Genomic DNA, 72,089 nt, shown 5'->3' on the forward strand with positions numbered 1-72,089 from the left:
ATTAACTTCTTATGGCTTGAATCCCATTAGCGGGATCGATATGACGACAGCCAGTGAAAGCGCACGGCGGCAAATTCAAAACAACAAAAATCTCATAATTAAAATGTCAGGTTTTTGCCTGCCATATGAGTTCTGTTTTACTCACAGACATCATTCAAACAGTTTTAGAAACTTCAGAGTGTTTTCTATCCAAGTCTACTAATAATATGCATATCTTAGTTTCTGGGAGTGAGTAGCAGGCAGTTTACTCTGGGCATGTCAGTCATCCAAGCGACTCAATACTGCCACCATCCATAAGAAGTTAACCACACTCGTATGTCAAAGCTTTTGTGTCCCACAGGTGAATTACAGAAGGTGATTCACTCAATCCAACCAGGAGACTGGGTGTGGATCCAGTCCCTGAGGAGAAAAGACTGGAAGCAGTCCCGTTGGGAAGATCCATACCAGGTTTTGTTGGTAACCACCTTTGCCGTTAGAATAGCTGAGAGAGCCACTTGGGTTCACGTTACCCACTGCCAAAAGGTAGGAACACATACAAACACCGGTGAAAACACACAGAGTTAGGGAGCAGAACCGAGTGCTAATAGGGCCCGGTAGGGAATCTTCCCTAATGAAGATTCCCTACCCTGACTTATCATCACTGTGTGTGCTCATAGAGGTGTGTGTATGGGGTGGTTCCTAGAAGATTGACTAAGGGCAGGAGAGGGTTGGCGGTTTTTGGGAATATGGGGGACCCTGAGCTGCATCATAGTCTTGGTAATTTTCTTGATACATCCAGATCCCAACATACCAACCATCAAGGACGAGTGACCTACAAAATAGGAATCAGAGAGGGGCAGAATGTAGAGCTGCCCGCCAGTCAACAGTCGTCATCAGAGCTGCCCGCCAGTCAACAGTCGTCATCAGAGCTGCCCGCCAGTCAACAGTCGTCATCAGAGCTGCCCGCCAGTCAACAGTCGTCATCAGAGCTGCCCGCCAGTCAACAGTCGTCATCAGAGCTGCCCGCCAGTCAACAGTCGTCCTTAGAGCTGCCCGCCAGTCAACAGTCGTCAGAGCTGCCCGCCAGTCAACAGTCGTCAGAGCTGCCCGCCAGTCAACAGTCGCCAGAGCTGCCCGCCAGTCAACAGTCGCCAGAGAGGTCAGACTGCGCTGAACTGCCGGAGTGGCCAGACTGCGCTGAACTGCCGGAGTGGCCAGACTGCGCTGAACTGCCGGAGTGGCCAGACTGCGCTGAACTGTCGGAGTGGCCAGACTGCGCTGAACTGCCGGAGTGGGCAGACTGCGCTGAACTGCCGGAGTGGCCAGACTGCCCTGAACTGCCGGAGTGGCCAGACTGCCCTGAACTGCCGGAGTGGCCAGACTGCGCTGAACTGCCGGAGTGGCCAGACTGCCCTGAACTGCCGGAGTGGCCAGACTGCCCTGAACTGCCGGAGTGGCCAGACTGCCCTGAACTGCCGGAGTGGCCAGACTGCCCTGAACTGCCGGAGTGGCCAGACTGCCCTGAACTGCCGGAGTGGCCAGACGGCCCAGACTGTCCCGAGTTGCCAGACGGCCCAGACTGTCCCGAGTTGCCAGACGGCCCAGACTGTCCCGAGTTGCCAGACTGCCCAGACTGTCCCGAGTTGCCAGACTGTCCCGAGCTGCCAGACTGCCCAGACTGTCCCGAGCTGCCAGACTGCCCCGACAGCCTGGAACGGCCTGAGCCGGAGCCACCTCCAGAAATAGGTGGGTTGGGGAGGGGGGGGGGGGTGTAGCACAGTGCCGTCGTTGACGGCAGCCACCCTCCCTTCCCTCCCTTTAGAAAAGGGGAATTTTTTTTGGTGTTGCTTGGGGTTATTTTTTGTTAAGGTGCTTCTGGGGTAGCACCTTTAAGGGGGGGGGGGGTACTGTCACGTCCTGGCCAGTATAAGGTTAATTGTTTTTGTAGTTTGGTCAGGACGTGGCAGAGGGTATTTGTTTTATGTGGTTCGGGGTGGTATGTTTGTGTAAAGGGTGTTTGATTTAGTATTTCCGGGTTTTTGGTTGATGGTCTATGTGTTTGTATTCTATGGTTAGTCTGGTGTGTGTGTTTCTATGTTTGGTTAATTGGGTTTGGGACTCTCAGTTGAAGGCAGGTGTTGTCTATCTGCCTTTGATTGAGAGTCCCATATATTAGGGTGTGTTTGTGTGTGTGATTTGTGGGTGATTGTTCTGTGTTGAGCCTATGCTTTGCAGACTGTCAGTTTAGTTGTTCGTTTTTCGGTTTTGTTATTTTGTATGTTCATTTTTGAAGATAATTAAAAATCAAGATGAGCATTCACGTACCTGCTGCGTTTTGGTCCTCATTCACCGACGACAACCGTGACATACAGACACGTTTCAGAACAGAGATTAAGACGTTATACATAAAAGTCATTGCATACATTGCTGTTGGACCTGATCATATTTGAGTTGAAAAATACATAACCACGTAGTAAAATCTGAATATTTCACAGAGCCCAGTGATTGCACCTAATGAAAATGCACGTGTGCGTTTTGATGTGTATTTTGTTGCATTAACAAAAAGTCACTGTGGCCTTTTAGATTAAAATCACTGGGGGCATGTCTGATTGGACTTAATCAATTTTTGGGCCTCGGACGAGAAAGTTTGGAAGCGGCTAGGTAATAATATTGTGTGTTACGTACAGTGTGGATCAAATAAATAGTGTGGGCTGCTGACACTCACTAAATATTGGACTATAAATTGTGCATTCCTGTATTGTACTTATGCTAAAATGTTTTTTTTTCTTCTACTGAGCCATTTACTTTATGTTAGTATTCTTATCTTTTAGTATTTGATTGTTCTTGCATTGTCGAGAAGGAACCTGCAAGTAAGCATTTCATTGGACGGTGTATACCATGTGTATCCTGTACATATGACTAATACAACTTGAAACTGAAACTTGAAACTGTGCCAGGCCTATAAAAAAGTAGTTATACATAACACACTGTCTGGATATGAAGTATGTGCTGTGCTGTAGACAATTATTTCCGTGCCTTGTATAGCCATGGCTAAACAGTGTTAAATACAGCGTGGACATGAGATGGGTCTTTATAAGAACAGAGGCATTCCTGTGTGTGTCTGGCTGATCCAACAGGATGGCGTCACAGAACGTTGACAAGCCGTTATTATGCCACACAGACCAGAACCTTGCCGTAAAACAGCAGTACATAACATAGGATTGTGAACATTGTAGAGAGAGAGAGGGAGAGAGAGTTTACAGTTAACTTCTGATTGTTTATTTTACTTTAGTATATTTTCTTTTTCGCTTGCTTTGGCAATGTAAACATATGTTTCCCATGTCAATAAACCCTTTGAATTGAATTTAATTGAGAGAGGAGAGGGGTTTATGTAACCTGAAGATCTACTGAACAAGATAAGACAGACATACAGCCATACAGAGGGAAAGAGATGTGAGAAATGAGAAGATAAGAACGGAAACACTTTCATGTTTTCTAGGCTGAAAAGTCAAAGGTCAGGCTTTATCATAACCATTAAATAAATACCTAACCAGGGGTTTAGAAGCCTATCAATCATTGTTTTTATGACCAACGGTGTATTCCTTACGAAAACTGTTTAAGAACCAACCAGAAGCAAACAGAGCAGAGAGTTTCTATTTAACAAATTCAGGTAGATCCCTCCCCGTTTCTTTCAGCTTGATTCCGTTTAAGAAACGTTTTGCAACAGAATATGCCCCAGTGGACAGCTTGTGAAAAATGCACACTCGTTCCTCCCATCTAAAGTTTGAGTTCCTCCCTTCTAAACTCCCCCGAGTTTAATTTAATAAGACAACGAGCTGGGCTTATATTATTCAGTCAAAGTCGTGCTGTTTTAAAAAAAAAAATCCATAGACCTAACGGACACATGCTCAAACGCGCGCACGTTTGAAAGACTTAACAGCTGCAAATTATCGAGATATCAAAGTGTCACCAACAAAAACGTAAACAACCGGCCTATAGCAAATGCAGCATATGGAATTAATTTTTCAAGTGCAAAGAGCACTTTTCAGTAGTGCTCAAAGCATGTAATTCCGAGAGCTGCATTTATTTTTCAACTCGAAGCAATGAACCCAATCAGTCCTCCATGACAACAAATCATGAACAACAGAGTAGGCTAATTTAGTCCTTAATTTTGGGGTTATTCTTAGGTAAAACAATTTGGCTAATCTATATTTCCAAGTCCTATTTTTTTTAAATGAAGTTAAATTAATTGGAATGAAAAAAGTAAAGATATAGCCTAATCATATTATCTGTAGTAGAAAACAATGAAGCCTTCATAACCAACACATAAAGTAAAATGCAACATCCATTTATGGCAAGCTATGTAAACTCTAACATTGATTTATTCTGCAATAGATGTTCAATTTGTAATATACATTTTTCTTCTTCTAATGCCTCTTAAGCAGGTTGAGCTTTCTTAGGATGAGTCTGGTCCTTGAGGCAGAACTGAGTGGTTTCCGCTAGATAGGCCAGCTGCAAAGTCTAAATGTGCTATATTGTAAGAGTTAATGAAAACAAAAATTAAGGTTAGGGTTAGGCATTCGGGTTAGCAGCGTGGTAAATGTTAGGTTTAAAATCAGACTTTGTGGCTGTGCCAGCTACTAGTTCTTTGGGTGGTGGACCATTCTTGATACACACACAAAACTTTTGCAGTTCTTGACACAAACCACTGCGCCTGGCACCTACTACAATACCTTGTGGAAAAGGCACTTAAATCTGTTGTCTTGCCCATTCACCCTCTGAATGGCACACATACACATTCCATGTCTCAATTGTCTCAAGGTTTAAAAATCCTTCTTTGACCTTTCTCCTCCCCTTCATCTACACTGATTGGAGTGGATTTAACAGGTGACATCAATAAGGGATCATAGCATTCAGCTGGATTCACCTGGTCAGTCTGTCATGAAAGGAACAATAGCAACCTCCTGAGAGGCGCAGCGGTCTAAGGCACTGCATCTCAGTGGTAGAGGCGTCATTGCAGACCCTGGTTCAATTCCAGGCTGTATCACAACCGGCCGTGATTGGGAGTCCCATAGGGTGGCGCACAATTGGTCCATCGTCGTCCGGGTTAGTGTTTGGCAGGGGTAGGCCGTCATTTTAAATAAGAATTTGTTCTTAACTGACTTGCCTAGTTAAATGAAGGTTAAATAAAAAATGTAAATAAACTAATGTTTTGTACACTCAGTGTATATACAGTAAATGAGCAAGCAGAGAGAGGGGGACAGAGAGAGAGAGAGAGAGAGAGAGAGAGAGAGAGAGAGAGAGAGAGAGAGAGAGAGAGAGAGAGAGAGAGAGAGAGAGAGAGAGAGAGAGAGAGAGGGGGGCTATCCTACAGTGTTACAGACCTGTCACCATACTTCATGTATGTAGACAGGGATGTGTGAGTTCTCAGGTGGAGATCCCAGACCTACCTCCTCCCACTCCTCACAGGTGCACAGGATTGTGGAACTAGGATATGACTGGAAGACTGTGTGTGTGTGTGTGTGTGTGTGTGTGTGTGTGTGTGTGTGTGTGTGTGTGTGTGTGTGTGTGTGTGGACAGCGGTATCAGCCTGTCCCCGAGCTTGTAACCCAAGTTGAGGGCTCTCCTCCAAGCAATGAGTCGATTACAGGAAGTTGAACGCGGCCACTCACAAAGACGCCTAGCGGAGTCACTAACGAGGCTGAAGAAAGCTCAGTGGACCGTGAGAAAACTGCCTTTAACACCTCCCTGGGTCTCTACGAGTTTGAGCGGATGCCATTCGGTTTGACCAATGCCCCCACCACGCTCCAGAGGCTCATGCAGTGGTGTCTGGGGGGATTCCCTGCTGATTTACCTCAACGGCATCATTGTGTACTCGCCAGATATCGAGAGCCATCTGGCCTTTCTGGAACAGGTTTTCCAGAAGCTGCATGACCATGGGTTGAAACTCCATACCTTGGCCACGTCATCAGCTAGAAGGGGGTGGCTACAGATCATTCCAAGGCTAAATTGATGAGGGAGTGGCCAGTTCTCCAGACTATGAAGCAAGTACGGTCCTTTCTTGTCTTTGCTAGTTATTACCGGCATTTCATCCAGGCTTCTCCAAAGTGGCTGCACCACTCAACACTTTGTTACAGGAAGTCCCAGTCATCTGGACACCAGTATGCCAACAGGCCTTTGATCGTTTGAAGAAAGCCTTGTTGAGTGCCCCTTTCCTGGCCTAAGCAGACTTCTCGCTTCCATTCCGACTGTACACGGATGTCAACCTTGAAGGGCTGGGGGCTGGTTCAAGATGTTGGGCTGGTTCAAGATGCACAAGTTCAAGATCGCCAAGAACGAGTACCGTAATTTCCGGACTATAAGCCACAACTTTTTTCCCACGCTTTCCTCGCGGCTTAAACAATGACATGGCTAATATATGGATTTTTCCCGCTTTCAATTTTTTTTTCTCCAAAAAAACCACATTCTGTGATGTGCTCAGTTTTTTGGCTGCATGAAGCTTTCATTAGACCAATGAAATTGCCGAACGGGTTAAAGTCAAACAACTTTTTTGTTTACTGTTTAGATTAAGTCGAGCGCTCTCAAACTTCCCATCATTCTGATTACGGTAGTCATTTCGTCACCCTCATCATGGCAAACACACGGAGAAATGCATATGATGCAGCTTTCACGTTGAAGGCGGTTGATCTGGCTGTTGGAAAAGGAAATAGAGCTGCTGCACGGGAGCTTGGTCTTAATGAGTCGATGATAAGACGTTGGAAACAGCAGCGTGAGGAATTGACTCAGTGCAAAAAGACAACTAAAGCTTTCAGAGGGAAGAAAAGTAGATGGCCCGAACTAGAAAATGAGCTCGAAGACTGGGTCAACACACAGAGAGCAGACGGCCGAGGTGTTGCGGCTTATAGACATGTGCGGCTTATTTATGTAAAAAAAAAATATATATTAAATTCAGTGGGTGCGGCTTATATTCAGGTGCGCTCAATAGTCCGGAAATTACGGTAATTACTTACGCCAGCTACAACATGCATCCAACAAAGAAGAAAGACCAGAACTATATCTCCTTCAAACTGGAGCTCTTGGCTTTCAAATGAGACACAACTGGTACTGGCAGACCAGCAAGGGTACGCTCACAATATCAACAGTTTTACTTTGTTACATGTGTGTGTGTGTGTGTGTGTGTGCAAGTGTGCATGTTCTTGCACGAATGTTTGTCCTTGTGTGCATCTTGCGTGCATGTGTGTGTTTAGTGGACTATGACTGGAGGACACCCCTTCTCCTTCCCTGAGCCTGCCAGCCAGCCCGGTTATCAAACTCCAGCTCATTCCCCTGTTATATTATATAACAGTACAGTGTCCTGCTCTTTCTTTCTGCAAGTCATCTGGCACTGACCTGCTGTTGGAGCTCTGTCTGGAGCTCACACAGACCTGTACAGACATCGGCTAAGCACAGTATGTACAGTGCCTTCACAAAGTACTCACACCCCATAGACAGTATTCACACCCCATTTTTGTGTTACAGTCTGAATTTAACATTTTGAGATTGTGTCACTGGCCTACAAAATACCCCATAATGTCAAAGTTTAATTATATTTTTCAAATTGCTTACAAATTAATAAACAATTTAAAGCTGAAATGTCTTGAGTCAATAAGTATTCAACCCCTTTGTTATGGCAAACCTAAATTAGTTCAAGAGTAAAAATGTACTCAACAAGTCACATAATAAGTTAAATGGACTCACTCTTTGTGCATTAATAGTGTTTAACATGAATTTTTGAATGACTACTTCATCTCTGTACCCCACACATACAAATATCTGTAAGGTACCTCAGTCGAGCAGTGACTTTCAAACACAGATTCAACCACAGAGACCAGGGAGGTTTTCCAATACCTCGTAAAGAAATGCACCATATTGGTAGATGGGTAAAAAACAGCCTACTATAAGGGCACAAGGCAAGACCCAAATGCAGACACAGGAGGCAGATGGTAGAGCTCCGATATTTATTATAACAAAGGGAGTAGGCAAAGGCAGGTCAGGGTCAGGCAAGAGTTCATAAACCAGGTCAGAGCCCAAACAGTACCAGACGATAGGCAGTCTCGAGGTCAGGCCAGGCAGGGGTCAGAAACCAGATCTGAGTCCAAAACAGTACAAGGGGATAGGCAGGCTGATAATCAGAACAGGCAGAGTGGTCAGGCAGGCGGGTTCGGAGTCAGGACAGGCAAGGGTCGAAACCAGGAGGACTAGAAACAAACAGAGACTGGGAAAAATAGGATGCAAGGAAAAACGCTGGTTGACTTGACAAACTGGAACAGAGAGACAGGAAACACAGGGATAAATACACCAGGGATAATAAGCGACACCTGGAGGGGGTGGAGACAACCACAAGGACAGGTGAACCAGATCAGGGTGTGACACAGACATTGAATATCCCTTTGAGGATGGTGAAGTTATTAATTACACTTTGGATGGTGTATCAATACACCCAGGCACTACAAAGACACAGGCATTCTTCCTAACTCAGTTACCGGAGAGGAAGGAAACTGCTCAGGGATTTCACCATGAGGCCAATGGTGACTTTACAAAAGTTGCAGAGTTTAATGGCTTGATAGCAGAAAACTAAGGATGGATAAAGAACAATACTAACCTAAATGACAGCGTGAAAAGAAGGAATAAGGCAAGTAAAACGGCAAAAATTGTGGCAAAGAAATACATTTTATGTCCTGAATACAAAGTATTATGTTTGGGGCGAATCCAACACAACACATCACTGAGTACCACTCTTCATATTTTCAACCATGGTGGTGGCTGTCATCGGCAAGGACTGGGGAGTTTTTTTTAGCATAAAAAGAAACGGAATTAAGCTAAGCACAGGCAGAATCCTAGAGGAAAACCAGATCCAGTCTGCTTTCCAACAGACACTGGGGGACAAATGAACCTTTCAGCAGGACAATAACCTAAAACACAAGGCCAAATATACAATGGAGTTGCTTACCAAGACGACATTTAATGTTCCTGAGTGGCTTAGTTACAGTTTTGACTTAAAACGGCTTAAATCTATGAAAAGATTTGAAAAATCTAAGCAATGATCAACAACCAACTTGGCAGATATTTTTTTATATTTTTTTATCAATAATGTGTAAATATTGTACAATCCAGGTGTGCAAAGCTCTTAGAGACTTACCCAGAAAGGCTCACAGCTGTAATCGCTGCCAAAGATACTTCTAACATGTATTGACTCAGGGGTGTTAAAAAACACATGTTTTTACTTTGTCATTATGGGGTATTGTGTGTAGATGGGTGAGATTTTTAATTTATTTAATCAATTCTGATTTCAGGCTGTAACACAACAAAATGTGGAATAAGGGGTTTGAATACTTTCAGAAGGCACTGAATGTGCATATACAAACATGCACAGGCACAATCATGTACACACACACACACACACACAAAGTCTACTATTTACCAGGTATTGTTACTTTAAAATAACATGGTTAAGCAAACTACCCTTTGGATTCTGTGAAATCTACTGTAACAAACAGTGTGTACGTAATGCATATTTATTTTACCTTATTTAACTAGGCAAGTCAGTTAAGAACAAATTCTTATTTTCAATGATGGCCTAGGAACAGTGGGTTAACTGCCTTGTTCAGGGAGCAGACCAAAAGATTTTGAACCTTGTCAGCTTGGGGATTCAAACTTGCAACCTTTCGGTTACTAGCCCAACACTCTAACCACTAGGCTACCCTGTCGCCCCCCTGCCACCCCAACACAGATTTTGTACCTTGTCAGCTTGGGGATTCAAACTTGCAACCTTTCGGTTACTAGCCCAATGCTCTAACCACTAGGCTACCGAGCCGCCCCAACATAGGCTTTCGTATTGGTGAATAGCTACCCCTCAAGTCTAGGAGACCAGGGCACACAAAGTCAACAACGACTATACAGTCTACACTCTGAAAAAAGGGTTCTAAAAGTGTTATTCTACAAGTACAAGGGTTCTACACAGTACCTTTTCATATAGAACCTTCTCCATAGACGGGTGTGTTGTCTAGCAACAAAACAGATGAGTGCACATCTTCAGGGCAAAACAGACGACGTTGGCTTAGAATCATAGGATTGTTGACAACGTGTAAACTATATTTAGCCTCCAAATGTTTTTTGAAATCAAATACATTTCCACAATAAGCACTTGTTGTCTCTCAAATACATTGTTACAGTTGTTAGTTAGAATTTTTGCCATATTATTATAGATGTGGTGTAAGTCATAACAAGACATGGTATCAAGCACAAGACACAACTAGCGGAAACAAGCTGCCTACGATTCCCCATATGGCAGCTTGTCATTGTTGATAGCTATCTGACAGTTCAGAATCATAACAACACACAGCCTTCTTCCCCTGTGATGCACATGCATCATTTTCGTGATGTTGTCAGGCAACCTGGCTATGGAAGACAGGGTTCTGAAAGGGTTCTTTGTTGGGTAGAAAGGTTCTACCTGGAACCATATTGTGTTTTTCTAGAGGGAACCATTTTCTCTAACAGTGTAGTAGACCAGGTCTGCGTCCCAAATGGATCTGTATTCTTCTAGACCAGAGGGCATACGAGGCCTTTGAGTCAGAGACGAATCACGCGGCAATGTGTGGATGTGAAGATCACGTTCATTGGACCCATAGTTTGAGGTTATGTGCGGACCTCGTGAAAAGGAAAATTAAATGATCTATTCCCAGAAGGCTCCAAAGACATGCTGCCTCTCATTGACAATTAAGGAGTGCAGAATAGAGCTACTTTGTGGCATACACAGGATCAACCACACATAGAGGGAGAGGGGACATACTTTCAGGCATGACCCCTTAAAATGATCCCTTAGCTTCAAGGGTTCCATTAACTATGTTAGATAGTATTGACAGCTTTGGGTAGCTGTCCTTAAGCACATAATGTATCTAGGATCAGTTTTTTTCCAATGCCAGCCTTAACCATCAGGGGAAAAAATACTTACCTTACCTTAGATGTCTAGAGCCCTCAAATTCCACTCTGGACCTCGAAGCCAGTCCCACTGCTTTTTTCATTTTCCCCCTCTAATCAGGGACTGATTTAGACCTGGGACACCAGGTGTGTGCAATTAATTATCAGGTAGAACAGAATAGCAGCAGGCTCCGGACCTCGTAGGGTAAGAGTTGAGCAGGGTTTTCCAAACACGCTCCTGCAGTGCTAGGGTTTTTGCCATAGCACTACACAAATAATCAAATAACCAACTCATCATCAAGCTTAGATTATTTGAGTCAGTTGTGTAGTGCTAGGGTAAGTGGGGGCCAGGACCGAGTTTGGGAAACCCTGGTCTAGAGGCTCACATAAACGTGTGAAGATTTCTTCATGCAAACCTCTGAGTCCCCTTACTGGTAGAACTGAGAACTCAGAGCCAACTTCAAACACTTCAACCAAAGATGATGGAAAAATGAAGATAGTTCACTCAGGCCATTTACCTTTGAAAGAAATTGTCAGTTCCATGTCTTCTTAACGGGGGTGGTTCTCACATAGACACCCATGCAACAGAAGCTGGGTCTGGTCTGCTTATATCATTGATTTTAATGTAACCAGAAAACATCAACTTGAGCACGCACATTAAATTCAACCTGCATTGTCCACCACTGTGGAGGTTTGCTAATGATGACCGCTAGATGGCGATGGAGCTTTGCTGTTGACTGGAATAGATGTTTCAGACCTCGGAATGATGCCGACACTAAATATAATCCAGTACCAAAATACTTGACTGAAAACAAGGATTCATGTGTGCATTCTGCTATAAACATATTATTATTTATTTAAGAATGTTACCTCAGATCGCAAAACGTATGCAAAAATTGTGAAAAGTGAATATGTGCGTGTCTATGTTTGTTAACTTCCTTTTTTAGGTCCAGTGACGACCAGTCATTCAGGGCAGGCAACTGTTTTGAACCCCACCTGTTTAGCTAAAATATATATATATATGTACAGTTGAAGTCGGAAGTTTACATACACTTAGGTTGTAGTCATTAAAACTCGTTTTTCAAACACTCCACAAATTTCTTGTTAACAAACTATAGTTTTGGCAAGTCGGTTAGGACATCTACTTTGTGCATGACACAAGTCATTTTTCTAACAGTTGTTAACAGACAGATTATTTCACTTATAATTCACTGTATCACAATTTCCAGTGGGTCAGAAGTTTACATACAGTAAGTTGACTGTGCCTTTAAACAGCTTGGATAATTCCAGAAAATTATGTCATGGCTTTAGAAGCTTCTGATAGGCTAATTGACACCATTTGAGTCAATTGGAGGTGTACCTGTTGATGTATTTCAAGGCCTACCTTCAAACTCAGTGCCTCTTTGCTTGACATCATGGGAAAATCAACAGAAATCAGCCAAGACCTCAGAAAAACAATTGTAGACCTCCACAAGCCTGGTTCATCCTTTGGAGCAATTTCCAAATGCCTGAAGATACCATGTTCATCTGATAAACAATAGAACGCAAGTATAAACACCATGGGTCCACGCAGCCGTCATACCGCTCAGGAAGGAAACGCGTTCTGTCTCCTAGAGATGAACGTACTTTAGTGCGAGAAGTGCTAATCAATCCCAGAACAACAGCAAAGGACCTTGTGAAGATGCTGGAGGAAACAGGTACAAAAGTATCTAAATCCACAGTAAAACGAGTCCTATATCGACATAACCTGAAAGGCCACTCAGCAAGGAAGAAGCCACTGCTCCAAAACTGCCATAAAAAAGACAGACTACGGTGTGCAACTGCACTTTTTGGAGAAATGTCCTCTGGTCTGATGAAACAAAAATAGAACTGTTTGGCCATAATGACTATCGTTATGTTTGGAGGAAAAAGGGGAATGCTTGCAAGCCGAAGAACACCATCCCAACCGTGAAGCACGGGGGTGGCAGCCTCATGTTGTGGGGGTGCTTTGCTGCAGGAGGGACTGGTGCGCTTCACAAAATAGGCGGCATCAATCCTACAGAAAATTTGTGGGCAGAACTGAAAAAGCGTGTACGACCAAGGAGGCCTACAAACCTGACTCAGTTACACCAGCTCTGTCACGAGGAATGGACCAAAATTCACACAACGTATTGTAGGAAGCTTGTGGAAGGCTACCCAAAATGTTTGACCCAAGTTAAATAATTTAAAGGCAATGCTACCAAATACTAATTGAGTGTATGTAAACTTCTGACCCATTGGGAATGTGATGAAAGAAATTAAAACTGAAATAAATAATTCTCTCTACTATTATTCTGACATTTCACATTCTTAAAATAAAGTGTATGTTGTGTAGTAAGCTGTTAGTAGCCAATGTGCCTCACCCTAATAATGTGGTCCCTTCCCCCCTCATAACTTAGCCTACTGTTCTGACTTGGTGGTGCACATGTAGCCTATAGGCTGTTTTAGAGAAATGTAATCATTGAATATTGTAAAAGCTTTCATTGTCTGCTTATATACCCCTGTATTTTTCCTTCGGTTCTGAATTGGTGTACAGGGAGAATACTGTAACAATGGCCCATGTTCTGAACTCTGTGGCTGTACATTTAAAAAGTGCTGAACAAATAGTTGTATTGACTACGTCAGACCTAGCTCGCTCATTAATGTCTTCATCGAAATTATGGATTGCGAAAAGAAAGCTCTGCGGTTGGGGCAGCTTTATGTAGGCCCTAACAGTTTGTGGTCACCGTTTGTCACCGTTATAGTGCAGCTAATGTATTGTTTAGTGTTGTGTTGTGTAGTGGCTTTGCTGGTATGTATCTAAAACCTTTTGGAGGAGTTTGCCCCACCAAGATTTACATGCTAAAATCCCCACTGACAAGGTCATTAAGGACTCTCCAGGCTACTACTCCTTTCTCTTTTCACTCCATATTCAAGTGAGTAGTGCAGCCAATGAAAGAAGAAAGGAGACATGGATGAGAGAGGGAAAGAAAGAGAAAACATATGTAAACATTTGTTGCCCATGCCAATAAAGCCCTTTGAATTGAACTGCATTGAGAGAGAGTGAGAGAATGACATTTGAAATGTCTTTATTCTTTTGGAACTTTTGCGTGTAATGTTTACTGTAATTTTTTTGGTGTTTATTTCACTTTTGTTGATTATGTATTTCACTTGCTATGTTTCCCATGCCAATAAAGCCCTTTGAATTTAATTGAAAGAAAGAGAGCGAGAGTGTCTGTGTGTGTTTGTGTGTTTGTGTGTGTGTGTGTGCGTGCGTGCTTGTGTTTTTGTGTGTGGGTTTGAATGGGTGGGTGAGAACCACAGGGGGCTTTTCCATTGAACCTTTAAACCAACAACACAGAAAGAGGTGTCAAGAAGTAGAGATGGAAGAAAGTGGAGAGAGAGAGAGAGAGAGAGAGAGAGCGAGAGAGAGGGGGAGCCATGTGACGGAAAAACAAACCGAATGCATCGCCAGGGAACATTTTCAACAAAGCAAGAAAAGGAGGAAACAATCCTTCCGATGGACCAGCACCAAGCCTACAAGTGGTCTGACCTGCCCAATCACTTCTTCCCCCTCCTCTCCTCCCCCTGTTTCTCTCTCTTTTTCACCCTCATCTTCTCCTCATGCCTCTCTCTCCGCTCTCTCTCTCCCTCCCTCTCACCTTCCTTCTTCCCTGCTCTCTCCTTCTGCATCCCTCTCTCCCTCCCTCTGTCTCTCTCTCTCTCCTTCACCCTCTTCCACTACCCCCTCTCCTCTCTCTTTCTCTCGATTCAATTCAATGAAATTCAATGAGATGTATTGGCATGGGAAACATATGTAGATAATATACAAAAGTGAAATTGTCATGACTCCCACCGAAGGTGGCGCCCCCTCCTGCTCAGGTGGCGCTCGGCGGTCGTCGTCACCGGCCTCCTAGCTGCCACTGATTCCTTTTTGTTTCCCCCTTTCTGTTATTGTTTGCACCTGTCCTTAGTGGGGTTGATTAGCGGGGCTATATTAGCTAGCTGGTCAGCCTGCTCTTTGTGCGGGATTGTTTATCTGTTAGTTGCTTTGTTATGCGCTGTATTGTATTTAGCGCTAGTGCGTGGGTTGTCGCTCACTGTGTTTTGTCCCCTGTGTTTGGGGCACTTTGATTTTTGTGTGCACTGAGTTCACTATTTGGGGTGGCAGGTGTTTTGCTGTGTCGCACATTAAAAAGCCCTCACCCCTATCGCTGCTTCCTGCGTCTGATTCCTCCTCCACTACGCCTAAGCATTACAGAAATAAACAAAAATTCATCAAAAGTTCCAAAAGAATAGACACTACAAATGTCATATTATGTACAGTATATATACAGTGTTGTAACGATGTGCAAATGGTTAAAGTACAAAAGGGAAAATAAATAAGCATAAATATGGGTTGTATTTACAATGGTGTTTGTTCTTCACTGGTTGACCTTTTCTTGTGGCAACAGGTCACAAATCTTGCTGCTGTGATGGCACATTGGAATATTTCACCCAGTAGATATGGGAGTTTATCAAAATTGGGTTTGTTTTGTAATTATTTGTGGATCTGTGTAATCTGATGGAAATATGTGTCTCTAATATGGTCATACATTTGGCAGGAGGTTAGGAAGTGCAGCTCAGTTTCCACCTCATTTTGTGGGCAGTGTGCACATAGCCTGTCTTCTCTTGAGAGCCAGGTCTGCCTACGGCGGCCTTTCACAATAGCAAGGCTATGCTCACTGAGTCCGTACATAGTCAAAGCTTTCCTTAAGTTTGGGTCAGTCACTTTGGTCAAGTATTCTGCCACTGTGTACTCTCTGTTTAGGGACAGATAGCATTCTAGTTTGCTCAGTTTTCTGTTAATTATTTCCAATGTGTCAAGTATTTATCTTTTTGTTTTCTCATGATTTGGTTGGGTCTAATTGTGTTGCTGTCCTGGGGCTCTGTGGGGTGTGTTTGTGTTTGTGAAAAGAGCCCCAGGACCATCTTGCTTAGGGGACACTTCTCCAGGTTCATCTCTGTGTAGGGGATGGCTTTGTTATGGAAGGTTTGGGAATCGCTTCCTTTTAGGTGGTTGTAGAATTTAACGGCTCTTTTCTGGATTTTGATAAATAGCGGGTATCAGTCTAATTCTGCTCTGCACGCATTATTTAGTGTTCTACGTTGTACATGGAGGATATTTTTGCAGAATTCTGCATGCAGAGTCTCAATTTCGAGTTTGTGTCACGCCCTGACCTTAGATTGCCGTTTATTTTCTCTATTTTGGTTAGGCCAGGGTGTGATTTGAGTGGGCATTCTAGATTTTGTATTTCTATGTTTATTCTATGTTTTCTATTTCTTTGTTAGGTTCTAGTTTTTGTATTTCAATGTTGGTTTGTTTGGGATGATCTCCAATTAGAGGCAGCTGGTCCTCGTTGTCTCTAATTGGAGATCATACTTAAGTAGTTATTTTTTTCTTCCAATTTCAGTTGTGGGATCTTGTTTTTGCCTGCAGAACGTGACGTTCGTGTTTTTTTTGTTTATTGTTTTTGTATAGTGTTCTGAGTTAAAAAATAAATATCTATCATGAGCACTCAACACGCTGCACTTTGGTCTACTCCTTACGACGAGCGTCACAGTTTGTCCCATTTTGTGAATTCTTGGTTGGTTCTCTCTCTCTCTCTCTCTCTGATCCTCTGCTTTCTCCCTCCTCTCTATACCTCCCTCTCCCCCGGTCTCTCTCATTATTTTACTCCTTTCTTCAACCTCATATGCAGGACATTTACAATTTTTACAGTGTTAATATGTGTATATATATATTTTGTGTATTTATTTATGTTCTTTATTACTTTTACTGTTTTATTTCACTTTGAGCTGCATTGTTGGAGCTCTAAGTTGAACATTTTCACTGTACCGTATAATAAACCTGAAACCCTGTACATGTGACTTAAAATTCGAATCTAATCAAATCTAAGCATTCTAAAAAATAGCTTACTAAGGAGAGAGAGAACATTATTTTATAATGACACAACAATACATCTATCAACCACCGCCAAAAATAATAATCATGTTTGTTCTTCACCTGAGAAAATCCTAAACATGCTTCAGTGTGCAGTAAGTAACACCTCTATCTCCATATTTGCCTCTTGATAATGCAAAATGCGGTGTAATATTAACCAGTCTTTCTTGACAGTTTGCTGCAACATGCACAATCAAGCTCATCCCCCAAATATTGGAAGGTTCTTACCCATCTCTCCCAGAGAGCTTCTCATCTGAACTCCGCGACCTCCTGTGACATCTTCCAACAAAACCCGACCATTAGGCCTTCAGCTGGTGACATCATGGCAAAACCCTTCATTATCAGTTTCCTCACAAAAAAGGTTTGTTATACAAGATCATATGATCAATTCATATAATTTGTTTGTTAATTAATTAATTAATCCATTCATCCATAAATTCATTCATTCAATCATATGATCTGTCTAAACAAATTTTCTATTGAGTGAGAACTGTGGAGGAACTCCAGATCACCTTGTACAAGCTGAGAACTCTGGCAGATGGCTTGGAGAGTATGCACAAAGGCACCACCATAGGCAGTCTGACGGGATGTGTTATTGGGGCAGCTGGAGGAATCACCTCTATAGTGGGGCTCATCCTGGCTCCCTTCACTCTGGGCGCCTCCCTGATCGTCACTGGGGTAGGTATTGGGGTGGCTGTCGCTGGTGGAGCCACAGCCGGAGTATCAAACATCACCAACATGGTCAATCAGTCTACCGACTGCCTAGCCATCAAGAACATCATCAAGGAGTTCCAGGAGAAGATGAACTCTGTGGTGACATCTCTATAAGACATCACTGAGGGTTTGGAGACACTGAGGGCAAGTGGCTCTTAACATAGGAAATGACAATTTCAATGCAAATGCTGGGGTAAATGCTGGGGCGGGTTTGGGAGGGGCCTGGGGTGCATACCAGAGCTCTTCTGATTTCTCTGGGTGGCCACCATTGGCAATGTGGTAGCCCAAACTTCCAGTACAGTTTGTGTGGCAGAGGTGGCAACAGGAATATTTTCAGCTTTTTTTGTATCTGTTGATATCTTCCTCATCGCCATGGATGCCAAAGAGATCACAACATCCGACAGGCGAAGGCGAATGAACAGCCGGGTGATACCAGTATGTTAGAAGGGATGGACACAGACTCCACCACTGAGCTGAACCCTGCATGTGAAGAACCAAAGGCTGAGGTCAAGTCAGAGACCATGAAGTTCATCCAGACGATCAGAGAGACAGCTGAACAGCTACAGGAGAGCCTGGACGAACTGAGTGACGTCATCTCATTCATTCCTTAGAGGACTGTTACTTAGACAACTGAGACTACTCAGTTTTATTGATTGTAAAAGACGCAGAAACAAGAAATAGAACAGAAACACAGGTATTGGCAGTGTGACTCTGACACCCTGATAGGCCTACAGGTTGTAATCATCATTCCTTGTTCCATTCTCAAATGCTTACATCCACAGGCACACCTCCAATTGACTCAAATTATGTCAATTAGCCTATCAGAAGCTTCGAAAGCTATGACATAATTTTCTGGCATTTTCCAAGCTGTTTAAAGGGACAGTCAACTTAGTGTATGTAAACTTCTGACCCACTGGAATTGTGATACAGTGAATTATAAGTGAAATAATCTGTCCGTAAACAATTGTTGGAAAAATGAATTGTGTCATGCACAAAGTAGATGTCCTAACTGACATGCCAAAACTATTGTTTGTTAACAAGAAATTTGTGGAGTGGTTGAAAAATGAGTTTTAATGACTACAATCTAAGTGTATGTAATCTTCCGACTTCAACTGTACACACAAGCACACTCTTTAGGGGCCCCCGTGCCCGGACGAGGGAACCCCACACTCAGCGGGATGTAGACTACAGGATGGAACAATACTTGTTGGCAGGTGGGTGGATCCATGAGATTGATGCGCATGTGAAAAAGGTCCAGCCAGGGACGCTCAGCTGGGGCACGCGGTAAATTCAGCTCTCGCCAAAACAAACTTCAAAGGTTGTCCTTTCATTTTTCTAAGAAGCAGGATTCTATAAGAGAGGAGATCAATATGAACGTGTAATAGATGTTTCACTGTTCTGGGTAGGCATAAGTGTCCAGTTGTCTTATTTGCTATGATGTCCTTGCAGTAGGAGCACGTGTAGGCTAGCGTTTCTCTCCTTGCAGGCGGACATGACATGGCCTCACAGAGCGAAGCCAACATTTTTCAGTCAAACCATTGACCAACTTTGCCGATGCAAAATTGCGAGGAGCCAAGGCCACAATAAAGTGTATTTTGTTACTTCTGATTTGTAACTACCTACATGCTTTCTAATAGTGAAATAACTTCCAGGCTTGTATCTTAACCATCAGAAATTTACATGAGAAAGTTGACAAAGGCTGAACAGTCGAGGAACCCTCAACAAGGGACCCATTTACAGTGTACAGTCAGGGAAGGAGAGAGAGAGAGAGATAGGGTGGGAGGAGAAACTGGGAGGAGAGTTGAATTAATGAATTAAAATGTCCTGAGTCCAGTTGAGTGACTGAATAGGCTACTTTTTCATTTATAAAGAGAGACAAGAGAAAATGTCAGAGAAGAGAGACACTCCAACTTCTACATGAACCCGAGAACCATCACAGCTTTACATTCAACGGGGACATTGAAACTATTTTATTACATGATAACTCTGTAACATTCAATCGGAACTGGTACCGACTGACACTTCAGCTTCAGAGCAACCATTGATTTGTGTTTGGTAGCCTAAATTCGGTCTTAGCTACTGAAACGTGGTTGATTTGAACTTTTTGTAATAACTGTAATGTTGTTAGGCCTATTAGAATTACAATGGAAATATGTAGAACTATAATCAGGATCGAAATCTGTAGACAATGAAAGTTGGGTCTTGTGAACATCCGTGTGAGAGAACTGTCAACAAGTGCGCATTGCTTCAATGCATGAGGTCGCTCTGATCAACCAAAAAGGCAAATAGTCAACTTGCTCATTCCGCTACATCAATTTCTTTTCATGGTTTTTGGGCGATACAAACTACTTTTTCCAAGTCTCAAAATTGCATTCAACAATTGCAACAAAAGGTGAGTGATGACCAGCACATTAATCAATAGGCCTAAATTCAATTCGTTTTTACTACTAGATCATCATTCACATAACTTAATGCATCTCCAAGTTGTTATGATAGCGACAGAGCAACAGGATGTGGTGACTTCTCGCATGAGCGACAGCAGGGATAGGTAGATATATGACCTATATATAAAGGCCAGCACTCACTTGATGAAGAGTTATTAAGTAAAAAAAATGTTTGTATGCATGTTCCACCCTCTTCATGAGAAATAACCATAGAATAAAGAAATACACAATTTGAATGCTACTTTGGCTTGGTATTGCAAAGAGAACATAAGCAGAGAGAACACAGGTGCATCCACACAGAGATAACAGGATGAGCATATCAGTGCTACAGATGTAGAATCTTAATTTGAGCCAGTTTGTTACAGAAGGAAAAATTCCTGCCGGAACAGTAAACGTGAATTATTATGTGGATTATAATTAATGGGAATTTTTTGTAGAGGTTGATACTTTTTGGTTAGGGCAAATCAAAAAATGGAGAAGCTTTTTTAAACCTTGAATACACTACAAGTTTGCATTTCCTGCTATGCAGGAAAATTCTCAGCAATCAAAAGAGTGATCAAATTAAGATCCTACATCTGTACTATGTAGGCTACAGGTGAGTGTTTTTGCAGTAGCCCACTGTGTCTGTGGCATTTATAAAAGGGGCTGCAGTTTGTGAACACCTGCATGCATCTAAAATGACCATTTGGATGCTGGAATCATTTTTCTTCCTTCTCTCCGTCACCCCTTAATAATAAGTCTGTCCATTTTCTAGTCACCTTTACAGCATTGACTACACAGTCAATCAATAAAACTATGTATTTAGAGAAAGTATTTGATTTGAATGGATCCTACAGGTGTTTATTAATCATTTCTGGCGACTTGGTTGAATCTGTTTAGGAATGAATCGTCACTTTGCTGGAGGCCCAGCTGTTTCTGGAGTTTCTGTTAAATACAGTAGCAGCATTACTACAGCCTCATGTCTAAAGTGGAAAAGAAAAGTTTTAGATACTGTATTTTAGTGTAGACAATATATTATACTGTAGATACTGTATTAGCGATGATGAGTGTTCTAAATCACACCTGTAGGAAGACAACCTGACCCGGGACACATTGAGGAAGATCACCATGGATACTGTGGGTACTTGAAACACAAATAGTTTGGCTAAGAAGTTGTTTTAGAATTTGTATGGATTACTTGTTGCAGTGTTTGGAGAGGCTGTGTGGGGATTTTTACACCTTATACAGTTCATGTACATGGAAGTAGGGGTGCTGATAAATCAGAATAAAAACGGCTTTTTTTCACAATATTAATGTACTGGGCCTTTATTACTCCTGTACGAGCAGACATAAATAGTTGTCAGCAGCGCGGGGGGAAAAATGACCCCCCCCCCCGACAAAAAAACAATCTTCAGAGTTGTTCAGGTGTCATATTGAGTGGTCGTTGAAAGCCTGTGTAGGGTACATAAGACTCTCAAACTTATCCTCATCAAACCGGCTGGTGCATAGTGCGACACTAAACGATCTCCACTTCTGGCCAAGTTTTATTTTGGTTGAGAAGTTGTCGTCCTGTTTGCACTGTCCTTTCCATTTTTTTTGCGGGGCTGTTGCTGTAGTGTTTGCATGGGTTGCTCGGAGGTCGTTGGAGTGTTGTGTAGAGGTTGTTTGGGGATTTTGGTAGGGTGAACACACAGGGGAAGGAAGGAGTGTGCTGAAGTGCAACACTCAGGAATACTAATGAGCATCTTTTTGTCACCAATCTGTTTTAATACACCTCTCTCTCACATGGATTCTATCCCTCTCTCCACATATCTTTCTCTCGGATTCTCGCTCTCTCTCTCTCTCTCTCGCTCTCTCTCAATCCTCTCTTTCCCTTTTGTTGCCCCCTCACACTCTCCAACATATACTCACATATGATCACACAGTCACACACAGTCACACACACACTCCCTCTCTCTCACTCACTCAGTCGTATTTTTCAATGGTGGCTTTTGTCCCTTTCATCTACTCTCTAAACAAAGGATTCTTGTGCACACAGGACAGAGTGAGAGGGAGATGGAGAGAGGGAGAAATGGAGGAAGAGAGATTATAGTCGAGAGGAAGACACAGAAGTGTTAAAAGGAATACTGAAGTGAGCGGAAATAATTGTAACAGTTTGGTCTATGACAATGATAAAGTGTCACAAACATTGTTTCGGGAAAAGTTAACATTAGTATAGCCCATTGAGATGACCGTGTTGTGTATGTCCCCGTACATGTGAGTGTGTTTACTGTATGGCCTCAATAAGGTTCAGAGGTCAGCTGTGAATGCACTTAGCCTATCACAAGTCACAAGTGCCTCCTCACTCCCCATCTTAGTATTCTGAGCACAGAAATTTACACAGATCCCTATTCATACTCACAGTGTGAGCTCCAGCACCAGAGAGAGAGGAAGGGAGGGAGGGAAGAGAGAGGCAGGAATAGAGTAAGCGAGTGGGGACACACAGAGAGAAAGGTCAGAAAGGAGAGTGTGTATCCGACTGCCTAGTTCTCTGGCTTTGCTATGGTTGGTTATTTTTTATTGGATCCGGAAAGCAGATGCAGGAAGAGACAAAAGGACCGTTTAGCCAAGAAAGAGGGCGAGAGTGTGAGAGCAAAAGAAAGAAGGATAGAGAGAGAGAGAGAGAGAGAGAGAGAGAGAGAGAGAGAGAGAGAGAGAGAGAGAGAGAGAGAGAGAGAGGATACAGCAGGACATCCTGAAGGATGCTCGGGCCAAAGTCACACACAAACAACAAGTATCCATATCCACAAGGAGAAAAACATGCCTCTTACTAGCCCTGATAACACACAAGCTATATTCTCTGTCTATCCTGCCTCCACAAACCACACCACGTAATTCATTCTCTGACACAGAAACACATTTAATGGGAGGTGAAAATAAGCTCAATAAGTGACACACCTGATGGGACCTGATGAATGTCCCATTTGAGCTGCACATGGTAGTAGACCACTGCGGTAGTGAGGGTCTAATCATCAAAGTCATCAATTATTATAGGCTCATGTTAGGGTAATAGTTTGAGGTCTTATGAAAGTCCACAACCACTAAAAGTGTAAAGCAGTAAGACGATTAAATGATTTTATTTTCATCGTTATGGATGAAGGGATAATGAAAGAGATGTAGACCATGTCAGGGATTAAAGCACATTTGTAAATGGTTGATCCATCATCTCTCATTCATAGATATTTCTTTGTCTTTATTTGTTACTTTTATTTCTTATTCTTCTTTTTTTTTAGGTATATATATTTTTTAACTGCATTGTTGGTTAGGGTTTGTAAGTAAGCATTTCACTGTAAGGTCTAGTCCTGTTGTATTCGGCGCATGTGACAAATACAATTTGATTTGATTTGATTTGATACTACATGCTGCTTTTCTATTCCAGTTTTTGGATGGGGAATAAGTAAGCCTTGTTTCTGTTCCTCTCGATCCAGCCAGCCTGATGTGCTGCAGACACAGGAGTCCCTTAGCATTATAGAGGGTTTTTTTAACGTGAAAAGACAGCTGCAACTGCACTCTGAAAGGGGGATTTTACTTTGAAAGGGGAGCTGCTGCTCCATCTGAAAAGAGAAGGATGAAGAGAACGAGTAAGAGAGAGTTTTAAATGGACCACCTTGGACAGCAACAGGCCTGCCTCTGTCCACTTGAAATTTTGTTATTGTGTGTCACATTTATAATCTCCCTCTCTTTCTCTCTCCCTCTCTCAATGTCTTCCTCTACCCCCCAAAATGTTCCACTCCTGTCATCTCTTTCATTCATTCCCTTATCAGCTTTTCTCCTCTATTCCTTTCCTATTCTCTCCTTTCTCACAAACCCCATCTTTTCAACTTGTTTTTCATAAACTTTATCTCTTCGTCTTTCTGACCCACCTCTCCCTCTTCACCCCTCTCCCTCCTCACCCCTCTCCCTCACTTTCCTTTCCCTCCCATTTATCCACTCAATCTCCCCCTCAACCCTTTCCCTCTCCTCGCATAAAGCTGCTGCCATGACCTCGGCCACTCCCCCGTCCTCACGTGGCTCCTCCCCCGACAAGGTGTGTCACTCAATGACTCAGACGGAGGTTCTGAAGCCGCTGCTGGGGGCGGTGGGGGTGGCGGCAGGGGAAGCAGCGACAGCGGTCTGTGCGCTCCGACGGAGACGGCGTGTTCTCTCCAAGGACGGGCACAGCAACGTGCGCATCGAGCATGTGAGCGGGCGCGGGGCGCTGTACCTGCGTGACATCTGGACGACCTTCCTGGACATGCAGTGGCGCTACAAGCTCTTCCTGTTCTCGGCCACCTTCGCCGGGACCTGGTTCCTGTTCGGGGTTCTGTGGTACCTGGTGGCGCTGGTGCATGGAGACCTGCTAGGTGAGGATGGAGGGAGGGGAAAGGGGGAGCAGAGGGTGGAAAGAGCAGGGGCGGAGAAAGAGAGAGAAGGAGATAGAGAACATAAGTCAAAAAGAGGGGGAACGAGAGAGGTGTAAGAATGTGCCTTCCTTAGTTTAGCCCTTTCTCGTGTCATATCAACAGTTTGTTCTTCAACCACCTTGTATATCAAACTATCTGCTCAGAACCTTGCCTCTCTCCCTGTATCTCTGCTCTCCCTCTTCCCAGAGTTTGACCCGCCGTCCAACCACACCCCGTGTGTGATGCAGGTGCAGACCCTAACGGGGGCGTTCCTCTTCTCGCTGGAGTCCCAGACCACCATTGGCTACGGCTTCCGTTGCATCACAGAGGAATGTCCTGCCGCCATCATCCTCCTCATCCTCCAGCTTGTCATTACCATGGTTCTGGAGATCTTCATCACAGGAACCTTCCTCGCCAAGGTACCTCACCGTGTCCTGGGCATATCAATATGATGGTTACTATTACCATCCCATTCATTAATAAAGCCTAGCACCACACTACACTCAACAGTTTCTTGTGTGCATCAAGAATGGTCCACCATCCAAAGGACATCCAGCCAACTTGACACAACTGTGGGAAGCATTGGAGTCAACATGGGCCGGCATCCCTGTCGAACGCTTTCGACACCTTGTAGTCCATACCCCAACGAATTGAGGCTGTTCTGAGGGCAAAATGGGGTGCAACAGGATATGTTACAGATAGCATTGTGGGTAGTGTAGTTCACCATGCTACATTGTGTGGCTCTGACACACTCTTCCCCCATCTTCCTCAGGTGGCGCGGCCCAAGAAGAGAGGCGAGACAGTGAAGTTCAGCCAGCACGCCGTGGTGTCCAATCACGAGGGCCGACCCTGCCTCATGATCCGAGTGGCCAACATGCGCAAGAGCCTGTTACTGGGCTGCTCGGTATAGACAGTGTGTGTGTGTGTTAGTGATTGAGTTTGAGTATTACAAACAGAAAAAATATTTCATGAAAAAATGGATCACCATGGTAGATATAGGTTGTTGTCGTCATGTTAAGCTTCTTCAGGATTCTCACTCATGTACCGCCTTACAATTTAATATGACTCAATTTTGGCTCCCAGGTAACAGGGAAGTTGCTCCAGACATCTCAGACCAAGGAGGGGGATACAGTGCGACTGGACCAGAGGAATGTTCCCTTCCAGGTGGACATGTCCAGTGACAGCCCCTTCCTCATCCTCCCACTCACCTTCTACCACATCATTGACGACAGCAGCCCACTCAGAGCCTGGGCCGCCAAGGGTACGAGTCTCAATAACGTTGAAACCTTTACTGCAGTGGGCTAAATCAGGGTCACACAGAGTGTTTCTTAGTAGTCTTAAACAAATCTACTTTGAAACAAAAGTATACACCTCAGACACATGGTTATGGGCTTAAAAAAAAGAAGACACCTGTACCATGTCAGATATAGAGTTGAAATGTATTACATTTTGAGTTTGCATCCCAATATTACACTTTATATACATTACAGAAGACTGAACTATAACTTAACAGTCTGACATAGAAACACAGGATTTTAGACGTTTTAAAAAAATATATAAAAATCTTGATTAATGATGAAAAAGATGAATAACATTCCACACACAAGGCCAAAGAGTGTGCTTTTGGTCATTGACTGCAGGAAAAGGCTCCCATTATGTTTTCTTAGAGCATGTACGACGAGTAACCTTTCCTGAAACCTGAAGAGTTATTGGACTTGTGTATTCTTGTTCTATAGGTCCCATTTTATGTCAAGTGTCCTTAAAGCCATGTCTTTACACGGGAGTAATATAGTAGGCAGGTAGAGTGTAGTTACAGGTACAGTGTAGTGTTCTTGTTCCCAAGGTGCTGTGGTAGCAGTGGTTTTTGGTTTAGTGAACTACAGTACTGTACAGTCTGTGTAAAGTAGGTGAAGTTGTTGCTATCGTTTACGTCTCACATGTCTTGATCCTCAATAGGAGGACAGGGTCCATTGGAGTGTGGGAACTGAAACAAATCCGTGTGGAGCGAAAGAGAAGGGTGAATTTAGGAGGTTAGAGATTAGTGTTGTGATGGAGAGAGGGGACATGGCAGTAGATGGATGGGGGAGCATGTTTTTGTGTGTGTGTGTGTGTGTGTGTGTGTGTGTGTGTGTGTGTGTGTGTGTGTGTGTGTGTGTGTGTGTGTGTGTGTGTGTGTGTGTGTGTGTGTGTGTGTGTGTGTGTGTGTGTGTGTGTGTGTGTGTGTGCATACATTCTGTATGTGTGTATATGTGTACTGAATGTTTATGTGTGTATTCTTACATACTATGTGTGTGTTTTGAGGGACTGCACCGGGAGAGGGCTCTCTCTCTGTGTGTGTGTGTGTGTGTGTGTGTTTGTGGAATGTGTGTGTAAGTGGGTGCCAGGGTGTCTCATTAGAAGACAATGGGGTACAGTCCAATACAGTGAGGGGTGGGGGATCCTGTTACAGGAGGACAGGCCTCTCATCACCACTAACCACTGGGTTATTACCGACCCACTCTGATTGCTGATCTACCTCTACACTGCTCTGCCTCTCCACTACTGCGCTGCCACTCCACTACTGCGCTGCTCTTCCACTCCACTACTGCGCTGCTCTGCCGCTCCACTACTGCGCTGCGCTGCCGCTCCACTACTGCGCTGCTCTGCCTCTCCACTACTGCACTGCTCTGCCTCTCCACTACTACGCCGCTCTGCCTCTCCACTACTACGCTGCTCTATCTCTCCACCACACCTCTCATCACCACAGGGCTATTACTGACCCACACTGATCAGTGATATACCTCTACACTCCTGCGCTACTCTACCTATCCCCTCCTCTCTGAAACTGACTCTCACTCCTCACTTCTCTCTACCTCTCCACTCCTTCACTGAACTATACCCTTAGAAAAAAGGTGCTATTTAGAACCTAAAAGGGTTCTTTGGCTGTCCCCATAGGATAGATAACCCTTTGAAGAACTAGGTTTGGTTCCAGGTAGAACCCTTTCCTCAGAGGAGTTTTGGTTCTACCTGGAACCAAAATGGGTTATTCTATGGGGACACCTGAAGAACCCTTTTGGAACCCTTTTTCTAAGAGCGTATCTCTCAATTCCTTCGTTGCCCTATTGCTTCGCTCCTTTGATTCTAGCTCTCTACTACTTCACTGCCCTACCTCTATCTTTCCACTCCTTTGCTGCCCCTCCACTCCTCTCTGATACTGACTCTCACTCCTATCTCTCCACTCCTTCACTGCTCTACCTCTCCACTCTGATAGTGACTCTCACTCCTATCTCTCCACTCCTCTCTGATACTGACTCACTCCTCTCTATCTGTTTTATCTGCAGCACTGTGTGGTATGTATGTATGCTTATCTCTCCACATCTCTCTTCCTGTGCACCCTATCCTTCTCTACTCAACGAAGCAGTTCTCTTTCTCTCTCTCTCTCCTGTCTATTATGAATTTCTGTCTAGTTGAGCCGCCAGACTCCTCCTGTTAAATTGACTGTGCTCAGATTATATGGTATTGTATTACTGTACACTTAATAAGGCTTTTTAATGATGCCTGACCCCAGATAACACTCCTTTTTGCTTTGGCTTCACACTGTGTACCTTGAACATGTAAGTAATATCTGAACAAATCTTAATACTATATAAAAGTAGCATGCATAATACTACTATTAGAAGTATCATAATACTAATAGTACATAATACTACAGTCATTTCCCCTGCAGTATCTATGGATCTAGTTTCTACTACGGCCTCCTCTCACAGTAGCTCTGCTCGCAACTCCCCATGATGCATTTCTGTAGATATATCTGGAACTCTAGGGACTGGAAAGTAGCTACCATGAATTTGACAGTAATTGTCAGGCAGCTCGGTGACAAGTAAAATTCTCTATTTAATATTTCAGTAGACCTACTGTAATATACTGAATCAAAGCAAGTACTGTGTAATGACGCACACAGTACAAAATCGTAAAATGTACTGTATTATACTGTAAAAAAGTAAATCGGACAAATTTAATGAATAAATGGATGAATTAAATTCATTGAGGGGAGGGGTTTGAATTTCACAATATTTTACTGTAATTACAAGGAATTAGTGCAAGCAGGTTGGCTGCTAGGTAAAGTGTTTACACATTACAGCATATTAATGAATATTTGTTGTTTTATATTACTTGCACTTCTAGAGGCCTTAACCTGTTATGGCTAGGGGGCAGTATTTTCATGGCTGGATAAAAAACGTACCCGATTTAATCTGGTTACTACTCCTGCCCAGTAACTAGAATATGCATATAATTATTGGCTTTGGATAGAAAACACTCCAAAGTTTCTAAAACTGTTTGAATGGTGTCTGTGAGTATAACAGAACTCAAATGGCAGGTCAGAACCTGAGAGATTCCTTTACAGGAAGTGAACTGTCTGACCATTTCTTGAACTTCTTTGCCATCTCTATCTTTTACAAAGGATCTCTGCTCTAACGTGACACTTCCTACGTCTTCCATGGGCGCTCAGAGCCCGGGAAAAAACAGAATGTCGTCATCCCAGCCCCAGGCTGAAACACATTATCGCCTTTCTCAAGTGGCCGATCAAGGGACTGTGGGCTTAGGCGCGTGCCCTGGCCGCCCCCGTCTTTGTGATTTTTCCTCTGTTTGCCGAAAAGGAGATTCCCGGTCGGAATATTATCGCTTTTTTACGAGATAAATTGCATAAAAATTGATTTTAAACAGCGGTTGACATGCTTCGAAGTACGGAAATTGAATATTTAGAATTTTTTTGTCATGAATTGCGCCATGCGCACGACCCTGATTTACCATTTCGGATAGTGTCTGGGACGCACGAACAAAACGCCGCTATTCGGATATAACGATGGATTATTTTGGACCAAACCAACATTTGTTATTGAAGTAGCAGTCCTGGGAGTGCATTCTGACGAAGACAACAAAAGGTAATCAAACTTTTATAATAGTAAATCTGATTTTGGTGAAGGCTAAACTTGCCGGGTGTCTAAATAGCTAGCCCGTGATGGCTGGGCTATGTACTTAGAATATTGCAAAATGTGCTTTCACCAAAAAGCTATTTTAAAATCGGACATATCGAGTGCATAGAGGAGTTCTGTATCTATAATTCTTAAAATAATTGTTATGCTTTTTGTGAACGTTTATCGTGAGTAATTTTGTAAATTGTTAGCAAATTCCCCGGAAGTTTGCGGGGGTATGCTAGTTCTGAACGTCACATGCTAATGTAAAAAGCTGTTTTTTGATATAAATATGAACTTGATTGAACAAAACATGCATGTATTGTATAACATAATGTCCTAGGTGTGTCATCTGATGAAGATCATCAAAGGTTAGTGCTGCATTTAGCTGTCTTCTGGGTTTTTGTGACATTATATGCTAGCTTGAAAAATGGGTGTCTGATTATTTCTGGCTTGGTACTCTGCTGACATAATCTAATGTTTTGCTTTCGTTGGCTGTCACGACTCCTACCGAGGGTGACTCCTCTCCCTGTTCGGGTGGCGCTCGGCGGTCGTCGTCACTGGCCTACTAGCTGCCACCGATCCCTTTTTCCCTTTGTTTGTTTTGTATAATTAGTTTCACCTGTTTTCATTTAGGCTTGTTAGTTGGACTATTTAAGCCAGTAGGCCCGCCTGTTCTTTGTGCGGGCTTGATGATCCTTCCACTGTGTTCTGTGTGGTGGATAGTATATTTTGGCCGTTTGTATTTTGGTGCGCCCGGCATTTTGGGGGGCGAAATACTTTTGTGCGTAATAAAACGCTACATTGAACTTTCTGTCTCCTGCGCCTGACTCCGCACCCACTACGCCCAGACCGTTACAACCTGTTGTATTCGGCGCATGTGACAAATAAAATTTGATTTGAGGTTGGGTCGTCATCATTGTCTGAAAAAGGGGGTTGTGAGGTGAGGCGTTCTTCCAGCTCCCCATTGTCTAGGAGTTTGGAGGGGTAGGAGGCAGGGCCATAACCAGGGTTAACCAGTGTTTGAGTTATAGTGTGGTCTCGAAGGGGGGGGAAGGTTTAATTTTTTTGGAAAAGCTAATTTCCTGCATTTCTACACAATAAAGAAATGCTAAAATGCTACATGGAGAACAACAAAAACAAGCAAAAATGACTCCAGCCATTATCACCTTGGCTGCTGTAGGTTCATTCACCTCAGTCAATCTACAGTCGTAGACAAAAGTTTTGAGAATGACACAAATATACATTTTCACAAAGTCTGCTGACTCAGTTTGTATGATGGCAATTTGCATATACTTGAGAATGTTATGAAGAGTGATCAGAAGAATTGCAATTAATTGCAAAGTCCCCCTTTGCCATGCAAATGAACTGAATCCCAAAAAACATTTCCACTGCATTTCAGCCCTGCAAAAAAAGGACCAGCTAACATCATGTCAGTGATTCTCTTGTTAACACAGGTGTGAGTGTTGACGAGGACAAGGCTGGAGATCACTCTGTCCTGCTGGCTGAGTTCTAATAACAGACTGGAAGCTTCAAAAGAAGGGTGGTGCTTGGAATCATTGTTCTTCCTCTGTCAACCATGGTTACCTGCAAGGAAACACGTGCTGTCATCATTGCGTTGCATAAAAAGGGCTTCACAGTCAAGGATATTGCTGCCAGTAAGATTGCACCTAAATCAACCATTTATCGCATCATCAAGAACTTCAAGGAGAGCGGTTCAATTGTTGTGAAGAAGGTTTCAGGGCGCCCAAGAAAGTCCAGCAAGCGCCAGAACCGTCTCATAATGGTAATTCAGCTGCGGGATCGGGGCACCACCAGTACAGAGCTTGCTCAGGAATGGCAGCAGGCAAGTGTGAGTACATCTGCACGCACAGTAAGGCGAAGACTTTTGGAGGATGGCCTGGTGTCAAGAAGGGCAGCAAAGAAGCCCTTCTCTCCATGAAAAACATCAGGGACAGACTGATATTCTGCAGAAGGTACAGGGATTGGACTGCTGAGGACTGGGGTAAAGTCAGTTTCTCTGATGAATCCCCTTTCCGATTGTTGGGGCATCCGGAAAAAAGCTTGTCCGGAGAAGACAAGGTGAGCGCTACCATCAGTCCTGTGTCATGCCAACAGTAAAGCATCCTGAGACCATTCATGTGTGGGGTTGCTTCTCAGCCAAGGGAGTGGGCTCACTCACAATTTTGCCTAACACAGCCATGAATAAAGAACGGTACTAACACATCCTCTGAGAGCAACTTCTCCCAACCATCCAGGAACAGTTTGGTGATAACTAAGTGGCTCGGGGAACAAAACATTGATATTTTGGGTCCATGGCCAGAAACTCCCCAGACCTTAATCCCATTGAGATCTTGTGCTCAATCCTCACGAGGTGGGTGGACAAACAAAACCCCACAAATTCTGACAAACTTCAAGCATTGATTATGCAAGAATGGGCTGCCATCAGTCAGGATGTGGCCCAGAAGTTAATTGACAGCATGCCAGGGCAGATTGCAGAGGTCTTGAAAAAGAAGGGTCAACACTGGAAATATTGATTCTTTGCATCAACTTGATGTAATTGTCAATAAAAGCCTTTGACACTTATGAAATGCTTGTAATTATACTTCAGTATTGCATAGAAATATTTTACAAAAATATCTAAAGACACTGAAGCAGAAAACTTTGTGGAAACTAATGTTTTTGTCATTCTCAAAACATTTGGCCACGACTGTACAAACACATTGTCACACCCTGACCTGAGAGAGACTTTTTATTTCTCTATTTTGTTAGGTCAGGGTGTGGGGTGGGCATTCTATGTGTTGTATTCTTTGTTTTGGCTGAGTATGGTTTCCAATCAGAGACAGCTGTCTATCGTTGTCTCTGATTGGGAATCATACTTAGGCAGCCCTTTTTCCCTCCTTCAGTGTGGGATCTTGTTTTTGTATAGCTCATTAAGCCTGCAGAACGTGACGTTCGTTTTCTGTTGTTTATTATTTTGATTTAGTGTTCTGAGTTATAATAAATACTGAACATGAGCACTTACCACGCTGCACCTTGGTCTCCTCCCTTCAACGATCGTCACAGAAGAGCCCACCACAAAAGACCAAGCAGCGTGGTTCGGAGCAATGGACCTGGGAAGACATCCTGGATGGAAAGGGATCCTGGACGTGGGAGGAGATCCAGGTTGGATGGCATCGCCTCCCATGGGACCAGGTGGAGGCAGCGAGAGCAGAGCGGCGATGAGACGAGGAACTAGCACGGCAACGACGGAAGCACGAGAGGCAGCCCCCATTTTTTGGGGGGGGGGGCACACGGGGAGATTGGCAGAGTCAGGGTGGTGACCTGAGCCAACTCCCCGTGCATACCGTGGGGAGCAAGTGACTGAGCAAGCACCGTGTTATGCGGTGATGTGCACGGTGTCGCCAGTGCGCATTCACAGCCCGGTGCGCTCTGTGCCAGCGCCCCGCATTTGCAGGGCTAGAGTTAGCATTCAGCCAGGAAGGGTTGTGCCAGCTCTACGCTCGAGACCTCTAGTGCGCCTCCACGGCCCAGTATACCCTGTGCCTGCTCCACGCACCCGGCCTCCAGTGAGTCTCTCCAGTCTGGTACGCCCTGTGCCTGCTCCTCGCACTTGCCCTGAGGTGCGTGTCACCAGTCTGGCGCCACCTGTGCCAGCCCCACACATCAGGCCTCCAGTGCGCCTTCCCAGTCCAGAGCTTCCGGCGACGTCCCCCAGTCCGGAGCCTCCAGTAACGTTCCAGTGACGTTCCCCAGTCCAGTGAGACCTGTTCCAGGCTCCACGTAAGAAGCCTCCAGTGATGATCCATGGCCCGGAGCCTGTAGTGAGGATCCATGGCAAGAAGCCTGTAGGGATGATCCATGGCAAGAAGCCTGTAGGGACGATCCATGGCACGGAGCCTCCAGTGATGATCCATGGCACGGAGCCTCCAGTGACGGTCCATGGCACAAAGCCTCCAGTGACGATCCATGGCACAAAGCCTCCAGTGACGATCCATGGCACAAAGCCTCCAGTGACGATCCATGGCACAAAGCCTCCAGTGACGATCCATGGCACAAAGCCTCCAGTGACGATCCATGGCACAAAGCCTCCAGTGACGATCCATGGCACAAAGCCTCCAGTGACGATCCATGGCACAAAGCCTCCAGTGACGATCCATGGCACAAAGCCTCCAGTGACGATCCATGGCACAAAGCCTCCAGTGACGATCCATGGCACAAAGCCTCCAGTGACGATCCATGGCACAAAGCCTCCAGTGACGATCCATGGCACAAAGCCTCCAGTGACGATCCATGGCACAAAGCCTCCAGTGGTGATCCATGGTGAGGAGCCTGTAGCGATGATCCATGGCGTGGAGCCTGCAGCGACGGTCCCCAGTCCGGAACCTCCTGAGACGGCCCACAGTCCGGAAACTCCTGAGACAGTCCGCAGTCCGGAAACTCCTGAGACGGTCCGCAGTCCGGAACCTTCAGCGAGGGTCCGCAGTCCCGAACCTTCAGCGACGGTCCGCAGTCCGGAACCTTCAGCGACAGTCTCCAGAGTCTCCGGCGGCCGTCTGCAGCCCAGAGTCTCCAGCGGCCGTCTGCAGCCCAGAGTCTCCGGCGGCCGTCTTCAGCCCAGAGTCTCCGGCGGCCGTCTGCAGCCCAGAGTCTCCGGCGGCCGACTGCAGCCCAGAGTCTCCGGCGGCCGTCTAAAGCCAAGAGCCTCCGGCGGCCGTCTGCAGCCCAGAGCCTCCGGCGGCGGCCTGCAGCCCAGAGCCTCCGGCGGCGGCCTGCAGCCCAGAGCCTCCGGCGGCGGCCTGCAGCACAGAGCCTCCGGCGGCGGCCTGCAGCACAGAGCCTCCGGCGGCGGCCTGCAGCACAGAGCCTCCGGCGATGATCTACAGTACAGAGCCTCCGGCGATGATCTACAGTTCGGTGGCACAAAAGCGGAGGGATCAGTGGGCGGAGCGGGGGCTATGCCCCAAACCGGAGCCGCCACCATGGGTAGATGGCCATCCAGACCCTCCCCTATAGGTTCAGGTTTGCGGCCGGGAGTCCGCACCTTTGGGGGGGGGGGGGGGGGGGGGGGTACTGTCACGCCCTGACCTGAGAGAGACGTTTTTTTTCTCTATTTTGTTAGGTCAGGGTGTGGGGTGGGCATTCTATGTGTTGTATTTCTTTGTTTTGGCTGAGTATGGTTTCCAATCAGAGGCAACTGTCTATCGTTGTCTCTGATTGGGAATCATACCTTCGACGATCGTCACACACATAGCTTATTATCTATACAATTGGAATGTTATACTCCTGTAAGAGGGGAAATATGAGAAATGATTCAGCGACTGTTCAGTCAGTTGTAATGATGAATTGCATAAAATCATCAACTCTTTACGTAGATGTCTCTTTTCTCAAATTACATAGCATTGACATTTGTTTTCCTAGGCATTACTAATCAAGCTCCGCACAAACAGACATCAATGGAGCACACAGATGATCGTATTATTACGTTCACATGAATTATTAGAATATTACTTAAGATTCTGAATTAATATCAGTGATGTAGTGGTAAAACAAGTGGGTAATGGATAATACGAACAACAACCGATATAAACTAAAATGTACAACATTTTTATAACTGTATTGTTTGCATTTTAATGTAGACCTATAGGGAAGATAGGCCATGTGGAGATGTTCATATTGAAACGCAACATCCTTTTTTTTGTTTCTAACTTGTTTGATAAGATTAGTACAGATTATCTCAGGGGACCCCACATTGGGCACCGACCCCAAGTTTGGGAACTGTACTAACCTCTTTCTCTGCTTGCTTGCTCTCGCTCCCTCTCAGTCTCCTCTGCTTCCTCTCTGTCTCCTCTGCTTCCTGTTGCTTGCATTGCAGCCTGCCTCAGCCTCACCACTGAGCACCACATCACTCAGTAGTCTACTTTGTAATGCAAAGTAATTATGAGAACTTAGTAACCAATTTATTTCTCCTGCTGAGGCAGGCTCTGTTTAAAGTTAGCCTCTTACTTCATCCTTCTAGCTAGCTAAGTAATTTTAGCCAGAGCCTTTGCCGGTAGCTAGCCATCTGACTGACATACAGTTGAAGTCAGAAGTTTACATACACCGTAGCCAAATACATTTAAACTCAGTTTCTCACAATTCCTGACATTTAATCCTATTAAAAATTCCCTGTCTTAGGTCAGTTAGGATCACCACTTTATTTTAAGAATGTGAAATGTCAGAATAATAGTAGAGAGAATGATTTATTTCAGCATCACATTCCCAGTGGATTCCACATAATTGTCCTTCCTCATGATGCCATCTAGTTTGTGAAGTGCATCAGACCCTCCTGCAGCAAAGCACCCCCACAACATGATGCTGCCACCCCCGTGCTTCACGGTTGGGATGGTGTTCTTCAGCTTGCAAGCCTCCCCCTTTTTCCTACAAACATAATGATGGTCATTATGGCCAAACAGTTCTATTTTTGTTTCATTATACCAGAGGACATTTCTGCAAAAAATATGATCTTTGTCCCCATGTGCAGTTTAAAACCGTAGTCTGGCTTTTTATGGCGGTTTTGGAGCAGTGGCTTCTTCCTTGCTGAGCGGCCTTTCAGGTTATGTCGATATAGGACTCATTTTACTGTGGATATAGATATTTCTGTACCCGTTTCCTCCAGCATCTTCACAAGGTCCTTTGCTGTTGTTCTGGGATTGATATGCACTTTTCGCACCAAAGTACGTTAATCTCTAGGAGACAGAACGCGTCTTCTTCCTGAGCAGTATGAGGGCTGTGTGGTCCTATGGTGTTTATACTTGCATACTATTGTTTGTACAGATGGACGTGTTACCTTCAGGCGTTTGGAAATTGCTCCCAAGGATGAACCAGACTTGTAGAGGTCTACAATTTTTTTCTGAGATCTTGGCTGATTTCTTTTGATTTTCCCATGATGTCAAGCAAAGAGGCACTGAGTTTGAAGATAGGCCTTGAAATACATCCACAGGTACACCTCCAATTGACTCAACTGATGTCAATTAGCCTATCAGAAGCTTCTAAAGCCACAACATAATTTTCTGGAATTTTCCAAGCTGTTTAAAGGCACAGTCATCTTAGTGTATGTAAACTTCTGACTACTGGAATTGTGATACAGTGAATTAATCTGTCTGTATACAATTGTTGGAAAAATGACTTTTCTTATGCACAAAGTAAATGTCCTAACCGACTTGCCAAAACTATAGTTTGTTAAGCGACTGTATAAGCAACTACCAGTTGTGCACTCATTCTAAGAGAGTTGTTTTTTGTTTGTTTGGGGGAATTGCCTTTTGTTCGGCATCTTGCAAACACCGTCAGCAGCTTCTCAAGTTTTGTCTACTTCTCTAGTGAAACGGCTCCGAGCTGGGGTAATTTGTTTCACTTCTCAGGCCCTCCTCGGCCTGTGCCAAGAGAGGGCGGAGTTAGCCGTTTGAGAGAGTGGTGTTATGGTGTTGGCCCTTACCCTGCCGGCGTAGGAACTGGGGCAGGTTCTGAAGAAATAGCCCCTCTGACTAACTAGACTGTCTACCACATACCATGCATTGTGTGCTGTATGTGTGTGTGTGCTTGCCACAGCAGGTTGGTGCCACCTTAATTGGGGAGGATGGGCTTGTGGTAATGGCTGGAGTGGAATAGTATCAAATACATGGTTTCCATGTGTTTGATGCCATTCCATTCACGCCGTTCCAGCCATTATTATAAGCCGTCCTCCCCTCAGCAGCCTCCACTGGTGCATGCGTACATGTGTGTGTGCTTGTGCGTTTGTGCATGGGCATGTGTGTGTGTTACGAAACACTGTTTTTGCCTCAGTGAGAGCAGTACTGGGTTCAGGTTAGGATAAGGGCTGTTTTCACAGATGACGGAACATCTCTGAGTGTGGGCTGTTGACCCAGGTGTGTGCTTGTTGGGAGTGTATATGTCTTGTTTGTGTAATGGTGGTTGTGTGTTAGTGAAAGGTGACGCGCATGTTAATGGTATCCTTATGTATATGTTTTCTTTATGGGTCTTGGTATGAATGTGTGATCGGATTTCAGGAACAACTGCTTGAACAGTGTGCTTGAATGTGGCGTGTATCTTTAGTGTTTGTGTGCTTGATGTTCTTTATGAGTTTAGTCATTTGTGTTTATAGTAAGTGTGTGTTTTTGTGAGTAGCTGTGTGGGTTTTATGTTTTGGAGCAGGCTTGTAGATAGAGAGTATGTGTATGGTAAGAGGCCACACACTAACTTCTCTCAATGGACTGTGTTTATATCTCAGTCGCCATGGTGCACTTTAGCTTTGGTTTTACGCAAGGAAGTCCCACGCCATTTAGTCCATATATTTTGTGATCTGGATTCAGCAGAGAAATCAGATGGTAAGTTAAGATAACATTTAGCCTTTTATTGTTACAGACCATTCTGGCTTATGCATATTTAGTGCTAAAGAGTTTGTATCTTTCTTTCATTCTCTCTGTCGTAGGAGGGGGATGGACGGATCCGGATCTGGCAGACTTTGAGCTGCTGGTGATCATGAGTGCCACGGTAGAGCCCACCTCCGCCACCTGCCAGGTGCGCACCTCCTACCTGCCTGACGAGATCCTGTGGGGGTATGAGTTCCCCCCCGTGGTCTCCCTGTCCCCCTCGGGGAAGTATGTGGCCGACTTCGCCTTCTTCGACAAGGTGGCCAAAACAAAGACCACCCCCCTCTTCAAACAGGCCTCGCCCCCAAGCCCAGCCATGCGCTCTTCCCGTTACCAAGGCAGCAGCAGAGGGGGCGCGGAGGAAGGGGCAGACCCGGAGAAGATCAAACTGGAGGAGAGCTATAGAGGGGAGGAGAGGGGGAGGGGCAGGGGGAGAGATAGTCTTCTCAGTGTCCGTATCAGCAATGTCTAGAGAGAGAGAGCACGAGTAGGATGCAATGAGAGAGCAAGGAGAAATTATATGTATGGAGATTAAACAATTATCAAGTGAGAAAACATTATTGAATGCAATAGAGATGAGCTGCTCCCCTGTTGGGAAACGTGAACACAAAACACACACTTACACACATGCGCTTGTGTTTTGGATTTGATGGGAATGTATCACCCCTTGTGGTTGATAAGGATTCCACAAGCGATAACCTGGAAAGGGACAACATACTGTACATCCCATCTGGGTTTACTGTACTGTAATCAAAGAGGGACTAAGGGGGCTTTTTAAACTTCATATGTCTGTATTTTCTTTATGAAAGTACTTGTAACTATAAAGGTTGACTGGTTTATGTGAACATAACATGGTTTACTTGGACATAATCACAGAATCATGGTACTGTTTCTGTTTTTTACACAAAAAGGTACTCTGTCCGCAGGAGATGGGAGTGGAAGCACTGGAAAACAAACTATTTTTCTTTAAGGATTTTGACTGAATATATCATATTGTATGTATGTGTATTTGTCCCTATCGATGCGAACAATGGCAGTACTCATTCTTCTGAATATATGTTTAGCAGGGCTGGGGTAAATTACGTTTCAATTCCAGTCAAAAAAGTAAACCAAATTCCAAATCAAAATGGTCCTTCTTGAAAAGCATTGAAAATAATTGTAATTTCAGTGTACTGGCATTGAAATGGAATTGACACCAACCCTGATGTTTAGAGTTTGTTCTTTTATGTTTTCTTTTCACTGGAATATATGCATTGAAGATGTATGTTAACAATACTAAAAGCACTTTAACTTGGTGGAAAATTGTACTTTACACAATGGAGAGTAATGGGACTAACTTCCTAATTTCATGCGCTGCGTGTGTCTGTGTGCGTGTGTGCAAACATATTTATATGAGTCAATGTGAGTGCAATTCTGAATGTGTATGTACTTCTTATTCATACTGCACTTCAAAACCTGAACACTTCCGTGGCCATTCTAAAACATGCCACTTAACTATGCCTTTTGATATGCCAATGTAATTTTTACAGTACAGTCGTGGCCAAAAGTTGAGAATGACACAAATATTCATTTTCACAAAGTCTGCCGCCTCAGTTTGTATGATGGCAATTTGCATATACTCCAGAATGTTATGAAGAGTGATCAGATGAACTGCAGTTAATTGCAAAGTCCCTCCTTGCCATGCAAATGAACTGAATACCAACAAAAACATTTCCACTGCATTTCAGTCCTGCCACAAAAGGACCAGCTGACATCATGTCAGTGATTCTCTCGTTAACATAGGTGTGAGTGTTGACGAGGACAAGGTTGGAGATCACTCTGTCATGCTGATTGAGTTCGAACAACAGACTGGAAGGTTCAAAAGGAGGGTGTTTCTTGGAATCATTGTTCTTCATCTGTCAACCATGGTTAGTTGCAAGGAAACACGTGCCGTCATCATTGCTTTGCACAAAAAGTGCGTCACAGGCAAGGATATTGCTGCCAATAAGATTGCACCTAAATCAACCATTTATCGGATCATCAAGAACTTCAAGGAGAGCAGTTCAATTGTTGTGAAGAAGGCTTCAGGGCGCCCAAGAAAGTCCAGCAAGCGCCAGAACCGTCTCCTAATGTTGATTCAGCTGCGGGATCGGGGCACCACCAGTACAGAGCTTGCTCAGGAATGGCAGCAGGCAGGTGTGAGTGCATCTGCACACACAGTGAGGCGAAGACTTTTGGAGGATGGCCTTGTGTCAAGAAGGGCAGCAAAGAAGCCCCTTCTCTCCATGAAAAACATCAGGGACAGACTGATATTGTGCAGAAGGTACAGGGATTGGACTGCTGAGGACTGGGGTAAAGTAATTTTCTCTGATGAATCCCCTTTCCGATTGTTTGGGGCATCCGGAAAAAAGCTTGTCCGGAGAAGACAAGGTGAGCGCTACCATCAGTCCTGTGTCATGCCAACAGTAAAGCATCCTGAGACCATTCATGTGTGGGGTTGCTTCTCAGCCAAGGAAGTGGGCTCACTCACAATTTTGCCTAAAAACACAGCCATGAATAAAGAATGGTACCAACACATCCTCCGAGAGCAACTTCTCCCTACCATCCAGGAACAGTTTGGTGACGAACAATGCCTTTTCCAGCATGTTGGAGCACCTTGCCATAAGAAAAAAGTGATAACTAAGTGGCTCGGGGAACAAAACATCGATATTTTGGGTCCATGGCCAGGAAACTCCCCAGACCTTAATCCCATTGAGAACTTGTGGTCAATACCTCAAGAGGCGGGTGGACAAACAAAACCCACAAATTCTGACAAACTTCAAGCATTGATTATGCAAGAATGGGTTGACATCAGTCAGGATGTGGCCCAGAAGTTAATTGACAGCATTCCAGGGCGGATTGCAGAGGTCTTGAAAAAGAAGGGTCAACACTGGAAATATTGACTCTGCATCAACTTCATGTAATTGTCAATAAATGCCTTTGACACTTATGAAATGCTTGTAATTATACTTCAGTATTCCATAGTAACATCTGACAAAAATATCTAAAGACACTGAAGCAGCAAACTTTGTGGAAATTAATATTTGTGTCATTCTCAAAACCTTTGGCATCGACTGTACATTACACCAACTCTTCTCTTTCATGATATCATTAGCATTGCCATTCAGAGGATATTGAAGTCCTTTTCTATGGTGCCAGTAAATGTATTTTGTAATGCCGGTCAGAGCTGTGTAGGTCAGAGGGTTTGGTTCATCAGGGCCACATTAAGTAGCCAAACGTTGTCAAACGTTGCAGATAGAAATACCACGAATAGAGCTGACCTGATTCCTTATTCTACATGTCAGACAGAGATGTTTGTTTTACATAGCATATTTTTACATGCTATGTCCTGCTGAACGTACCCCATGTCTGCGATTGTTTTTAATGTGTTGCCAGGCCAGGGCCCATCTCTAATAATGGAACATCATCACCCTACACCGTAAAACAAAGTGTTTAGGATCTGAATTTGGATTTAAACGAGTCAAATAATTCAGATGAAAACACGTCACAGTGTTTAGATTGTAAACACCGCAACATTTTTATTCGCTGTAACACTTTAGTCACATAAACACGTTTATTCAACACAAGGCATTTAGGTTTTAAACACTGAGGGTGTTTGAACACTGCCCTATTTGCATACTGTACAACACAGCATGTCTTTTGAGTGAATGTGAGAGATACCCACCTATGACTGTATTTGTTAGTGACAGTGAAATGGTTGTTGCATTCAATGAAGCCTTCACCAAGCGCCTGCCTATGTTAATGCGTTTCAATTTAAAGTAAACCCTGTATGACCACAAATTATACATTTCATAAGGTCTTTAGTTATGGCTTAGTTATCATTGAAATTATAGTCTGATCCTGGCTCATGGACCACATCAGACCTGCAAGTCACAATACGCTGGTTTGTGAAGTGATTAGTAATTCCTATCGGAATCCAGCCAGAAAATGAATAGCCAACAATTTGAATCTTTTATCACCCAAAACCTGCACTCAGAATGACTGCTATGGTGAAGGACTTCTTGTGAATTTCCAGCAGACTAGACGCTTATGATATTTCTGCCTTTCTCAGTTCCCCTAAAAAAAGTATTATAAAAAAGGGAAAAGGAGAAAACCTTAAATTGCACCACCATCTAACCCTGCACCTATACACTATCCACTCCAAAAACCCACCCCATCACACTACTTGGCCCTAAACAATCTTACACCAGGCTGCATGGGCACCCCCATAGTTGATACAGTGGTTTCTCTATCCCAACTGTGCACTCGATCTGACTATGCCCTCCTGCACATTTCTCACATCGTCGAATCTCCCTTCTACACACTGCTGCAACATGTTAGAATCCTTGGCACCTAAAGCACCGAAGTGGGTTCAGAACATAGGCCCTCACAGAATAGCAAATACAGTTCCTTCAGAAAGTATTCATACCTCTGGACTTAATCCACATTTTGTTGTGTTGCAGCTTAAATTTCTCAGCCATCTACACACAATACCCCATAATGATAAAGTAAAAATGTTTTTATTTTTATTTTTTATTGTTGTAAATGTATTGAAAATGAAATACAGAAATATCTAGTATTCACACCCCTGAGTCCATACTTTGTAGAGCACCTTTGGCAGTGAATACAGCTGTGAGTCTTTCTGGATAAGTCTCTAAGAGCTTTCTACACCTGGATTGTGCAACATTTGCCCATTATTATTTTCTAAATTCTTCAAGCTCAGTCAAATTGGTTGTTGATCATATTCAGTTCTTGCCATAGATCTTCAAGTAGATTTAAGTCAAAACTGTAACTCAGCCACTCAGAAACATTCACTATCTTCTTGGTAAGCAATTCCAATGTAGATTTGGCCTTGTGTTTTAGGTTATTGTCCTGCTGAAAGGTGAATGCATCTCCCAGTGTCTGGTGGAAGCGGACAGAACCAGGTTTTCCTGTAGGATTTTGCCTATGCTTAGCTCCATTACGTTTATTTTTATCCTGAAAAACTCCCCAGTCCTTAACGATTGCAAGTATAGCCATAACATGATGCAGCCACCACTAAAAATGGACAGTGGTACTCAGTAATGTGTTGTATTGGATTTGCCCAAAACATAACACTTTGTATTCAGGGCAAAAAGTGAATTGCTTTGCCACATTTTTTGCAGTATTACTTTAGTGCCTTGTTGCAAACAGGATGCATGTTTTTATTCTATAAAGGCTTCTTTCTTTTCACTCTGTTCAATTAGGTTAGTATTGTGGAGTAACTACAATGTTGATTCATTCTTAGTTTTCCCCTATCACCGCCATGTGACTGTTTTAAAGTCACCATTGATTGGCCCCATGTTGAAATCCCTGAGCGGTTTGCTTCCTCTACGGCAACTGAGTTAGGAAGGACGCCTGTATCTTTGTAGTGACTGGGTGTACTGATACACCATCCAAAGTGTAATTAATAACTTGCCAGCAAGAACCCTACTGTTATTCCCCACACTTACAGTATCTTATTATTCCGCTTCTTCACAATTTTGCCAGTGTCTGACATGCCTACTTGTGTCTTTGAAAATTATTTATATGTGACTATGTATTTTTTCAGTCATTCATGGACAGATTTGAATAACTCCTACAAATACACATTGGATATTAAATGCTCCAGGACAATTTAGTATAGTGCACATGCTAGGCAACGATGGTAGAGGAGGACTCACAAACACATCATATATTTTGTCTATGTAGAGTAAGAGGATGGCATGAGTGTTCAGCTTATATTAATAAACCACCTGAATATTGATATACAGTACATTTGGAAGTAATCAGACACATTGACTTGTTGGAGTCCACCTGTGGTAAATTCAATTGATTGGACATGATTTGGAAATGCACACATCTTTCTATATAAGGTCCCACAGTTGACAGCGCATGTCAGAGCAAAAACCAAGCCATGAGGTCAAGGGAATTGTCTGTAGAGTTCCGAGACAGGATTGTGTCGAGGCACAGATCTGGAGAAGGGTACCAAACCATTTCTGCAGCATTGAAGGTCCCTAAGAACACAGTGGCCTCCATCATTCTTAAATGGAAGAAGTTTGGAACCACCAAGACTCTTACTAGAGCTGGCTGCCCAGACAAACTGAGCAATTGGGGGAGAAGGGCCTTGTTCAGGGAAATGACCAAAAACCTGATGGTCACTCTCACAGAGCTCCAAAGTTCCTCTGTGGAGATGGGAGAACCTTCCAGAAGGACAACCATCTCTGCAGCACTCCACCAATCAGGCCATTATGGTAGAATGGCCAAACGGAAGCTACTCCGCAGTAAAAAGGCACAACAGCCCACTTGGAGTTTGCCAAAAGTCACCTAAAGGACTCTCAGACCATGAGAAACAAGATTCTCTGGTCTGGTGAAACTAAGATTGAACTCTGGCCTGAACACCAGAGTCACGTCAGGAGGAAACCTGGCACCATTCCCACGGTGAAGCATGGTGGTGAAAGCATCATGATGTGGGGATGTTTATCAGCGGCAGGGACCAGGAGACTAGTCAGGATCGAGGCAAAGATGAACGGAGCAAAGTACAGAGAGATCCTTGATGAAAACCTGCTCCAGAGCTTTCAGGACCTGACTGGGGTGACTTTCCAACAGGACAACGACCCTACGCACACAGCCAAGACAATGCAGGAGTGGCTTAGGGGAAAATCTATGAATGTCCTTGAGTGGCCCAGCCAGAGCCCGATTGAACATCTCTGGAGAGACCTGAAAATAGTTGCACAGTGACACTCCCCATCCAACCTGACAGAGCTTGAGAGGATCTGCAGAGAAGAATGGGAGAAACTCCCCAAATACAGGTGTTCCAAGCTTGTAGCGTCATACCCAAGAAGACTCGAGGCTGTAATCACTTCCAAAGATGCTTCAAAGTACTGAGTAAAGGGTCTGAATATTTATGTACATTTGATATTTCAACCCTATTTTAAAGATATTACAAAATACAAAATGTTTGAAAGCAGTCTATGGACAAGGAAATTGCAATCTATGATTTGGTTACCCACTGCTATAACCATTAATATTCGTTTTTCTTGTGCAGAGTATTCCCACTGACATTCCCACTGTTCTCACATTTGCCTGTCTCCCCATCTAATTTCATTACTGTCTGAATAGTGTCAAACCACCCCAAAAATATGTTGAACAAGATAGTAGCATACTTAAAATTTTCCCCCCCACAAATCTCAAATTAAGAAAGTCGGCGAATTTTGCGTTCATTTAATGTTCAAAGCGTTCCGAATACACCTGATCTGTGTTTTTTCCCCAACCCTGGTCATAGGCCTAAGCCATATAAAACTACAACTTTCTTCAAAAGTTGGCAGCCCTGGTGTAGGAATATTATTTGTATCTCAGAAAACCATTTGCATTGCTAGTTATAGGCTAATGTTAGCTAGCTAGCTAACACTTAGCTTTAGCTACCTGCAGATCCATGCATGGTAGTATGGGTTGGGATTATGGTTCATTGTCTAGCTAGCTAGAAGTCTAAGCAAAAGACTTCACTATGCAAGTAACCATTCTACTGTACCATTTACACCTTCTGTATCATGTGCAGGTGACAAATAAACCTTGATTTTATTTGATATAGTGTGTGTTCAGTAATGTGGAGAACAACATGACCTGCACCAAAGCCAGTTTAGTATATAGGCCAAGGACTAGATAAAGTGTATTTTTACGATTACTTTTTGTTACTAACTTCACCACTTTCAGTCTTGAAATCTTTGGTTGTTTACTACACTACCTTACTCACTCTGTTTAGCACATGGCCTCACATGTGAATCATTAAAGCGATGGGTGGGGCTAAGGCTTAAGAGGATGTGAACGATGCTGAATGGGTGTAGACAAAGAGCTCTCCAGTAGGTGTACCAAAATATTCACAGGCCATTTTCTCAAAAGTGGGGTTACAAGTTTATCAACTTTCAAAGCAGAGTTACTTTCCCATTGTTCCTCAACTGCAGTATATGATATACCATTTTCTAACTCTGAGTCTCTACTTTTATCCAATGTAAAAAACAGAATTTAAAATGTTGTTACATCGGACCAAATCGGGGTGGTGGGTCACATAATAACATAGTATAATGTTAGTGTTACACCAGAAACACCACCTAATTTTAGGATGGTTAGTTGAATAGTCCCCCAAAAATGATCATGCGGCCAAAACGCAACTGCGCGTGTCATTATGCAGAACGTGTCTAACATTGTTTTTCATGTAGGCTACACTGTCCCGCAAATGTTCCGCAAAATCATCCTGTTGTCCCGAATTTATTTATTTTAAATGCAGACCTGGTGGCGAGCGCAAGACTGAGAAGACCCTGTCTGTCCTGCTGAGTTTTGATGCAGAGTGTTTGCCGGATAAAGTCACGCTAGGGTGTATAAGTTGTTGTTCTGAACCCACTACAGTGTTTCAGGTTTATGGTCATGTTGCAACAGTATGTAGGAGAGAGATTCCAAGGTGTGAGAAGTGTGCAGGAGGGCATGCGACAAAAGAGTGTTACGTTTCGGTGGAAAAAGTGGAGTGTTTCAATTGTGGGGGTGGCCATGTTGCTGGGGATCAGAAATGTCCTGTGCGAGTGAGACAGGTGGAAGTTTCCAGGTTGAGAGCAGTGCAGAAACTGTCATATGCTGAGGGAGTGAGGAAAGTAGAGGATGGTAGGCAAAGGGTGAGGGAGCCTGAGAGGATCCCTGTGAGTAGTAGGCCAGTACAGAGTGACCCAAACATTTTGTGCTTTAGTAAGGTTGGCCTATTGGTGTTTATTGCTATTGTCATTAATTGTACCGCAGAGATGGAAAGGAAATCCCAGAAGATTGAATTGGTAGCAGCAGCAGCAGAGAAGTCTTTGGAGATCAGACATTTTAGTACAGAAGAACTGCAGGGGGTTTTGAGAGAAGGGGTTCCAGCCTGATGTAGGATCTGTTGGGGCCAAATTAGTGGGAAGGGGTGGTGGGGTGTATAGGGGATAGTGGTATATATGAACAAATGTGCAATGCACTTTCTGAACAGTGAAAAGCAGCAAAACGCAATAAAGCGTCTAGTCTGCCGAAAACCACATGAAGGAAGAATCCAACGTTACGCGTCCTTAAAAACTGCATATAACAAATTAAACAATTTTGTGTGTTTTGATGCGTAGCATATTGAAAACTTTATAGCCTATTGTTTTTATCCTTCGTAAAAAAATAATTGTCCACCTCACGGTTCAACTGCGGTAAATGCGTCAGGGCATTGCATGCATATAGGCCTACAGTAGGCATCCACTGTATGACATTAATATTTCCAAAAATAAATATAAAGGAAGAGAAGCTTAGGCCTACAATGTAATATTTTTCTGTAATTTCAACAGTAGTAAAAAAGTAGAATGCACAGTAGAATACCGTAAATGTGTCTTACAGCACACAGTAAGTTCTACAGTAAAACACTGTAGAATGCACAGTAAATAGCTATGTGAGAACAACATTCTCACATAGATATTCTTCTTATCTAGGTGGGTGAGGGCAGTGTGGAGTGCAATTGAGATTGCTTTGTCTATGGAACTGTTGGGGCAGTAATTATATTGGAGTGGCTCTAGGGTGTCTGGGATGATGGAACTGATGTGTGCCATAAGCAGCCTCTCAAAGACCTTCATGATTATAGATGTGAGTGCTACAGGGCAGTAATCATTGTGGCATGAAGCCTTAGAGTTCTTGGGAACAGGAATGATGGTGGTCATCTTAACATCTTAAAACATGTGGGGATTACAGTCTGGGACAAGGAGAGGTTGAAAATGACTGACTATGCCTGCCAGCTGTTCGGTCCCTAGTGGCGAGTTGTGTTGATGGAAATTGGGCATCATGTGTCTTATTGACGCGGAGTTGAAATCGACAGCAACCAGAAAAGCAGCCTCTGGATGTAAGTTTTTCTGCTTGGTTATAGCCTCGTACAGTTCGTTAAGTGTCAGCTTGTTGTTTTTCTTGTCCTGAGGTAGATTGTATAGAACAGTCACGATAACAGCTGAAAACTCCCTCGGGAGGTAGAATGGTCGGCATTTGATCATCAGGTATTCCAAGATGGGTGAACAATGGGTCGACACTTCCACCGCGCTCAAGTCAATTTCCCGACTCTACTGTCCTGTCTGCACCATGAATGGAGAATCCATTGACTTGGATAGCCATGTGGGGTCTTGTCTGAGAGCCATGTTTCAGAAAAGCAGAGAATATTGCAGTTTTGAGAGTCCCATTGGTAGGAAATGCGCGATTGGAGGTCCTCCATCTTATTATCAAGTGACTACATTGGCCAGTAGAATGGAGGGAAGAGGTTGCCGGTTCTCCCTTCACCCTAATCTCGCCAGTATCCACCCTTTCTTGCCTGTGTAACATTGACGTTTCCACTTGGGTAGACAAAAAATTTGGTCAGAATTACAGGAAGAGCCCAGGGCAGGTGAGTTGGGAATCAAAGTCAAAGTCGAAGTTGAAGCCGGAATTGAGGTAAGTAACTGCCGATCTGATGTTCAAAAGTTTCATGAAAAGAAAGTAAAAATAAACTACAAAAGAATCACAACAAAGCTAAATTGGGTTGGAGCTTCCAAAACGGTGGCCATCCAGTACGGCGGCATCTTAGAGGAGCGCCAAAAACCTTTTGAACACTAGTGGGTGAATGGTATTGTTGTTTCTGACTCATTAACATATTTTGAAATGTATTGCAAAAGGAAATAACAAAATAGCATTAAACTGGGAAAGATAGGTTAATCTGTGGACACTGGAGGGTAGGAGTTAAGATAGCAATGAATGGTGGATTGGCAGCTGTGGGTGAAAATTCAGCACTTGAAGAAAAAGGAAATTAGGAATATATTAATAGTTATTTAACTACAGGTACAGTAGATGTGAGCGAAAATAGTTGTAAGTAGCAGTATAAGTATTGTTGTCCGTTAGTTTACTTCAATCACGATAGGGATGGTCGAGTATGGGGGGAAAAAGTATGGAGAAAAAAATTAAAATAAGGGGGATTAGAAATGACGCAAACAATTAAAATGATCCTACAATCTATCTGCAATATTAAAGCTGATCTATAAAACAATATATGAGGCATGTCTTGTAATAGGCTATATTTTTTTGCACTCGTTAGTGAGGATGCTGTACAAATTTTGTCACGTCTGCTCCCTTTTCCTCTCTCGCGCTCAAGGACGCCAGGCTGCTCATCATCATTACGCACACCTGTCACCATTGTTACGCGCACCAGCGCTTCATGAGATTCAACTGGACTCCATCATGTCATTGATTGCCTCCCCTATATCTGTCACTTCCTCAGTTTCATTCCCGTGTCTGCGTTGATGTTGTTTTGTTTCTCTTGTCCAGATGCTGTTCTTGTTTAGTTTCATGTCTATTTATTATTAAATCCTCACCCTGTACTTGCTTCCGGTCTCCCAGCGTCTGTGGTTACAGAACCGTTACAGAATTTAACTGATATGTGGTAGTGGTTCCCTAACAATTTAATTTATATAGGGGACAGATCAGTAGCAGCAAGTCTAAAACCTTTAATGGTTGAATGGCTAGACATGTCCTTTTCATCTGTTTTGGCCTGTAGTCACTGTTGGTTTAGAAGCCTTTAAGGCCTTAAATCAAGTGATGTAAAACACCAAATATCAGTTTTTATGCTGTAATATATAATTACATATTCACTATTAGCAATTGCTGAATAGTTTTTGTAATACAATTCAACAAAGTCTTGTATTGTAGTGATGGGAAACTGGGGCTTCCTGAAGGCGTCAGCGCTTTCACCAAATTGTGCCGAAAAACGGTTAATTACTCACAGCTTCATTATCTGTTCACAATGCACATCAGTGACATCTGCTTTCCAGCAATACATAATCAGATATACTTTATTTTCTCCGCTGTTTATATCAAAACTATGGTACAGGGGTAAGTCATTGGCTTTAGTAGCCTATAAACAGTTGAAATACCAGGTATGCATCTTACTTCATGCTTCCATTTTTGTCTTTGTTGACTATTTTTCAAAAATGGAATCTATGGCATTATTTAGGATGCTTAAGACACATAAAACACATTTTAAAATAGTGTGCCTTCAACGGGACTCGACCTCATGTCCCTAAATGTTCCATACTCTACCTAATAAGCTACCAGTCAGGTGAAACGTTTGTACAAAATCCTAACTATATTTGTAAGTACGGTGTCCAGTAGAGGTCGGTTTTTGAAAGCAGCTTGGAATTGATGGAAGCACCATAACCACGGAAAAATCAGTGGGATCTCAAATTTTGCAACACACGGTTTGAAAAAGCACGTGATCAAATTAAGCTTCGGATGTCATTGATGACGAACTTCTGATAAAGTGACACATGGATCAGCACACTGCTTCGACGTTAGCTGCTTATGCCCCGTTTACATCACGACGAATTTCATTACGCCGTATGTCATTTTCACAGTCTTGCCCCGCCACTGAATGGACAAGTGTAGTGCTTGTCAAGCAAGATGGAGGGTAGCCTGTTTTGCATCAGAGATCACATTTATTTTGGGAGATTGCAAAATGTGACCTTTTCATTCAAGACAGGATAAATATATTGGGGCATTGTCATACTGAAACTGGAAAGAGCCTTCCCCAAACTGTTGCCACAAAGTTGAAAGCACAGAATCGTCTGGAATGTCATTGTATGCTGTAGCGTTAAGATTTCCCTTCACTGTAAGTGAGGGGCCTAGCCCAAACCATGAAAAACAGCCCCAGACAATTATTCCTCCTCCACCAAACTTTACAGTTGGCACTGTGCATGAGTGTTGCAACCAAGGACAGACGATTTTCACGCGCTACACGCTTCAGCACTCGGCGGTCCCATTCTGTGAGGTTGTGTGGCCTACCTCTTTGCGGCTGAGTCGTTGTTGCTCCTAGACGTTTCCATTTCAAAATAACAGCACTTACAGTTGACCTTCCAAACATAAATGTAAAAATGAAAACTTGCAAAGAACACCGGGTCTTATGTCACTAGGTAATTACAGTAATATGCTGTATTGTTACTGTAAAATAGATTGCAGTAACTGACTTTGTATTGTAGATAAGATTACATTAAAATGTGTGTTACCATAAAATGGATTACAGTAGCTGTAATGTAAAATAAATTACAGTAACTTACTGGCCAATTGCTGCCAGTAAGTTACTGTAAATTGTACAGGAAATGTTTTACAGTGTAGCCATAGAGAAAGATAATTGTCAAATGGCTACTACTACTACTACTACTATAAAAGGTATAGGCGTACAGGAGGCTAATTCGTTAATTTCGATAAGCATTATATTGTTAGATTAAAGGACTAACTCTGGTAGGCCTTATTAAACATTCTTCCTCACCTCAAGTTCAACAGTCAGAGTCAGTTGGAGAGCTGGTGTGCACTGCCTTCATAGCCCTGCAGTAGCTAAGTTTAATAATAGCCATACATGTACCATAAACCTTCACAAAAGATTCTTAACTTCTTTAGGGTAACTTCAAAAGTCAGTCAAGTCATTGTTTTAGTGAAAATGTTATTATATTGCGTCATTAAATTAAGTTTTGCATCTTGTCCTCTGGTTTTTCCTTTTCATGGTTTGAGTGCGAGTAGCATAGTAGGCCTACTAGTAATTGTACTATATTGCGACAAACACAACATTACAGTTGGAACCTGCCAATTTGGCCAAAGAACATGTCTCAACAGAACGAAACAAAACACTTGCTACATATTTAAAGAAATGGTTTAAACCTTCAAAGTTTTGAACATGCTTATATTGCAGCAATTAGACCTACCAACAAAAGGTGAGTGTCTCCTGTAGGCCTACCCAACAAAGGAAAGCAATAGGCTAACACAATTTATTTTACATCAGGCCTACTTTTAACCTAACTAAATACGTTTAGCCAACAAAAATGTCTGTAAACGGGTCCAGCCTGTAAATACATTTTAATTGCACATATTTGAGAGCCGTGGCTATTATATCAGACCCGACCCAGAGCCGAGACAAAACTCTAAATTTAGTAACCGGACCTGGTGGGTCCTAAATTATATTTAGATATAGGAAAGCTCAATTTCTAAATTAAGCACCTATGAGTCAATATCAGCCAGGAAATGATTCATATCTTTTTCCAAGTTATTATATGAAAAGTGGGCCTGATAAAGTTGATTCTTCTTGCAATGGAAAAACAGTGATGCAGAACACAGAGTATATTCACACCAGATAACTTCTGAACAGGTGTTCATCATACAAATAAACAGGAAGTGTGCTTTGTGGTTTTTTAGCTTCCTTTCAGTCAGTTTCACTCTCACACCTAAAAAGGGAGCTACACCCCCTCATCCTAACCATGTTAATGTCTTATAACTGTTTAGACACAGCCCACTGATGTCAGTTTAACGTCTAGTTTTACATGTGGTTGAGCTGTCAACTAACGTAAATGCTATGTGAAATCAACAAAAAATGTCACCATGTCATTGGATTTAGTTTAAAAGTTGGGTGAAAAAAATACAAAATAATGCCCTCACGTTGTATAATGATAGGAGACAGGCGCAGTAATACGAAATATATATATTTTTTCTCCACCCAAAATAGAGTATGTCATGAACATGATGGGGACGAAGCCTTAAACAAACACATATATATAAATATATATACACACTGTAACACAGGGCTGTAACCCAAACAAAGCACGAGGTGTAAACCTCTAATAAATACATGGGACAAGACCCGTAATAACAATACACGGGACGAGACCCATAATAACAAGTGCACACTAACACGAAAGCCGATATAACAAAGCACAGGTACTCACAAGACCAACGGACATGGAACAATAATCAACCAGGACAATGGGGAAATGAGGGCACATATATACACATACTAATCAGGGGGAATGGGAGCCAAGTGTGCGTAATGAGACAAGACAGTCCGGGGGTTGGTGGTAATGATCCAGTTCAGTGACGCCTAGAAGGCCGGTGACTTAGACCTCCGGAGCTGGTGAATGGAATGAGCAGCAGTACCGGGGGAATCCGTGTCAATTCAATGTCATCATAGATTTTCTTGGTTGAAATTATGTGGAAACTGATTGGCTTTCTGTCTGACTCCCACCCACAACCGCAAAAGCTGGTCCGAAACCCAACCACAGTCTTGTAATGTTATTTTAGGCGTATGTGACGCTGCTCACTTGCCAGCCATGGTCTCAGCAATTTTGTGCCCTATTGGTAATACCAAACGAGCAAAAATAGGTTAAATTACCAGAGATTCTAACATGATCCTTACATTGTATTACTGGGCTATATCAGCCAATATGCTAGATGTAGTTTGAAGAGAGCAGAGTTGAAGAGATTTACACAATCCAGGGATTCAGCTGGCCATTCCAGATGCTCTCCTTCCCCATCTCACTTCACACACGATAGGTCAAGAGTACTGCTTGCCATACAAGTCCAGAAATCTTAATCAGCTAACCGGTCAAGTCCTGAAGAAGGTTTATTCATTGGTTTTGAATGTTGCAGAATCACCCCGGGGCTTCTACTAGCCAGTCCCACCTCCAGAGCAGAGAGCACAGACATTCTCCATATCCATCCTGTTACTCTACCAGACAAGGTGAGAGCAGTTATGTAGTAACTAAAGACCACACAGACCCCAAAAATATATATAGTAGCCTACAGGACTTGTTTGGCACAGTGCTGGCTCCTTCCTTTTTCTATGAGCTCAAGTCAAATGTCTTCCATACGTTTGACATTGCCTTTGTCTCCTGCGCAACCAGTCGGCTAAACATTCCCCCATTTCAAGTATAATTTTTTACTTGCGATCTCCGCGTACTGACAAATATATTAGGCTACAGTGTTCAGAGTTTACCAATGAATGTGATTATAAAAGTTTATTAAGGAGGAGTGAAAGAGACAGCTTACGCCATTCAAACAGGCCCTCGTCTTTTCTACACTGCGTGCAAGTTTGAGCCCGGCCGTAATCAATTGTCAGCCCGAGAAGAACAACTTTAACCAAATGTATCTTGTAAATAGGTTTTTGTATTTGATAGACACAGAAAAGCCAACACATTTATCCACTTCTAAATTATTCGGAATAAATGTAAAACATTATTATTATTACTGCACAACACATAATAGTCACCATTGGTTCAAGATAAACCGGTGGTTTGAAACCCTGAATGCTGATTTAAGTGCCGTGGGGAACCTGTAAGATGAATATATAATATAATAAATTATATTCATTTGAACTTATTTCTGTACTAGATAGCATTATTTGACTGAATGTTTCATGCAAATACTGGAGTAGTGTAATGAGTAGCGTGATTGTTAATAAAAAATAAAATTACAGACAATTTTTTGGGTTATTGTGTCCATGTGTATAGGCTACATAGACATTATGTTCTTTGCAAGTCGTTAAAACAACGACCTGAAAAATACATCTTTTCAACTTTCACTTTCAACCAAAATGGGCCATAGATGGACGTCTTTTTATAGGTGTCTTTTCAACAACACAAAAAAGACATCTTTTCAACTTTCCCTTTCAACCAAAACTGAACATATATTAGCTGTCGGGCATAGTCGTCTTTTCAACGTCTTTTTAACGACAGTTTGCTGGGTGGGTTTATTAGCCTACCTTTTAGGAGAGTGAAGATTTTCAGACCGAGAAATATGGGTGATCAATATTTAACGCCTATTTCTAGGCAATGTAGTAAACTATAGCCTAATCATAAGCCCCGTGCTTCTCCACCCATGTATACATACAGTGCATTTGGAAAGTATTCAGACCCCTTGACTTAAATATAGAAAAATATGTTACAGCTTTGTTCTAAAATGAATTCAATTGTTTAGTTTTTTCTCATCAATATACACACAATACCCAATAGTGATGAAGCAAAAACACGTTTTTAGAAATGTTAGCAAATTAATAAAAAAATTAAAACTGAAATGTCACATTTACATAAATATTCAGACCCTTTACTCAGTACTTTCTTAAAGCACGTTTGACAGTGATTACAGGGTACATTATTTTTAAGCATTTTATTTTGTATGAGACATTTCATGTGACCTGTTTTGAATTTATGTTTGACCTGTTATTGGTTATTGGTATTTTGGGGGGGAATGGGAGCCAGGTGTGCGTAATGAGAAGCACGGGGTGGAGAAGCACGGGGCTTATGATTAGGCCAGGTGTGCGTTTTTTTAAAATTTGCCCTTGAATGAAGGAAGTACCTTTGCACTTTGAATAGATTTTGACTTTCATATCTGCATGTGTTGAAAAATTGCAAATGATGAAAGGGAAGACATAATTAAACAAATAACATAAGCACGCTCTAAGGCCACAAGACTGTGTATAAAATGGGGAAACTGGTATTCCATCAAACATGGGGTTTCACTCAGGAAACATAGCTAGCAGGTTGCTCTCCAAATCGACGCATTAGCTGATCGTGAGTGAACTTAACGAAAGCATCATATTGCTCTGTTAGTTTTGTTGGGTATGACCTTACAATCTTGGCACACCTATATTTGGGGAGTATCTCCCATTCTTCTCTGCAGATCCTGAGTGGGCTCCCGAGTGATGCAGTGGTCTAAGGCACTGCATCTCAGTGCAAGAGGTGTCACTATAGTACTTGGTTCAAATCCAGGATGTATCACATCCAGCTGTGATTGGGAGTCCCATAGGGCTGTGCACAATTGGCTGGAGTAGGCTGTCATTATAAATAAGAATTTGTTCTTAACTGACTTGCCTAGTTAAATAAAGGTTACATTATTATATATTTTTTTTATATCCTCTCAAGCTCTGTTAGGTTGGATGGGGAACGACGCTACACAGCTATTTTCAGGTTTCTCCAGAGATGTTAGATTGGGTTCAAGTCCGGGCTCTGGCTGGGCCACTAAAGGACTTGTCCCCGAAGCCACTCCTGCGTGGTCTTGGCTGTGTGCTTAGGGTCATTGTCCTGTTGGAAGGTGAACCTTCGCCCCAGTCTGAGGTCCTGAGTGCTCTGGAGCAGGTTTTCATCCAGGATCTCCCTGTACTTTGCTCCGTTCATCTTTCCCTCGATCCTGACTAGTCTCCCAATCCCTGCCGCTGAAAAACATCCCCACAGCATTATGCTGCCACAAGCATGCTTCACCGTTGGGATGGTGCCAGGTTTCCTCTAGACGTGACCCTTGGCATTCAGGCCAATCTTCATTTCATCAGACCAGAGAATCTTGTTTCTCATGGTCTGAGAGTCCTTTAGGTACATTTTGGCAAACTCCAAGCGGGCTGTCATGTGCCTTTTACTGAGGACTTGCTTCCGTCGGGCCACTCTAACATAAAGGCCTGATTGGTGGAGTGCTGCGGAGAGGGTTGTCCTTCCGGCAGCTTCTCCCATCTCCACAGACGAACTCTGGAGCTCGGTCAGAGTAACCATCGGGTTCTTTGTCACTTCCCTGACCAAGGCTCTTCTCCCCCGATTGCTCAATTTGGCCGGGTGGCCAGGTCTAGGAAGAGTATGGTGGTTCCAAACTTCTTCCATTTAAGAATGATGGAGGCCACTGTGCCTCGACACAATCCTGTCTCGGAGCTCTACGGACAATTCCTTCGACCTCATGGCCTGGTTTTTGCTCTGACATACACTGTCAACCGTGGGACTTTTTATAGACAGGTGTGTGCCTTTCCAAATCATGTCCAGTCAATTGGTTTTTACCACAGGTGGACTCCAATCAAGTTGTAGAAACATCTTAAGGATGATCAGTGGAAACAGGATGCACTTGAGCTCAATTTCGAGTCTCATAGCAAAGGGTCTGAATACTTATGTAAATAAGGTATTTCTGTTTTTTTCTTTCTTATAAAAACCTGTTTTCGCTTTGTCATTATGGGGTATTTTGTGTAGGTTGACGAGGATTTGAATTTATTTAATCAATTTTAGAATAAGGCTGTGTCGTAACGAAATGTGCAAAAAGGGAAGGGGTCTGAATACTTTCCGAATGCACTGTAGGCCATTGCCTACTCTATTTAATTGAGACTACACGCGCACCTGATCTCGCAGGTATGGCTACTGAACTGGAAGAAGCAAGAATGTTGAGAGCGACACTTCTTACATTTTTGCATAGTTCTATAGGATGTAGCCTACCATTTAGGAGGACGATTTGCAGGCAGAAACGGATTAATGGGTAATCCATACTTATTGAAAATGAAAAGGCGCAATGCTCGCTCACCATAGTAGCCTAACCTGTGTGTGTGTTGTGTCTTTTCCTTTTCAATGATGATTACATTTTTTTCTCCCCACTTCGACTCACTTTGGTTGTCCGCCCTTCACTTCTTCATTATCAATATTTATTTACAGATACTGTAGTAAACTACAGTCTAATCATATTTAAGTTCCATATTTAACTTCCACATGATTCTCCGCCCATGTAGGCAGACTACTTTATTTCAATGAGACCACACATACTAGGCGCACTTGAACTCTCACGCCCAACTAGGAGAGGTTCCGAGTGTGTGAATAATGCGAAAAATATGTGCTTTTAGTACAATATGTAGGCTAACTCATACAAAGCAGAAAGAGGACCGTTTCAGAATAATCTGTGCGGGCCTCCCGAGTGGCGCAGCGGTCTACGACACTGCATTGCAGTGCTTTGAGGAATCACCACAGATCAGGGTTCGTTCCCGGGCTGTATCACAGCTGACTGGGAGACCCATGAGGCAGTGCACAATTGGCCCAGCGCCGTCTATGTTAGTGGAGGGTTTGGCTGGCTGGGATGTCCTTGTCCCATTGAGCTCTAGTGACTACTTGTGGCGGTCGGGCGCATGCATGCTGACTTTCCTCAGACACATTGGCGCGGCTGGCTTCCGGGTTAAGGGGGCAAGTGTGTCAAGAAGCAGTGCAGCTATGTTTCGGAGGATGCGTGGCTCTTGACCTTCGCCTCTCCTGAGTATGTACTGGAGTTGCAGCGATGTGCTCATCATGTCTTAGCAGGATCAGATGGTGACAGGGGTCCCAGCAGTGTCAGACAGCCAGGGAAGACCAGTCTACAGAACTCAGGTGAATTTTGCAGTATATTCAGTCAATGATAAAAGGTTCCTTCTTGAATTGCTGGGTAAACCTACAATTATCACATTTCAGGAGAAGACCCAGATGCAGACAGTGTCGAAGTAACAAAAGTTTATTACTAGAACAGGGGGCAGGCAAAATGACAGGTCAAGGGCAGGCAGGGGTCAGTAATCCAGATCAGAGTCCATAAGGTACCGAACGGCAGGCAGTCTCGAGGTCAGGGCAGGCAGAGGTCAATATTCCAGGGTGGTGTGACAATGGTACAGAACGGCAGGCAGGCGGGCAGGCAGAAACGTCAAAACCAAGAAAACTAAAAAACAGGGACTAGAACAAAGACAGGAGCAAGGGAAAACCGCTGGTAGGCTTGACGAACAAAATGAACTGGCAACAAACAAAGAGAGAACACAGGTATAAATACACTGGGGATAATGGGGAAGATGGGAAACACCTGGAGGGGGTGGAGACAAGCACAAAGACAGGTGTAACAGATCAGGGTGTGACAACAATAGCTACAGGACAGCTGCTTAAGCTTTAAGCTACCGTCTGGGATCTGGGAATAATGGTAATTTCAATTATTGAACCATGAATTGAATTCTTGGATAATATAATGTATAAATGTACACCAAGGTAATTCCTTGTCATGCCTCATTTTAGGAGGATCAGATGGTGACGGGGTCTCAGCAGGGTCAGGCAGCCGGGGAAGACCAGTAGGTGACAGAGGTGAGGTGAATTTTTACAGTTACAACACTTTATTCTCTCTGTCCAGCAAATACTGGACAAGCCAGATGCTATTTTAGGGAAGTCTGACAAAGAGTATGTTCTTTTATCGCAGCAAGTCTACAGATTCTCCCTCCTCCCTGTTTTTGTTTGCTTGGAAATGTTGATACTGGAGACTGTTATCAGAAGAAACTGTGCAACCTAGCATTTATAGTGGCTAATAAATGCATTGCTATTAATTGGAAAGTTAGTTATCCTCCCACAATTTATAGAAGAAATGTATAGTTATGTACAGTATGACTAGATTTGTTTTAAGATTAAGGGTATACTATGCAACCTTCATAGTTTGTATTGAAAACATGTCCACGTCAGAGGAGATTTAGGCAATCCCTAGCTGCTGGGCTGCTCAGTACTGGCCCTGGGGGACTGTACTGGCCCTGGGGGACTGTACTGGCCCTGGGGGACTGTACTGTTGTCACTCTGGCTCTTTTATTTATTTATTTTATTTCACCTTTATTTATCCAGTTAGGCTAGTTGAGAACAGGTTCTCATTTGCAACTGTGACCTGGCCAAGATAAAGCAAAGCAGTTTGACACATACAACAACACAGAGTTACACATGGAATAAACAAACACACAATCAATAATGCAGTAGAAAAATCTATATACAGCATGTGCAAATGAGGTAGGATAAGAAAGGTAAGGCAATAAATAGGCCATGGAGAGTAATAACAATATAGCAATTAAACACTGGAATGGTAGAATGTGCAGAAGATGAATTTGCAAGTAGAGATACTGGGGTGCAAAGGAGCAAGATAAATAAATAAATACAGTATGGGGATGAAGTAGATTGGATGGGCTAATTTACAGATGAGCTATGTACAGGTGCAGAGATCTGTGAGCTGCTCTGACAGCTGGTGCTTAAAGCTAGTGAGGGAGGTAAGAGTCTCCAGCTTTAGTGATTTTTGCTGGAGCGCGTGCTACGGGTGGGTGCTGCTATGGTGACCAGTGAGCTGAGATAAGGCGGGGCTTTACCTAGCAGAGACTTGTAGATGACCTGGAGCCAGTGAGTTTGGCGACGAGTATGAAGCGAGAGCCAGCCAACGAGAGTGTACAGGTCACAGTGGTGGGTAGTATATGGGGCTTTGGTGACAAAACAGATGGCACTGTGATAGACTGCATCCAATTTGTTGAGTAGAGTGTTGGAGGCTATTTTGTAAATGACATCGCCGAAGTCGAGGATCGGTAGGATGGTCAGTTTTACGAGGGTATGTTTGGCAGCATGAGTGAAGGATTCTTTTTTGCGAAATAGGAAGCCGATTCTAGATTTAATTTTGGATTGGAGATGTTTAATGTGAGTCTGGAAGGAGAGTTTACAGTCTAACCAGACACCTAAGTATTTGTAGTTGTCCACATATTCTAAGTCAGAACCGTCCAGAGTAGTGATGCTGGACGGGCGGGCAGGTGCGGGCAGCGATCGGTTGAAGAGCATGCATTTAGTTTACTTGCATTTAAGAGCAGTTGGAGGCCACGGAAGGAAAGTTCTATGGCATTCAAGCTCGTCTGGAGGTTAGTTAACACAGTGTCCAAAGAAGGGCCAGAAGTATACAGAATGGTGTTGTCTGCGTAGAGGTGGATCAAAGAATCACCAACAGCAAGAGCAACATCATTGATGTATACAGAGAAGAGAGTCGGCCCGAGAATTGAACCCTGTGGCACCCCCATAGAGACTGCCTGAGGTCCGGACAACAGGCCCTCCGATTTGACATACTGAACTCTATCAGAGAAGTAGTTGGTGAACCAGGTGTGACAACCCTCCCACTCTGTCTGCCGAACTCTTTCTCTTTGCTCTTGTTTTCCTTAACCTATCTAGGATAGGGGGTAGTATTTTCACGGCCGGATGAAAAACGTACCCGATTTAAACTGGTTACTGCTCTTGCCCAGAAACGAGAATATGCATATCCACTTTCTGGCGCCTTCAGAGAGCCTATGGAAGCCTTAGAAATTGTCACGTTACAGCAGAGATACTGTATTTTCGATAGAGAGGCAACAAAAGGACCAGAAATTGTCAGACAGGCCACTTCCTGTATGGAATCTTCTCAGGTTTTGGCCTGCCGTATGAGTTCTGTTATACTCACAGACCATTCAAACAGTTTTAGAAACTTTAGAGTGTTTTCTATCCACATATACTAATTATATGCATATTCGAGTTTCTGGGCAAGAGTAGTAACCAGATTAAATTGGGTACGTTATTTTCACCCAGTCGTGAAAATAGTGCCCCCTATCCACAACAGGTTAACATGCATGAAACCAAGGCTTTTATGGTTACAGAAGTCAACAAATGAGAGCACCTGGGAGTAGGAGTGGAGCTAGGCACTGCAGGGCCTGGATTAACCTCTACGTCACCAGAGGAACAGAGGAGGAGTAGGATGAGGTTACGGCTAAAGGCTATCAGGACTGGTTGTTTAGTGCATTCAGAGCAGAGAGTAAAAGGAGCAGGTTTCTGGGCGTGAGAGAATCGATTCAAGGCATATTGGACAGACAGAGGTATGGTAGGATGTGAGTACATTGGAGGTAAACCTAGGCATTGAGTAATGATGAGAGAGATATTGTCTCTAGAGGCGTTTAAACCAGGTGATGTCACTGCATATGTGGGAGGTGGAATTAAATGGTAGTTTAAGACATATTGAGCAGGGCTAGAGGCTCTACAGTGAAATAAGACAATAATCACTAACCAGGACAGTAATAGACAAGGCATATTGATATTAGGGAGAGGCATGCGTAGCCGGTGGTCAATAGGGGTCCAGTGAGTGGTTGGGCTGGCTGGAGACACGGCGATTCAGGCAGCTGGGAGGCCGGGGCTAACAAGCTAGCAGACCGGGGCTAGCAAAGCTAGGAGAAGGGTCTTATAGGGACGTCTCGACGGAGGAAAGTCTGTTTTGGCCTACGCGTGCGGTGACGTCGATAGACCAGTCGTGATGGATTAGTAGGGTTCCGAGTAGCAGAGGGGTCCAAGTCCAATTGGCAAAATAGGTATAGTGGCCCAAGAAATTGGCCGATGGATCGATACAGCTAACAGTACAATATGCTCTAGACAGCTAGCAGCTAGCGGGCCGCGGCTATCGGATGGGCAATTAAGGGGTGGTCGCGATGTAGAGGCCAGTTGAGTACCCCCTCGAGCAGATTATGTCGTAATCCAGTCGTGAAGGAACGGGGGGGTTCCGTGCCCCATACCGACAGTAGAAGGGGTCCGGGTATTGTAGCGCAGGAGTCGCTGATGGGCCTCTTTTAGCTATCCGGGAGAAAGGGCCTAGCATGGGCTAGCTCCAGGCTAATTGGTGCTTTCTCCAGGACCGACGTTAATCAGTACTCGGTTAGCAGCTAGCTAGCTGCGAAGATCCAGGTGTAAATAACCAGAGCTTGCGGTAGGAATCCGGGTATATGGAGAGAAAACATGTCCGGTATGCTCTGGTTTGAGTCGCGTTGTACAAACTGGCAGAGCTTTCCGATCTAAAGGTTAGCTGATGACCACTAGCAGTGGTTAGCTGATTAGTAGCTAGTAGCTAGTGAGCTGGCTAGCTTCTGTTGGGGGATTCCGAATACGAGGTGAATAATACTTTAGAGAAAAAAAAACAGATCCGCACCACATTGGGTGAGCTGACCTGAAACCAATAATGAATGTTTCTCTAAGACCCTAAAGCTGAGTGGGGGTGTTTTGTGTTGGGGCGCTGCTGGGCAGTGGACCATTAGGGGCAGGACAGGGTGACCCAGCTATATTGTGTGCAAGTAAAAAGAGCTCTATAGTACTATTAGGACTATTATATGAATTAAACTCAGCAAAAAAAGAAACATCTTCTCACTGTCAACTGCGTTTATTTTCAGCAAACTTAACATGCGGAAATATTTCCACAGACATGTGGCTAACAGAAATTGAATAATGTGTCCCTGAACAAAGGGGGGGGGGGGGGGATGTCAAAATCAAAATTAACAGACAGTATCTGGTGTGGCCACCAGCTGCATTAAGTACTGCAGTGCATCTCCTCCTCATGGACTGCATCAGATTTGCTGTTCTTGCTGTGAGATGTTACCCCACTCTTCCACCAAGGCACTTGCAAGTTCCCAGACATTTCTGGGGGGAATGGCCCTAGCCCTCTCCCTCCGATCCAACAGGTCCCAGATGTGCTCAGTGGGATTGAGATCGGGGCTCTTCGCTGGCCATGGCAGAACACTGACATTCCTGTCTTGCAGGAAATCACGCACAGAACAGGCAGTATGGCTGGTGGTATTGTCATGCTGGAGGGTCATGTCAGGATGAGCCTGCAGGAAGGGTACCACATGAGGGAGGAGGATATCTTCCCTGTAACGAACAGCGTTGAGATTGCCTGCAATGACAACAAGCTTAGTCCGATGATGCTGTGACAAACCGCCCCAGACCATTACGGACCCTCCACCTCCAAATTGATCCCGCTCCAGAGTACAGGCCTTGGAGTAACACTCATTCCTTCGACGATAAACGCACATCTGACCATCATTCCTGGTGAGACAAAACCGCAACTCGTCAGTGAAGAGCACTTTTTGCCGGTCCTGTCTGGTCCAGCGACCGTGGGTTTGTGCTCATAGGTACGTTGCCGGTGGTGTCTGGTGAGGACCTGCCTTACAACAGGCCTACAAGCTCTCAGTCCAGCCTCTCTCAGCCTATTGCGGACAGTCTGAGCACTGATGGAGGGATTGTGCATTCCTGGTGTAACTCAGGCAGTTGTTGTTGCCATCCTGTGCCTGTCCCACAGGTGTGATGTTCGGATGTACCAATCCTGTGCAAGTGTTGTTACACGTGGTCTGCCACTGCGAGGATGATCAGCTGTCCGTCCTATCTCCCTGTAGCTCTGTCTTAGGCGTCGCACAGTACGGACTTTGCAATTTATTGCCCTGGCCACATCTGCAGTTCTCATGCCTCCTTGCAGCATGCCTAAGGCACGTTCACGCAGATGAGCAGGGACCATGGGCATCTGTCACGTCCTGACCAGCAGATGGAGCTAGTGTTTTAGTTTTGGGGTCAGGACGTGGCATGTTTGTATTGGTTTAATGTTGGGTGGATGATTGGGACTTCCAATTGAAGGCAGGTGTGTATAGTTGCCTTTGATTGGAAGTCCTATATAGGTGTGTGGGTTTTTCTTTGGGGTTGTGGGTGGTTGTTTTTGCACTGCGTTTCTAGCCTGCAGAACTGTAGCTGTTGTCACTTTGTTTGCATTGTTAAGTGGATGCTTTACTTCTTTATTTTAATTAAAGATGAGTATTCACATACCTGCTGCGCCTTGGTCCATTTCTACAGAAGACAGTCGTTACAGAATCACCCACCAAAGGACCAAGCAGCAGAAGAGGAGGAAGCCACAGGAGAGAAAAAGGGAACAATGGACATGGGAGGACGTCCTGGACGGCAAGGGAGCCTACACCTGGGAAGAGATCCTGGCCGGAAGGGATCGCCTCCCATGGGAACAGGTGGAGGCACTCAGGAGAGTGGAGGCAGCTGGACAGAGGAACCATCGGGAACGTTACGCTGGAACACGGTTGGCTAGGAAACCCGAGAGGCAGCCCCAAGATTTTTTTTGGGGGGGGCACACGGGTAGCTTGGCCAGGCCAGGGAGGAGCAGTAAGCCAGCTACCCGTGACTACAGGGAGGTGCGTACGAGGTGGAGGGCGCCATGTTACGCTGAGGTATGCACCATCTCGCCTATACGGACGCACAGCCCAGTTCGCCCAGTACCAGCGCCCCGCAGGTGCCAGGGCAAGGTGAGCATCGAGCCGGAAGGGGGGATGCCAACCCTACAATCAAGACCGCCAGCGCGCCCTTTCGGTCCGGTGTTTCCCGCCAGACGCACTAGCATGGAGGTGCGTGTCTCCAGGCTGGCACGTCCTATACCAGCCCCACGCATCAGGAGTCTAGTGTGTCAACCCAGCCTCGCCAGTCAACAGTCACCAGAGCTGCCCGCCAGTCAACAGTCGTCAGAACTGCCCTGAACTGCCAGAGTGGCCAGACTGCCCTGAACTGCCAGAGTGTCCAGACTGCCCTGAACTGCCAGAGTGTCCAGACTGCCCTGAACTGCCAGAGTGTCCAGACTGCCCTGAACTGCCAGAGTGGCCAGACTGCCCTGAACTGCCAGAGTGGCCAGACTGCCCTGAACTGCCAGGGTGGCCAGACTGCCCTGAACTGCCAGGGTGGCCAGACTGCCCTGAACTGCCAGGGTGGCCAGACTGCCCTGAACTGCCAGGGTGGCCAGACTGCCCTGAACTGCCAGGGTGGCCAGACTGCCCTGAACTGCCAGGGTGGCCAGACTGCCCTGAACTGCCAGAGTGGCCAGACTGCCCGGTTCTGCCAGAGGTGCCCGCCTGCCCTGATCTGCCAGGGTGCCCGGCCTGTCAGGATCAGCCCGAGTGGTCCTCCTGCCCTCCGGTCCAGCCCGAGTGGTCCTCCTGCCATCCGGTCCAGCCCGAGTGGTCCTCCTACCCTCCGGCCCGGCCCGAGTGGCCCGCATGCCTTCCGGCCCAGCCCGAGTGGCCCGCATGCCTTCCGGCCCAGCCCGAGTGGCCCGCATGCCTTCCGGCCCAGCCCGAGTGGTCCGCCTGCCCTGATCTGCCAGGGTGCCCGGCCTGTCAGGATCAGCCCGAGTGGTCCTCCTGCCCTCCGGTCCAGCCCGAGTGTTCCTCCTGCCTTCCGGCCCAGCCCGAGTGGCCCGCATGCCTTCCGGCCCAGCCCGAGTGGCCCTCCTGTCCCCCGGCCCAGCCCGAGTGGCCCTCCTGTCCTCCGGTCCAGCCCGAGGGGTCCTCCTGTCCTCCGGCCCAGCATGAGTGGTCCGTCTGCCAGGGTCAGCCCAAGTGGCCCATCTGCCCGGCGCAGTTAGCAGCGCCACCGAAGTGGGCTACGCCGACGGTGGAGCAAGGTCCACGCCCTGCACCTGAGCCACCTCCAGGATAGGTGGGTTGGGGAGGGAGGGTGTAGCACAGTGCCGTCGGTGACGGCAGCCACCCTCCCTTCCCTCCCTTATTGTTTTAGGGTTATTGTTTATGGGTTTTGTGTTGGTTTTTTTTGTTTGTTTTTTTGGTAGGTGCATTCCGGGGTTTGCACCTTGAGGGGGGGGTACTGTCACGTCCTGACCAGCAGATGGAGCTAGTGTTTTAGTTTTGGGGTCAGGACGTGGCATGTTTGTATTGGTTTAATGTTGGGTGGATGATTGGGACTTCCAATTGAAGGCAGGTGTGTATAGTTGCCTTATATTGGAAGTCCTATATAGGTGTGTGTGTTTTTCTTTGGGGTTGTGGGTGGTTGTTTTTGCACTGCGTTTCTAGCCTGCAGAACTGTAGCTGTTGTCACTTTGTTTGCATTGTTAAGTGGATGCTTTACTTCTTTATTTTAATTAAAGATGAGTATTCACATACCTGCTGCGCCTTGGTCCATTTCTACAGAAGACAGTCGTTACAGCATCTTTCTTTTGGTGTTTTTCAGAGTCAGTAGAAAGGCCTCTTTAGTGTCCTAAGTTCTGTGACCTTAATTTCCTAACGTCTGTAAGCTGTTAGTGTCATCACGACCGTTCACACAGGTGCATGTTCATTAATAGTTTATGGTTCATTGAACAAGCATGGGAAACAGTGTTTTAACCCTTTACAATGAAGATCTGTGAAGTTATTTGGATTTTTGCGATTTATCTTTGAAAGACAGGGTCCTGAAAAAGGGACGTTTCTTTTTTTGCTGAGTTTATATAGAGGGTACACTGTTTCTGTGTGTTAATGTGAAGGTGTATGTGTGTTGTCATTCAACTCTTGTTTTCTAAAATTTTCCCTTGAGACCCGTGGCGATTTTAGCATGTAAATGTTGGTGGGGCCCAAAAAATTATAATTTGTGGAGGCATGCCAGCAAAGCTTCAAAACAACACGAAACAATACATTAATTGCACTATAACGGTGACAAACGGTGCCCACAAACTGTTAGGGCCTAAATAAAGCTGTCCCAACAGCAGAGTCCCAACAGCAGTCCCAACACCTTACCACTACTACACCTGGCTATCAGCGGAGCCTTGTCTGGCAGCAAAACAGTTAATTCAGCCTCATTTACTGCCTTTTTAAAAAATATTGCTGATATGGCAGACTTGCTTAAACAAATGTGGTTTCTATTGACAATTGAGATGGACAAACTATGGCATAAGGGGACGACAAGCGGATAAGAGGCAATCCGTAATTTCGATGAACACATTAATGAGCTAGCTAGAACGGACGGAATCAATATACCTATTTGTTTAGCACTTTTGAAATGTGCAGAGACAGAATTCAGAACATGGGCCGTTTTTAGAGTGTTCTCCCTGTACACCAAGTCAGAAGAGTAGGATAAATAGAGGGGGCATATAAGCAAACAATGAAAGCTCTTACAATATTCAATGATTATATTTCTCAAAAATAGGTTATAGGCTACATGTGCACCACCATGTCAGAACAGTATGCGAAATTAAGAGGGGAAAATATACCAAATGATTAGGCTGAGGCACATAGGCTACCAACAGTTTACTACACAACATATAGCTAGTTTTACTTTTTTAGCTACAGTATACATATGTCCCTGGCATATTACATAATTTATGCAGCAGCATACAAGACATTTTTGGACTCACCTTGTTGTGCTGTGCTCACTTGAACAGAAAGGTTGCGCGGCGGTCCTTCGTGGGCAAATTTTGTCATCAAACTTTGTCATCAAAGTCTGGCATTCTCTGGATTAATGGCACTTTCAAGACAACTGGGAACTCGGAAATAAACAAGGTCAATCATGATGACATCAGTGATCTTTAGGTCGTAGCTCTAGAAAGAGGTCCGAGTTCCCGACTTACAATTCCTAGTTGGATGACCGTTCAAAACAAGCTAGTTTTTTTTCCCAAGTTCGCAGTTGTCTTGAACTCACTGAAGTCAGATTTCCCACTTCGGAGTTAACAGTTGTTTCGAGCGCAGCAGCAATCATGTTGGATCGACTGCATGCCCAATGTTGAATGTTTATCATTTTAATGTTGGAAAAGAGACCCTTAAACCCAGACTTGGGACCACACAGCCACTCCACTGAATATAAGTCTAGTGATTGCTTTGCAATGCTTGCAGTTAGCCAAGAATTCCTTCCAAACCACTCATTGTTGAATTTGCGATTTCCAACTAGTTTTGTAATGTTTATGTCCAATGGCCGATGAGCACATATACGTTTAATATATAATTTCTCTCCTTTATCTTCATATGACAAGGATTAAAAAGCATTTACCAGTAGATTGTTGACTTGATTCATGATGATGACTGCTAGCTTGCTAGCTAAGTTTTTGAAAGTATGATGTTGACAGTCCAATCAAAGCTACTGTAGATATAACGTTATTTGACGTCAATTTATCTGTGGCCAATGACCTTGGGCCTTCTTGAATGGGCACTTCTAATGTATCTCCATGGCAGCACCAATGGGCTTGAATTTTCGAGCTCTACCCTTAGATTTGGCGGTGACGTAGTGTCCCCATGAGTGACAAAACAGTGAGCCAATCCCAGCACAACTAGAGAACATTACCAACCCCTACGCTCCATATTTTCCGCTGGCTGCCCCACCACCATAGAAAGAACTGAGCTAGGCTGAAACACCTGCATTTTGGAGCTGCCTTACTTAAGAAAGCAAAACAAATGACATGTTTGTATGTGGCTCAATTATATATTTTTTCATTGTTTGCAAACTGATATGTGACACGTATTAATGCCAAAATAACATGCAAAACAGGCAACCCCCCCCCCCAAAAAAAAAGATTTGCCCCACCTGCCCTGAATGACGGGTCACCACTGCTTGAACCATAAAAAAAAGATGGGAAGGAAGTTGTGTTGGGGAGAGAGTTGAGTTGAGACTGGTGGGGGTCGAGCATGTAGGCGTCTCGGGTTGGCTGGGCGGTCTGGCTGAAATTTTATATAGAGGATGTCTTAAAGGTAATCAAACGTTGTCTTTGTACTTTATTTGTAAGAGTTTTTCATTTGTTAGGCTATTGGTTAAAGGAGCAACAAAATATTGATTATTGAATTATCATGGATCTAGTCTTATCAATCACTTAAACATATTTATATATATATTTAATAATCTCTTACCGAACTGTGGGCATTTTTGCTTACTTTTTGTTGTTGTAAATAGAGATGGCTAGAAGGGCCATGGGTCATATTAGATTGTGTAGAAATGCAGGAAATGTGCTGTCGATGCCCCCAAAAAATGGGAGGACCCCCAGACCCCCTGCCAAGTTATGTCCCCCACTACAAATACCACTGCTGGTTGATTAAAAAAGTAATAGTCAATCGATCAATAATACTCTTAGAAAAAATGATTACCTTTAAACAAGGCAGACCGAATGGTCAGGCAGGCGGGTACAAAGTCCAGAAACAGGCAAAGGTCAAAACCGGGAGGACTAGAAAAAGAGAATAGCAAAAGGAGTACGGGAAAAACACGCTGGTTGACTTGACTAAATATACAAGACAGACTGGCACAGAGAGACAGGAAACAGGGATAAATACACTGGGGAATATAAGCGACACCTGGAGGGGGTGGAGACAATCACAGGAACAGGTGAAACAGATCAGGGCGTGACAGAAATAAAAATCAATTTAAATTACAGGTTGTAGTGCAACAAAATAGGAAAAAAGCCAAGGGGGATGAATACTTTTGCAAGGCACATTACAGTATATTTACCAAAAAATATATGGGGGATTGGATATGATGCAGACAATTACATTGATGGAAGCCATAATCTATCTACAATGTTAAAGCTGATCTACCCCCTAAAATAAGTTTTACGAGTGAGCATTCAACACTACAGCTTAAACTGAGGGGGCAGGAAGTTGTGAGCATCGTATTTAGGTCAGGGAACTGCCATCACCTACTTAGTTTGTTTTGAGTAACTCAACCTTGACAGAGATCAGAGAACGATGCCAGACTTCATCGCTTACACTTCTACAATGAACATTTCATGGTTTCTACTTATCCTCACAGGTAACCCATACCAATTTTTTTTTTCAAAAGGTTTTCAAAAGGTTTCGAGGTGACTTATAGAAATAGATTTAATCAACAGTGCACATGTATTTTTCCAAATGGAATTAAGCTTTTAGGACAAAAGAAAAATGTCAAATAACGGTTAGGAATTAGAAAAAATATGAAGGTAAATAGTTAGCCTGGTATGCTATTCGTGTTTTATCCCTTGCTGAAAAAACGTTGCACCCGGTGAACCTTTTCCTTTTTCTTTAGGGACCTGGGCTGAAGTTCCGTCAATATACAAGTATGGGGTGAAGGGAGGTTTCGTGTGTCTGGCTGTTGCTGAATCCCCTGAGGAGCATAAAGAACTTAAATGGAAATTCAAAAGTGCTGTAATAGTTGATAATAAAGAGATCTCTCCTCAATACAAGGACAAGGTGCATTATAACCCAGTGAACCACTCTTTGTGCATTAAGAATCTGAAGGAAACTGACAGTGGAATTTACTATCCGATTGTTGGAAAATGGAATTTAGAAACTATTATTGAGTACAATGTAACAATACTGGGTGAGTATAATTCAAAATTTAACTGAGGCCCCCCAAAAAGGCTATTGCTGGCTCTGACTGGGTGTGTGGGTATGGATGTTAGTAAGCAGACCCGAGAGAACCACGTTGGTCCCTCATGAGTTCAGATGTTTTTGTGGCCCCCATCACCATCAAAGTTGCTCATCCTTGGTCTAGGAAAGGGGTCTCCAAGGTCGATTAGGAGCTACCAGTAGCTCGCATACCACCTATGAGTACCACCTATGACTAAATTATTTTTGGTATCTTTTAGTTGTCACTGTATTAGACTAAGCATAGGTGATTTGATGATGTTGAAATGTTGAAGTTGAAATGGTACTGCAATAGTGGAGGCAGCTGCTGTTTTTCTTTGCGATTTGCGTTAACTCTATGTGCTTCTAAAGCGATAGTTGTTTAGTAGTCCCAAAATGTTGGAAACATTAATTTGCTTGACCATGCTGTAGGTCATGTAACCGTTTCTTACATGCAATATGCTTAGAGGACTTCACCGGACAGAGGTTGCTCTCTCGTTTTGGGATGAAACAAAGGTGTGGTTGAATTTATTCTGCCACTCTGTCTTCTTAATGTTTCAGCCTTAACCTGTTAGGGCTAGGGGGCAGTATTGACACGGCCGGATAAAAAACGTACCCGATTTAATCTGGTTACTACTCCTGCCCAGTAACTAGAATATGCATATAATTATTGGCTTTGGATAGAAAACACCCTAAAGTTTCTAAAACTGTTTGAATGGTGTCTGTGAGTATAACAGAACTCATATGGCAGGCAAAAACCTGAGAAGATTCCTTACAGGAAGTGCCCTCTCTGACAAGATCTTGTTCTTCTTGTCTCTGTTTATTGAAGACTGAGGATCTTTGCTGTAACGTGACACTTCGTACGGCTCCCATAGGCTCTCAGAGCCCGGGAAAAAGCTGAATGATATCGAGGCAGCCCCAGGCTGAAACACATTTGCGCTTTTGGCAAGTGGCCGATCAGAGGACAATGGGCTTAGGCGCGTGCACGAGTCGACCCCATGCTTTATTTTCTTTCGTCTTTTTACCTAAACGCAGATTCCCGGTCGGAATATTATCGCTTTTTTACGAGAAAAATGGCATAAAAATTGATTTTATACAGCGGTTGACATGCTTCGAAGTACGGTAATGAAATATTTAGAATTTTTTTGTCACGAAATGCGTCGTGCTCGTCACCCTTCTTTACCCTTTCGGATAGTGTCTTGAACGCACAAACAAAACGCCGCTGTTTGGATATAACTATGGATTATTTGGGACCAAACCAACATTTGTTATTGAAGTAGAAGTCCTGGGAGTGCATTCTGACGAAGAACACCAAAGGTAATAACATTTTTCTTATAGTAAATCTGACTTTGGTGAGTGCTAAACTTGCTGGGTGTCTAAATAGCTAGCCCTGTGATGCCGGGCTATCTACTTAGAATATTGCAAAATGTGCTTTCACCGAAAAGCTATTTTAAAATCGGACATATCGAGTGCATAGAGGAGTTCTGTATCTATAATTCTTAAAATAATTGTTATGCTTTTTGTGAATGTTTATCGTGAGTAATTTAGTAAATTTTTTGTAAATTCACCGGAAGTTTACGGGGGGTATGCTAGTTCTGAACGTCACATGCTAATGTAAAAAGCTGTTTTTTGATATAAATATGAACTTGATTGAACAAAACATGCATGTATTGTATAACATAATGTCCTAGGTGTGTCATCTGATGAAGATCAAAGGTTAGTGCTGCATTTAGCTGTGGTTTGGGTTTATGTGACATTATATGCTAGCTTGAAAAATGGGTGTCTGATTATTTCTGTCTGGGTACTCTGCTGACATAATCTAATGTTTTGCTTTCGCTGTAAAGCCTTTTTGAAATCGGACAGTGTGGTTAGATTAACGAGAGTCTTGTCTTTAAAATGGTGTAAAATAGTCATATGTTTGAGAAATTGAAGTAATAGCATTTCTAAG

General features: G+C 43.8%; 2 protein-coding genes across 4 annotated transcripts in view; both read left to right on the forward strand.

Annotated features, from left to right (window-relative positions):
• Positions 1–19,449: 19,449 nt before the first annotated feature.
• Positions 19,450–45,434, forward strand: LOC106608990 (ATP-sensitive inward rectifier potassium channel 10-like). 2 transcript variants are annotated; one of them, XM_045721790.2, is made up of 6 exons: positions 19,450–20,021; positions 23,856–24,434; positions 24,681–24,892; positions 25,246–25,377; positions 25,557–25,734; positions 37,893–45,434. In XM_045721790.2, the coding sequence occupies exons 2-6, from the start codon at positions 24,071–24,073 to the stop codon at positions 38,303–38,305; spliced, it is 1,299 nt and encodes a 432-aa protein (XP_045577746.1). In that variant the 5' UTR covers positions 19,450–20,021; positions 23,856–24,070; the 3' UTR covers positions 38,306–45,434. The 2 variants fall into 2 exon arrangements, with proteins under 2 accessions (XP_045577746.1, XP_014062780.1); XM_014207305.3 differs by having other exon boundaries at positions 24,063–24,434.
• Positions 45,435–69,394: 23,960 nt separating this feature from the next.
• LOC106608989 (uncharacterized) overlaps positions 69,395–72,089 on the forward strand; it is a 6,889-nt gene continuing 4,194 nt past the window's right edge. For both annotated transcript variants that reach the window (XM_014207304.3, XM_082977527.1), the window contains exons 1-2: positions 69,395–69,569; positions 69,822–70,115. In XM_014207304.3, the coding sequence (XP_014062779.1) occupies positions 69,506–69,569; positions 69,822–70,115 (358 nt within the window). In that variant the 5' untranslated portion in view covers positions 69,395–69,505. The remainder of the gene's footprint in view (positions 69,570–69,821; positions 70,116–72,089) is intronic.

The sequence above is a fragment of the Salmo salar genome, chromosome 07 (genome assembly GCF_965601325.2).
Source record: "Salmo salar chromosome 07, fSalSal1, whole genome shotgun sequence".
NCBI lineage: Eukaryota > Metazoa > Chordata > Actinopteri > Salmoniformes > Salmonidae > Salmo > Salmo salar.

Bases quoted from the DNA above. Each gene is read 5' to 3' on its own strand.
- LOC106608990 (XM_045721790.2), top strand. From the start codon at position 24,071: ATGACCTCGGCCACTCCCCCGTCCTCACGTGGCTCCTCCCCCGACAAG. The intron at 25,378-25,556 runs GTATAGACAGTG...TTTGGCTCCCAG, and splicing joins GCCTGTTACTGGGCTGCTCG to GTAACAGGGAAGTTGCTCCA. The intron at 25,735-37,892 runs GTACGAGTCTCA...TCTCTGTCGTAG, and splicing joins CAGAGCCTGGGCCGCCAAGG to GAGGGGGATGGACGGATCCG.